The sequence below is a fragment of the Globicephala melas genome, chromosome 3 (genome assembly GCF_963455315.2).
Source record: "Globicephala melas chromosome 3, mGloMel1.2, whole genome shotgun sequence".
Lineage (NCBI taxonomy): Eukaryota > Metazoa > Chordata > Mammalia > Artiodactyla > Delphinidae > Globicephala > Globicephala melas.
The window spans coordinates 55,322,536-55,383,483 of NC_083316.1; the positions used below are offsets into that span (position 1 = coordinate 55,322,536).

General features: G+C 41.9%; 1 protein-coding gene and 1 non-coding gene across 7 annotated transcripts; one reads left to right on the plus strand and one right to left on the minus strand.

Annotated features, from left to right (window-relative positions):
* The first annotated feature begins 12,437 nt into the window (after positions 1-12,437).
* Positions 12,438-60,141, plus strand: OCLN (occludin). Of its 6 annotated transcripts, none has more exons than XM_030845018.3 (9): positions 12,438-12,562; positions 20,400-20,516; positions 24,978-25,656; positions 29,531-29,692; positions 46,294-46,439; positions 51,835-52,050; positions 54,175-54,346; positions 56,951-56,992; positions 58,610-60,141. In XM_030845018.3, exons 2-9 carry the CDS (start codon positions 20,467-20,469, stop codon positions 58,709-58,711), a joined length of 1,569 nt encoding a protein of 522 aa, XP_030700878.1. In that variant the 5' UTR covers positions 12,438-12,562; positions 20,400-20,466; the 3' UTR covers positions 58,712-60,141. The 6 variants fall into 6 exon arrangements, with proteins under 6 accessions (XP_030700878.1, XP_030700870.1, XP_030700886.1 ...); XM_030845010.3 differs by lacking the exon at positions 12,438-12,562 and adding an exon at positions 12,696-12,823; XM_030845026.3 differs by lacking the exon at positions 12,438-12,562 and adding an exon at positions 12,703-12,763.
* LOC132597155 (U6 spliceosomal RNA) lies at positions 42,729-42,840 on the minus strand. The gene has a single exon (XR_009563595.1). It is a non-coding gene; the product is annotated as a U6 spliceosomal RNA (small nuclear RNA).
* Positions 60,142-60,948: the final 807 nt, after the last annotated feature.

A 60,948-nucleotide genomic window follows, 5' to 3' on the forward strand; every position in this document is an offset into this window, starting at 1 on the left:
AACACACCACAATTTTTTGAGGTTTTTGTTATGTCAGCATAACCTAGCCCATCTCCGCTGAATCCTCAAGATTGGCTGGGACATTTTGGACATGGATGTTTTCGTTTATGTCACTGAAGGTTTGTGGCAATGTCTCTTTAATAAAATAGGCAGAAGAAATGAATCTTGCCAAGTAATGGTTTTATAACTTCTTGTGAATGAGTTCTTCCTTAAGCGAAAGTGAGGACCTTCATCCCTTCACTGGTGTAGAAGGCAATGGAGCCACGGTGTCAAAAGATCCTAGTTTGATTCCCAAATTCAGTATTGACCAGCTCTGTGACTTTAAGCAAATCACTTAACAAGCTGGGCTTAATTTCCTTATCCATAAAATGGGGGAGATGATCATTCCCACCTTGGAAGGGTTATTTATAAAGAGACTAGCCTTTTTCCTGGCCCTAAAGCACTATTATTCAATGGATATTTACTAAATGACTATACTTTCTATATCAGGATTATTTTAGCCCAATGAAGCAAAAAAACCCAAGTTTAAAGTAGCTTGCACAATATGGCAATGTATTATCTCACATAACTGTGAGTCCAGAGTGGGCGCCAGTCTCTGGTTTTCCTTAGTTCTCTTGGCTCTGCCTCCTCTGGGCTTGGACCTGATCCCTGGGCTCGTTCCCCTTGTGGTTGTAAGATGGCTGCCAACAGTGCTAGAGCAACGTGTCCAGCTACGCACAGCACTGATTAGGGTTAGGTGTGAGTTCCCGAGCCAATCCCTGGCAAGGGGTCTAGGTGTCTTTCTTGGTTTTTTTTAATGGTTTTCACTTTTCATTTTTTAAAATATTTTTTTCCAGTTTTATTGAGAAATAATTGACATCACTGAATAAGTCTGAGGCATGGGGCATAATGGTTTGAGTTATGTGTATTGTTAAATTGTTACCACAATGGGTTCAGCTGACATCCACCTTCTCATACAGAGAAAATAAAAAGAAAAGGGAGAAGAAAGGAAAAAATTGTTCTCCTTGTGATGAGAGCTCTTAGAATTGACTCTCTTAATACCTTTCCCATATATCATATAGCAGTGCTTGCTATAGTCACATGTTGTTCATTTCATCCCTAGTACTTATTTATCTTATACCTGGAAGTTTGTACCTTTTGTCTGTCTTCCTCCAGTGCCCCCCTCCTCTTCCTCTCCACCGCTGGTAACCACAAGTCTGATCTCTTTTTCTATGAGGTGTTCTGTTTTTGTTTCTTTTCTTTAGATTCTACAAATAAGTGAGATCCTACAGTATTTTTCTTTCTCTGTCTGACTTATTTCACTTAGCATAATGCCCTCAAGGTCCATCCATATATTCTATTGTATGTACACCACATTTTCTTTATCCATTCATCCATCGATGGACACTTACGTTGTTTCTATGTCTTGGCTATTGTAAATAATGCTGCTATAAGCATGGAGGTGCAGGTATCTATTTAAGTTAGTGTTTTGTTTCTTTTGGATATATTCCCAGAAGTGGAATTGCTAGATCATATGGTAGTTCTATTTTTAATTTTCTGAGGATCCTCCATACTGTCGTCTGTAGTGGTTTTACCAGTTTACAAGCCCACGAACAGTGGGGCTGTTTGTTACCTCCTGTCTTTTGTTGATGGCCATTCTAACAGGCATGAGGTCATACCTCACTGCGGTTTTAATTTGCATTTTCCTAATGACTAGTAATGTCGAGCACCTTCTCATGTACCTGTTGACCTTTCATATATCTTCTTTAGAGAAATGTCTATTCAAGTCATTTGCCCATTTTTAAAATCGGATTATTTTGTTTTTTTGCTGTTGAGTTGTATGAGCTCTTTAGACTAGAATTATCTTTAGCCAATATGCCCCTCCCCTGGAGCTAGGATAGGGTCAGCCTCTCAGCCCCTCACTGCATGGGGATGGTGAATATAAGAATAAAATTGAGATTCGGTATGATGGGAAGAAAGTGCTAATCTTTCAGATTCAGTTGTGTTCCGAATTCATGTACCAAGGATTGGGGTGGGGAATGTGGACATAGGACCTCACAGTTTGATGTAGGGGGCAGGTATCTGAATAAGCACAGTCCTATGATGATGGCATGGATTTGGGGTCAGAAATACATGTGTTTTAAAATCCCAGCTTTATGCTCTTCTAGCTGTGTATTTGAAGACAGCTTTTTTTTAATCATCTATGAAACCCAGTTTTCGTCTCTATAAAATGTTCATAATCTTTAACATGTGATATTTTAGTGACACAGAGAAGTTACTCAACAAATTGTACGTTCTATTTCTTTTTTTTTTTTAACAATGTACAAAGTGTATGGGAACACAGAAGGGAAGCAAGTTATCTGCCTGCTGCATCAGACCAGGTTCCTGGATCACAAGTTTGATAATGAATGCAGCTTTCAGATGATGATTATGGATATTTGAAATAATATCTACTTATTTCTGTTAAAAGGCTGTATTTTAACTACTTCCTTTAGATAAAAACAGCCAAATCGCTCTACTGGAAATTCTTAAAGCTCAAAGCAACTTTGATTCTTTCAAGTGCAACTATGATGACCTAATATCATGCATAACTCCTCTTGTATGGAAAGGAACAAATATTTGATATTCATCTTCATTGTTTGCGGTGGGTTGGTTTCCTGTTATTTTTTCCCCTCTGTCTAGAGGAAGGAGTAAAGGAAACTTCCTTGTTAACCTACTACTGTAAGGGACATGTTTGAAAAATATAAGCACAGAGGGCAAGAGTAGAGTTTCTCATCAAGATTATTACTGGCATAATTCAACCCCCGTATACTTAGGGATAGTTTATTGAGGCATTGACTATTGTTCATTTACTCAAAGTAACTGAAGTGCAAAGTACAAGAAGGAGGGGTCTCCAGGGCGCCCAGGCAAGGAGAGCTCACCCTCAGAGAGCCTACAGTCTAAGAGAAGGGCCCACATACTTACATAACCCAAGTTAGACAGTGATTTAACACTGGACAGTCAAAAGATTGAGGTAAATTGTTTTTGGAATACGTGGAGAAGCCATTTCTTTTTTCTTTCTTTTTTTTTTTTTGCCGTATGCGGGCATCTCACTGTTGTGGCCTCTCCCGTTGCGGAGCACAGGCTCCGGACTCGCAGGCTCAGCGGGCCCAGCCGCTCCGCGGCATGTGGGATCTTCCCGGACCGGGGCACGAACCCGTGTCCCCTGCATCGGCAGGCGGACTCTCAACCACTGCGCCACCAGGGAAGCCCTTGAAGCTATTTCTTAGAGAAGAAGAGAAGTTAAAGAAGGTTTTGTTATTGTTTAATAGAAGAGGTGGTAGCTCAGTCTTGAAGCACTTGGCAATATTTTAGTACATGAACCTGCAGACACCAGGGTGGACAGGGAACATTCCAGGTAGAAAAATTAGTGTGAGCAAAGGGCAAGTCACAGAGACAGGGGTGGGAGGAGCATATGGGCAGCCAGGTGAGCAGTTCCACTGAGAAAGTGTTGTTATCTCTACCACTCACCCTGCACTTAGCTGTCCTTTTATTATTTTTTGTTTGTATGAGTGTACACTTCATCTCCTAGACTACGTGAGGGAAGAGTGCTATACAACAGTATGCTTTGATTTCTTCCCCCATCACCTACCCTCCTTAGTAAATAAACAATACATATATTATGCAGGTGAGGAGGTTGGTTGACTCCTTAAAGGCAAATCAGAAAGAAATTGCATCACTAAAAATTTTTTTTTCATGTAAGGTCAATATTTTAATGAATTAAAATATTTTCCACCTTCTTTTAATCACACTTTTAAATTCTTGGGGTTTTTTTCCCTTCAGAGTACTAGATAGTGTGTGTTTGTTTGTTTGTTTGTTAGCCATACTGCCCGGCATGCGGGATCTTAGTTCCCAACCAAGGATCGATCCCATGCCCCAACAGTCGAAGCGTGGAGTTCTAACCACTGGACCGCCAGGGAATTCCCTAGTTAGTGTCGATACTAATATTTGATAGTATTAAAAAAAAACATTGTGCACCAACTGATGCAATACTTGAGTCAGGCAAGAATCAGCAATGGGCACTAAAAGCTTTCACTGGATAAAAGGTTGTTGGGGGGCTTCCCTGGTGGCGCAGTGGTTGAGAGTCTGCCTGCCAATACAAGGGACAGGGGTTCGAGCCCTGGTCTGGGAAGATCCCACGTGCCACGGAGCAACTGGGCCCGTGAGCCACAACTACTGAGCCTGCATGTCTGGAGCCTGTGCTCCGCAGCAGGAGAGGCCATGACAGTGAGAGGCCCGCGCACCGTAATGAAGAGTGGCCCCCGCTCACCGCAACTAGAGAAAGCCCTCACACAGAAACGAAGACCCAACACAGCCAAAAAAAAAAAAAAAAAAAAGGTTGTTGGGGAATAAGATAGTCACAAAGAATCAAAGTATTCCCCCCCCCCACCAGAATACATATTAATTATAAAGGGAAAAGGGAGTTCTGGAAGGTACCACCTGATTCAAACTGACCATCGCTCACCCTGGGACAACTTGATAGTGTCAGCCTCTGGACATGATGGAGTATGAAGTCCACAACATCATCGAGATGGTATTCTTACCAACAGTGTTTCCTCCAAATCTAATAGTTGTGGGGATGGGGACATACAAATCCAGACTGTGAGACATTCAACAGAACAACTAGACCATATTCTTTTAGAAAAGACAATGTCATGATAGATAAAAATGGCACTGGGACTGTTCAGGAATTAAGGAGATTAAAGAGACATGACAATGAAATGCAAGGAATGATCCTTAACTGGCTTCTGGATTAAAAATAAAACAACAAATAGTAAAAGACATTTTTGGTACAATTAGAGCAATGTGAATATGTCCTGCATATTAGATAAGATTATGTATTAATGTTCATTTGTGGGCATATGTTAATAGTATGATAGTTGTTATGGAGTGAATGTTTGTGTCTCCCCCATATTCATATGTTGAAATCCAAACCTCCAATGTGATTGTATTAGGACGTGGAGCCTTTGGGGAGGTGATAAGGTCACGAGGGTGGAGCCCTCATGAATGGGAAAAGCGCCCTTATAAAAGACATCCCAGAGAGCCCTCTTGCCCTCTCCACCACATAAGGAGGAAACGGCCATCTGCAAGCCCGAAGAGGGTTCTCACCAGAACCTGACCATGCTGGTACCCTGATCTCAGACTTCTATCCTCCAGAATTGTGAGAAATAAATTTCTGTTGTTTATTAACCACCTAGTCTATGGTATTCTGTTAAAGTATCACAAACTAAGACAGTGGTTGAATTGGAAAACGGCTTGTTCTTAGGAGATACGTGCTGAAGTATGCAGGGGTGAAGTGTCATCATATCTGCAAATTACTTTTAAATGGTTGAACCAAATAAAAGTATAAATGGCTTTGGGTATAAATTTTTGTTTGTTTGTTTGTTTGTTTTGCGGTACGTGGGCCTCTCACTGTTGTGGCCTCTCCTGTTGCGGAGCACAGGCTCCGGACGTGCAGACTCAGCGGCCATGGCTCACGGGCCCAGCCGCTCCATGGCATGTGGGATCTTCCCGGACCGGGACACGAACCCATGTCCCCTGCATCGGCAGGCGGACTCTCAACCACTGCGCCACCAGGGAAGCCCCTCGGTATAAATGTTTGAGCGAAAAAAATACACTGTGTATACATTTCGTGTATGTATGGGGTGTGTGTGTGAGAGAGAGAGAGAGAGAGGGCAAGCAAGCAGATGTGGACAATGTTAACAATCTGTGAATTTAAGTGAAGAACATAATTCATTGTGCTATTTTCTCAACTATTCTACAGGTTTAAATTTTCCAACATAGTAAATTAGGGGAAAATTAAATATCTTTTTCCTAATTTAAAAAAATAATACAGGCTTGTTCAAAGAGAAATTTTTTAAAAAAATATAGAAAAAGCAAGAAAAATAAATAATTACGTGATTATGGTAGAGCTTCTCTTACCCTCTCCTTTTCTAGTCCCTCTGCATCTGGTACCTCTTAGGCACAGAGGCCAACCTTTCTAATTAAGATTCATGTAGGAAGATGAATAGGAGTGGTTTACATTTCTCAAAGATAGTATCAATTGGGTTTCAGATCACCCTGGCTCCCTTTCTCAGGTTTAATCCTTTCTACTTAGAAGCTACAAACTTTAAAGATAAATACTCAAGAGTTACCAAAAATTATTTTAAAAAAAACAGGAAAATGCTGAGGTTGACACAAAATCGCACGAAATTCAAAACATAAATTCATCACTATAAAATGCCTAAAACCCTCCATAGCCTTCTGGTTGCAGTTAGAAGAAAACAAACACTCAAGTGGCACGGCATCCAGGATCTGACCTCTGCCTTCTTCAGACTTCACCTCCCACTCTCTCCCCTTCTTCTGGCCTCCTGTGCTTTGAATCTCCAAAGTGGCCCTAGATTTTAACCTAGGGTGTTCTTGGCCCAGATCTGGCTCCTTCTCATCATTAAAGTCTCAGCTCAAATGTCACCTCTTCAGAGCAGCAGCCTGTGACCACTCTGCCCAAGGCAGCTCCTCCCCGCTGCCTCTCCCAGCCCTCTCTGTCCCCTTAGCCTGTTTCCTCAAGTCACTCATCACTGTCTGCCATTATCTTGTTCATTTCCAGTTTAATCATCACTATTGCATGGCTTCTCCCAACTAGAGTGTAAACCTCCACAAGGGATCCTGTCTGTCTTGAGTCCACTGTATCTCCAGGGCTGAACAGGATCCAGTACATAGAAGATATTGAGAAAATATTTTTTGACTGAATAACTATTTCTTTAGGTATGCAGTTGACAAATGTGCTATTTAGACCACACTCTCTGTGTGTAGCATCAACATTTCAGGAGCTGTAGTGAGCTCCCCGTTACAGGCTCCTAAATTTTCTCCTAAAGAAATTCCAAGTAAAGGGAATTCCCTGGCGGTCCAGTGGTTAGGACTTGGTGCCTTCACTGCTGTGGCCTGGGTTCAATCCCTGGTCTGGGAACTAAGACCCTGCAAGCCGCTCGGCTCAGCCAAATAAATAAATTAAGTTAAATTAAATAATTAATTAAAAACATAAAATAAGAAATTCCAAAGAAAATCAGAAAAGCTTCCATGTGGAAACCCCTGTAATGGATAAGAGAATGTGTCTTAGAACCAGTAGAGTGTCTAGAATGTCTTGGGAAGTTCGTTGTCTGCTTAGAGTATATCCGTTTCATACTGACCCAGTTCAAGTGATTTTTCTAGGGTTGGGATTCCTTGTTATAAGTTACAAGCTTATTATCAGTACTTTTCAAACTTTGGGGACCCAGGAGGCAAAGAGCCCCAAGAAGTTAAAATTCGGTATGAGAACACAGCATTTGAAGTATTTGGTTAATGTTTACTTTTTCCTCTTTCCTTTTTTGAGCTGAATATTCAGGAAGGCCAGTTCCTCAAAAGGCCTCGTAAGGCCAATTTTCCACTGCAGTAGATGACTGATGCAGTTTAAAGCACAAAAAATCAGCCCCAAATCTCTTTCTCTGCATCATCCATATAATTACGGAAATATTCTGTCCAGATCCAGATCAAGACCCTCCCTCTCCCTCTTCAGATGATGATCTCTACTTACTCTGATCCTATAAAGTGATCTTCTGTTAGTAATTGAGGAATATTACTCACAAAACAAAACACCTAGATATGAGTATCCAACCACCTTTTAAGAATGTCCCTAAACTCTATTCATTTAAATAAAATTTTTAGTATAAAATATAAAATTCCTACCAGAAAGTGTATAAAGCATATGTGTACAGTTTAATAACTTGTTGTAAGGCTCACAGCCGTGTAACCTGCACACAGGTGAAGAAACAGATTATTGCCAGCACCTCAAGAGCATCCCCACTTCTGTATTCCCATCTTTACCCTCTCTTTTCTCCTACAGATAACCGCTCTCTTGACTTTTATAACAATTCCTTTGCTTTCCTTTGTTGCTTTGCCACTTACGTATGAATCCCCAAATGATGCAGTTTAGTTTTGCCTGTTTTTGAACTTTATATAAATGGAATCATACTGTATTGGCAGGGGGGACGCCTTTATTTTGTTCAGTTTTATGTTTGAAAGATTCACCCTGTTTGGGGGAGTAGCTCTAATTGGTTCATTCATATCCATAACACTGAGTTGTACTCAATAATTTTTTTTAGGATTATTTTTTTCTACAGCTGCACTATGAACTCTTTTTATGGGTAGTTTTTTTGGAAAGTTTGGGTGTTTTCAAAGACAAAAAGTGATGCTAAAGTATAGTAAAACTGTTAAGAACATTAGTTCTGGAGGTAGATGACATGTGTTTGAGTCCTGACTCCACAACTTAGCAGAAATCTTGAGTAAATGATCAAAACTTTCTGAGTTTTTAGTTTTACAAAAATGGGGGAAATAATAACACATCATAAAATTGTTATAAAGAAAAACAGAAGTTCATAAAGCACATAGTACAGTGCCTGGCACACGGACACAGATATCCTGAGTAAATGATGGTGGTTACTATTATTATTATTCCACTTGTTGAATTTCCAGTTCAAGAACTGTCTCTTCCAGAAGGATCTTGCTTAATACACAGGAATTGAGGAGGTAGAGCTTTAGTCACCAAGTGTCATTATCCTCTCAGAAATTGCCTTCCTGGTGACTACCCCATAAATTCCTCCATAAATCTGTCCAAGGAAACTGTGCTGTGTGGACTGACAGCCTCCCACCTTATGAATGGGTGAGGAACCTAGAGCCCTCAGTGACTCCGAACTGAGTTGCCCTTGAACAAACACCAGTTGTTGCATTCATCCACTAAGCAGGTGAGGCAGAGTAGAAATATTCTAATCCCCCATCTTTTCTCTTCTAAGACTGAGTACTAGGGAGTTCCCTGGTGGTCTAGTGGTTAGGATTCAGCACTTTCACAGTCATGGCCCAGGTTCAATCCCTTATCAGGGAACTGAGATCCCACAAGCCGAGTGGTGTGGCCAAATAAATAAATTTTGTTTAAAAAAAAAAATAAGACCGCATACTAGAGATGTAACCCTTGACATGCTATTAAGAATGTACTGCTTTCACAGTGGCAGCATGTTACCTGAGAGATGCACACAATTCCACAGGCATGTCGGATTCAGGAGTCAGGGTTATATTCATTCACTCATTCAACAAATATTTATAGAATAACTGTGTGACATGACAGGGACTGTTTCAGGTAGCTAGGATACAGCAGTGATTTATTAAAAGTATCAAGACTTGGGCTTCCCTGGTGGCGCAGTGGTTGAGAGTCCGCCTGCCGATGCAGGGGACGGGGGTTTGTGCCCCGGTCCAGGAAGATCCCACATGCCGCCGAGCGGCTGGGCCCGTGGGCCATGGCCACTGAGCCTGCGCGTCCGGAGCCTGTGCTCCGCAACGGGAGAGGCCACAGCAGTGAGAGGCCCGCGTACCGCAAAAAAAAAAAAATCTCAGGTAAAAGTATCAAGACTTGTTTTCTTACCCAGCATTTGGTTTATCTTGGTGAATGGTCCACATGCCTCCCAGCAATCTTATAAAGTGAATTACTTATTATCATCCCAAATTTACAGCGGAGAAAAATGAAGCTTATGCACTTAGCTTCCCTTCCAGCTAATAAGTGGCAACACTGAGTTGTTGGTTTTTTTTAAACTCTTAACACTGAGATTTTGAACCCAAATTTCTGACACGATAATCTGAGCTCTTAACTTTCTCCTTTACATATGAAAAGGAATAAAAGAATTGTTTTTTTAATCTTATTCATTTTACTGCAAGTACAGTCAACAAATTTCTAATCATGGGTCCTCTGAGAATAATATTTACTTTGTTTCTGAGTCATGAGGATTTTCACCAAATAATGTTCATTAGTGGATAATAGTGGTTAATACTACAATGAGTTGCCAAGAAGGAATATTTGACTAATTAAAATTTTGTTACAATTTATGATTATGTAACGTGATTACATTCAGCATTGCATCATTTACCACCTAACAAATTTCATTTTGCTACTGATGTGTTTAGGTTTTAAGGCTGAATTTTCTTTCTGAACATTTTCAACTACTACCTAATAGGCACACTGTTAGGTAATAGTTAAAAGAATACAGTTTTTAGATTTTTTAATGTTATGAGTATTGTTTGGAAAATTAATCTGAATGGAACAAAAATGGTATACAACATTCCAATAGAAATTCAGTTTAGTTTTAAGTTAAACATATTAAATTGCCATTTTGTAGTTTAAAATGATCAACTATTACCAATTTCATATAGTTCAAGTTCAAAAAATCCTACTATTCCATACGCCTGAATGCAGCAGTAACTAGAGTGTAATCTTTGCCAGGAAAGGGATTTTGGGGTTTTGTGCACTATATTGTGCTCATGGTAGGCACTTAGAAAATGGTTGTTGAATGAATGAATTAGGAAAGCAAATAAAACATAGTAACTAACCTTCCATCCTAACATCTCTTTGGGTTTAGGTTTAAAATGGGAATAAGAAAAATAACATGATATGAATGTCAGTCTCTTCAAATGATAAAAAGTTTAGTTTAAATACTTAATTTACCTGAGAGAATTGAAAACATAATTTCACACAAAAACTTGTACATGAAGGTTTATAGCAGCATTATTCATAATAACCAAAAAGTGGAAATAACCCAAATGTCCATCAACTGATGAAGGTTTAAATAAAATGTGGTATATCCATGCAATGGAATATTATTGAGTCATAAAAAGGAATGATTTACCGGTAGGAACTATAACATGAATGAAACTTGAAAACATTATGCTAAGTGAAAGAATCCAGACACAAAAGGTCACATATTATATTAACAGTTAGTATAAAATGTCCAGAATGGGCAAATCAAGAGAGACAGAAAGTAGATCAGTGGATGCCAGGGTTTAGAGGCAAGAGGAAATGAAGAGAGACTCCTAATAGACTTTTTCAGTGATGCAAATGTTCTGGAATTAGTGGTGATAATTGTACAGCCTTGTGAATATACTAAAACCCACTGAATTATATACACACTTTAAAATTAAGGGCAAATTTTACAGTATATGAAATGTATTTCAATTTCTGAAAAGTGGGGAAAAAAACTTAAGTTCTCCTCTTCAGAACAAGTCAAAAGTACACTATAAAATAATAGACATGTGTTTATAAATGTAAGAGTATTAGGAAATGTTCCCTTGTTTAATTATAAACCAAGTGGAATGTTTGGAGATTTCAGTAATCTGACAGGGAACTTAAGAGGATTAACCTGACTTCCCCAGTGTTAACAATACCAATTTAAACTGCATCATTCAAAACCTACATAGTCATATTAAAGTAATTGCAGCAATGACTTCCACAAAGAAAACCAATTAGATTAATTACTCATTAAGGCTGTCATCATTTTAAATATATTTATATAATGGTTTTACTTCCTTAAGTGTTGAATTGTGCCTTGAGATCTAATGTATGGCAAAGTCACATCTCTAACCACTTAATTAGAGGTTGAGAAGTGGGTGGGATTGGACTGAATGTAGCAATGCTGACATTCCAGATTGGAACACAAAGCGAAGCAGGATTTAAGAAACCTAAATTCTAGCCTTCAGTATGCAGACACTTAAATAGCAAGAACTAAAACTGTCCCATTCAGCCGTGCAATTTTTTTAATATTGAAATACAACATATAGATAAGTGTACACATCGTTAAGTGTAGACTATGAGTTTCCCTAAATTGAACACTCCTTTGGAAACAGCCTCCAGATCAAGAAGTAGAGCATAGCACACAGAACTAGGGCTTTTTTTTTTCTTTTTCCTTAAGCCTCAGAGAATATTCAAATAGTTTAAATCCCCTCAAGGGCAGACTCTCAGTCATGCCATAGTTAAATGTGGGGAGGAAGGGCAGAGGACCCTGAAATGGTAATAACGTATATCTTAGTATACACTGAATTTTGATGGCAAATTTACCGACACCAGTATCTGCAATACGTCACCTTCACTGAACCACCGAGTAATGGTCTTTTTCTGGATCCAGAGATTCAGAAACAGTTCCTAAATTTACGCATGAGTTTTGAAAATCTCCCACATCTAGATGCTTCTTTCCAACAAAACTTTAACCAAATTTTTGGAGCAGGAAAGTTTTGTGTCAGGTCGTGCTTTTCCTGCCAAAGTTTTGAGCACCCTTGAACACTCGTCAGGAGGCACGGTCCCCTCCAGACCTCACACGCCAAACACTCCGCAGTTCTACCCGAAGCCCGCGGATCTCCGAGCGCTCCCTAGAGTGGTCCAGGACCACCCTCCACCCTCGGGGAGCCCAAGCCTCTACCCCACGCCACCCCTCTGGTCTCCGTCCCTGCCCACACGGGCAGAAACGCCGCGCTGTTCCTTTAAGGCCGGGAGCAGCAAGGGTGTGCGGGGAAAGGCCGGTTCCTCCCGCCTCCTTCTACACCGCTCCCTTCCCTCTCCCATCCGAGTTTCAGGTGAATGGGTCACTGACGGAGGAGGCCGCCACACCACGCCTTCTCGCTAGCGTCCACCTCTCCGCTTCTCCGTCCTCTGGCGGAGGCGGCGGGACTCCGGGGAGAACTAGCCAGATCGCCGAGGAGCCCGAGCCGGGTGCAGCAGGTGGGGCTCGCCGGCGCGGCTCGCCGGCGCGTGGCCACGAACCTCCCGCCCCCGGGCCTGGGGTTGGTGCGCATGCCCGGGGGCAGGACGGCGGGGTGGGTGGGGGTGGGGAGGAGGGGGAGGGAGAGGAGGAGGGCTGGGTCCCCTGCGGAGTCCCGGCTGAGAGCTGGCGGTCTGCACGTCGTCAGGTGCGCCCTCCAGGTGAGCGCGCTCCTGGGCTCCCGCCGTCCTTGGTGGGTTGGGCCCGGCTGCAGTGAGGAGGTGAGAGCTGGGCACGGCGCCTGGGTCGCACGGGGGGACCAAGGCCCCCCGGTCTTGTAGGGAAGGCGCAGGGGGAGGACGCCCAGCGCTGGTTTCGGTGGCGGTTTCGCTCCTGGGCTGGGACTCGCAGGAACCGGAGAGGCACGGGGCGGCGGAGAGAGCCGCGCCGGGCGAACTTGGAGGCTGCCTCCCAGGGGCGAGGGGCCGCTTGGAGCCGCCCGTCAGCTCCTTCGGCGGAAACGCTTAAAGCCACCAGTGTCTAGGCGGCGTGGGCAACTTCTCGCTTTCCTGGGGGCCGGCGGGAGGTTGGTGAACAACTAGAATCCTGCGCCCAGCTCTCCGGGCTGCGGTTCTGGGAGGTCCTCGGGGAGAGGGCCCTGAGCTTGAAAGCTGGAGCAAGGGGGCAGCTCGCTGGCCGGGGCGGGGCGGCTCGGACTCCGAGGGGAGCCTGCTGTTCTCCGCCCCCATCCCACTCGCTTTGGGTGTCCCTGGAGGAGAGGGGGTGGCCGGGTTTAATCAATGCAGTATTCCTGGAGACCTGGGGTGGGCCGATCGGCTGTTTTCAACCCCCTTGGTGGGAGCTGTGTGAGCCCGCGTCGATTTATGCTGGGGGGCGGGGATTTAATTTCGAATGAAGCTGTACTTCGAGGGAAGCCGCTCACGCATGGGATTCTCACCCGTGACCTAAAGGCCGCCGCCAGACAGGCGGACCTGCCTCGGGGCAGTCCCTGCTCGGCCAGCGCGGGCGCGCACCGTCCGGGGTGCTCCTGGGCGCTGCGGGGGCGCACGGCCGCCGGGACCTGCTCTCGGCCAGGCCGCCGGGTCTTGAGACCCCGGGAAGGGCAGGCCCCGCGCGCAGCCGACATGTTGCCTGCGTTGGAGGAAGTGTGCGGGGCAGGTGGGATGAGGGGCCAAAATGGCCTCTGCACCTTACGGCTGGGAGAGCAAGCCCAAGCCCCTCGTGTCCCAGGTGAAGCAGCTGAGCCGGAGGAGAGGCACGGCATCCTCGGGCCGGCCCTGGGGCTGGCCGGGCAACCTACCCACCTGGGAAATGACTCAGGGCGGGGAGGAGGCAGCATTCCAGGTTAGTGTGTGGCCCTCACGCACAACAGGTGTATTATTGGGATCCCAGGAAAAGAGAATCCCTTCCCATTAAGGCACTTGTGTTTTTTGTGATTGAAAACTGGTTCTTTCCAGACAGAGGTGGATTTCTCAAACTGTGTATTGCCTAGTGTAGCAGTGTTTCCTTTTGCACTGTACGTATTGAATCTTTATTTTCTCTTCCTGGTGTTTTAAAATAGACATTTTAAAAGGTGGCGCCACAGTAATTGATAACTCCTCGGACAAAGCAGCAGCCTTTTTTTTTTTTGTAGTTCTGCATTTATTTGATTATTAGGCACCTTCTTTGTTAGAGTATGGCGGGGAGGAGAGCGAGATTTCCACAACTTCCAGGCAATTCAGGGAAACGATGAGCATTGCCTCCTATGTGTAAGGCACTGTGCTAAAAGCCTGTTGTGCTTTATATCATGTAATCACCCCAGCATTTCTAAAAGCTAGATCTTATTAAAACTCCATTTTAAAAGCGAGTAAACACCGGGTAGGGGAAACATGTTACAAATGGGCTGGCTTGAAAACTACTTCAGCTAATCAGGAAAGGTATATCATTAAAGCCACAGTCCAGCGTGAGAACCAGATTTGGGGAGTTTTTCTGGAATTCTCTACCTTTGACTAGTCCTTATGGCCTCATATAAGTGTTCCCCATCTTGCTTGATGTAAAGGTAAAACTCTTCCTGTTTTCTTCTAAAGATAATGCTGTAGTTATTGCCCTTTCAAAATGATAGAAGATTGCTTTCAACCACATAAAGTAACTGGTATGTCTTTCACCTTCCCAGGAACCTCCCAGAGGGAAGTTTTCTTTAGTTGCATTTCAAGGCTTACTTGATTAGAATTTTAGTGGGCTTTTTTCATCCACATTACTATTTATGGAACTATTGGAGTAAAAAGACCATTGTTACACCTTTCCACAAAATCTGCCTCCAGGGTTGCAGCTGTTCTGTACCTTCAGGCTTTCCAGTCTTGAATGTGGTATGAATCATCTGGGGATCTTATTAAAATACAGATTCTGATTCATAGGTCAAAGGTGGAGCCTGGAATTCTGCCTTTCTAATAAGTTCCCAGGTGATGCCTGTACAGTTGTGAGTCTGACCCTTTTTTCTCCCTTTCCCTCACACTGTAAGCACTTAACTACTTTTGTTGAACTTAACTTGAAGGATTGTATTTCCTGGGTGTTAGTTACGTGAAGAGCTTCAAGGTATTCACTGCTGGATTGAAATCCCAACTCTAATTTGGGCTGTTGATTTTATAAATCAAATATTGATTGAGCATCCCTTTGTATCAGGGACTGGATCTAGGGATCAGGAATAAGAGTGATGATCAAGACAGACATTTAAGTGCTTGGGAAGCTGGTATTCCTTTTGGGGTGGAGATGGTAGCAGTTTAAAAGAAAGAAAGAAAGAAAGAATTAGAAGGGAAATTTGCTCTGAAAATAAATTGGTTTGGTGGATGGAATGAGTAACCGGGAGGACATCTCTGAGGAGGTGACATTTGAGCTGCGACCTGATCGGGAGGTTCCTGCCATGTAAAGATCTGGGCGTTCTAAACAGGAAACCCTCAAGATCAAGGCCCTCCTTGGATTGATGCCTTTATTCTAGGCAATGATTCTCAAAATATATGGCGTGGTTAAAAATCATCTGGAGAGCTAATTTAAAATGTGGTTTCTGACTCAGAGCTAGTCCATTTCAAAATCTGCCTAATTTCAAAATCTAAATAGAATCATTTAATATCAACATAAACAACTTCTTAAAAGCAAATTAATGAAAGGCATGTGATCAAAAAGGAACAGACGGCCCTTAAATATAATAGTGTTTATTTTTACTTGTTGACAGTTTGCTTTATTTATTTATTTATGGCTGTGTTGGGTCTTTGTTTCTGTGTGAGGGCTTTCTCTAGCTGTGGCAAGGGGGGGGCCACTCTTCATCGCGGTGCGCGGGCCTCTCACTATCACCGCCTCTCTTATTGCGGAGCACAGGCTCCAGATGCACAGGCTCAGTAATTGTGGCTCACGTGCCCAGTTGCTCTGCGGCATGTGGGATCTTCCCAGACCAGGGCTCGAACCCGTGTCCCCTGCATTGGCAGGTAGATTCTCAGCCACTGCTTCACCAGGGAAGCCCGACAGTTTGCTTTAAAGAATACTTTTGAAGCATAGCATTTTCAGACTTTCCTTTTTAAAAAATATTTATTTATTTATTTTTATTTGGTTGCGTCGGGTCTTAGTTGCAGACAGCAGGCTTCTCAGCTGCGTCACACGGACTCCTTAGTTGCGGCATGCAAATTCTTAGTTGCTGCACACATGTGGGATCTAGTTCCCTGACCAGGGATCGAACCCGGGCCCCCTGCATTGGGAGTGTGAAGTCTCATACACTGTGCCACCACGAAGTCCCAGGCTTTCCTTTTTTATCTTAACTTAGTTTTCTAAGATTTTTTTGGCCAGTAAATATTTTCAAAGAGAGAACTTTTTATACTTTAACATCAACTTAACATATTCAGTAAGGGTCAACTGCTTCCCTTTTGGCCCTGACTCTGAGTCAGCTGTTTGACTTATGTCCCTATCATTCTTACGACACAGTTTCTGCGAAGGTTCTGTGAAGGTGACCAGTGAGCCCCTTCAGCCAGATCCTGTGGCCTTTCACTTCTAATTTTTTCCTTCATTCAGCATATACTTATTGACCAGATATTGTTAATGTTGCCGTGCTGGGCATTGGGCAGCGTTCTTGGTCCTCTCTTTCCTATTGCCTTACCTTAAAACCCAGTCACAGGCTGCCTTGAAAGATACCTTAGAAGTCCTTCAGTCCACTTCTCCCCACCCCCTGCAAATACCAAACAAGCTTGGCATAAATGGCATGAGGTCAGATTGTTATTTGTTATTTTAGGAGGGTGTGTGGAGAGACTTCCTAACACTGAGATGAGATCTGACCCTCTGCAGTGTTTTTATTTTTTTAAAGGAACCATTTCTAGGACTACAAAGACAGCTCTATAGCTATTTGAAGACTGCCATAGTGGTCCTTTTTTTTTTTTTTTTTCGGTACGCAGGCCTGTCACTGTTGTGGCCTCTCCCGTTGTGGAGCACAGGCTCCGGGCACGCAGGCTCAGCGGCCATGGCTCACGGGCCTAGCCACTCCGTGGCATGTGGGATCCTCCTGGACCGGGACACGAACCCGTGTCCCCTGCATCGGCAGGCGGACTCTCAACCACTGCGCCACCAGAGAAGCCCCATAGTGGTCCTTCTAATGTTGAGTTATCCAGGCCAAACATTTCCTGTTTTTCCAGTCATTTGTCCTAGAACATGGTTTTTCTAGATCTTTAACAATCTAAGTCTACCTCCTGGAGAGGCATCTAGTTGGAACATGATGTTCAGATTTCACGGTTCTGCAGGGGTTTGTTTCTTTTTTTTTTTTTATTTTATTATTTTTTATAGATTTGTTTCTTTTTAATAACTGTATCATTCCTAGATCTAAGCACTAACTCTGTAAATACTGGATAAGTTTGGGATAGCTTGTTAACTTTTGTTGAAATTCTGATCAAGGAAATACACTTATAAAAATGAACAGTTATTAAGCCAGATTTCCGTTATCTAGTACTTATACTATTAGTTTTTAAAAATTGAATTTTACATATTTAAAATCATTTATTCTGCCACCAGTATTTGAAAATGGATACAATATACCTAAGTGCCTAAACACTGAAATTTCTCACCTTCAGAATAATCACCTTGCTGTAAATGCTTTTTGCTCATCTTCTTTAATACATTATCTTACCTATTTATCCCAGTCCAGAGGTCAGGATTATCCCCCTCTTTGGCACAGGAGGGTAGCGATGCTCACAGAAGAGAAGAATTTGTCCCCTCAGATTGTGAGTTTTTAACTAGGTTTGTTTTAGCCCATCATTTTAGCCTTACAGAGACCTTGATCAGTGTCGATGTACTTGTAGCCAGTAGGTTACCTGTCCTTTCCAGTGTCTTGTCAGCTGCAAATCTGGATACACTTGTCCATTTTGTCTGTGGTCACGACTTGATACCTCCCTCCAGGTGGACATAAATGGTTCATTCATTCATCCTAATTAACTTCCATTATTCAGCCCCGTAGGAATCTGCCTACCCACACTCTGTTACACAAGGACGTGTCCAGAATTCTCAGGATTCTCTCTGTATTCCCCTCATCTACCAGTCTGGTAACCTTCTCAAAAAAGAAAATGAAGTTGATTTGGCATGACTTGTTCTTTTTTTTTTTTAAGATTTATTTTTATTTATTTATTTAGGCTGCTCCAGGTCTTAGTTGCTGCATATGGGATCTTTTTTTTTTTTTTTTTTTTTAGTTGTGGCATGCGTGTGGGATCTAGTTTCCCGACCAGAGGTTGAACCCAGGCCCCCTGCTTTGAGAGTGCGGAGTCTTACCCTCTGGACTACCAGGGAAGTCCTGGCTTGTTCTTAATTAATTTTCTGAAATTATTTGCTTCACAATTTAAAATCTCTGCTCTTAGGGGAGACATGACAAACTCCAGGAAATAGACGTTTGGAAAGGGATTTTGTTGGCTGGATTTTCGACAAAACAAAACCTCAGCCTGAGTCTGGATTAATTTAGGATTTTTAGGAACTACCGTTGAGCCTGGAATTTTTGGCATAGTTTTGAATGAGTGAGACCTAGTTATAGAAGAGGTAAGATTCCTCTGAGGTCAGTGTGTCAGTATTTGACATTCAGCTTCAGAAATAGGGTTCCATATTGAATAGTGTTTAGATTCAGTTTTCCTTAATGCTCTTTTTCTGAACATCAGTTAAGAAGACACTTAATCTGGACTTTACTGTTTCATAGCACTGTAATATTTTGGCCTAAATCGCTCGTCTGTATGTGTGTTTGGGTGCTAGTTACAGGGCTGTATACACTTAGATTTGTGCACTTTTCTGTATGTTATACTTCAATAAAGCAGTTTTTAGAAATAAAAGAATGAAGAGAAGTTGTCTTTCCTCACTGTGTTTGGAAAATTATTCTAGTTGTGTTGGCATTACTAACATTTAATATATTTCCATCTTTGAGGTTTCACCTAGATACAATATTTTATTCTGAGAAATTATACTATTCGTTTTTAAAAATTGAGTTTTACGTATTTAAAATGATTTATCCTGCCACCAGTATTTGAAAATGGATACAATATACCTAAGTGCCTAAACACTGAAATTTCTCACCTTCAGAGTAATCACCTTGCTGTAAATGCTTTTTGTTTATCTTCTTTAATACATTATCTTACCTATTTATCCCAGTCCAGAGGTCAGGATTATCCCCCTCTTTGGCACAAATTTTCTTTGAGAAATTTGTAATTGACTATTCTTAAGGATGTGGAGGGTAGTTGCTGTTGATTTGAAAGAACAAAGTTTAAAGGGTTTGAATTGATTTACTGTTGCAAACCTAGTAATGTATGATTACACAACCCTTATTTGAAAAGGAAAAAATATTAGACACTTTAATATACTCAGGTTATAGATCTTTCTCATGTCCTTCCCACCATCCACCCCCAAGCTTCTGGCTCTTTCTTGCTAAGTCTTCCCTGTTATCTCCAAACTGCACTTAATCGTGTAGTTCAGCCCTTAAATAATGCCTGTCGTAGATGTTGTTTTCTTTGTGCGTGACCTTCGGGAGAACTTGGTCTCATACTTAACTTCCACAGGCTCCTATGGTACAGCGTAGGCATTTAATAAATACTTGTTGATTGAGTGAAATTGCCTCTCAGATGTTCAGGGATTTTTGTTCTGAGGAATCTTAGAAGAAAATTATTCTGCTTTTCTCTTAGTGAAGAGGACTCTTTACTACAGTGTGTGTTTGATGTTTTTCCTTTTTTGAAAATTACATTCCATTTTGAAGACTTGGAAAAGGAGATAAGGGGAAAATGTCCATAATCGTACTATTTACAGATGCTTTTTGTAACCCTTTTTAATGATAAAAGCATACTTTTAAACCAGATTATGCTTTAGTTAACATTGAAGGGCTGGTATATGCTGGACACAGCTATGTGTGCCCTTCCATATGCATTCTCATTTTATATGAACTTTGAAAAGTAATATGAGACAGAAGAAATGTATTTAAGAAATTTTATCTTTTATACATCTATAATTGTGTTATTTGAAGTGACTATTTTAAAAAATACCACTTTTGCCTATGCTGTAAAAACCTTTGTGAAATTTTCATTATCGCAACTTTAAATTTCAAGTTTCAACAATATTCATATGGCAGTGATGTGCAGAGCATGATGCTAGGTGCCCTGAGGACTACCAGGCCAAATGAGTCCTACGCTCAATGATTTCTTGTGCTCAAAGAATTAATGGTCCAATGTGTAAAAATGACAGTGGAAAGGACAAGAGAAATAACCAAGGAGTGAGAGGTTACTTGAGATCGATATCATTAGTTTTCTTAGTGATGCAAGGAGACTGTGAGCTCAGCAGTAATGTCATTGCCCTACTTATGTTGCTTAGATTGGCTTATCTTGGGAGCTGCGGGGCATTGCTCATCCTGAAGATCAGGTGACCACTGACATCAGCCATGTCATCCAGACCTTTTGAAAGTCCACCTCCTTACAGACCTGATGAATTGTAAGTAAATACGTAAGTCTTTTTCTTTGACCGAGACTCGCAGCTTGTAGGATTTGAGTTCCCTGACCAGGGATTGAACCCAGGCCTTCTGCAGTGAGAGCATGGAGTCCTAACCACTGGACCACCAGGGAATTCCCCTTTTCTTTTTTTTTAAAGTCTATTACATGTTTAAAAAAAAAAGGTGTAGTTGAAACTTTCATCTGTTATGTGTTTGCTATAAAATAAAACAGTAGAATAGAATAGAATAGAATAAAATAAAACTGTTATGTGTTTGGTTGATTTGTAAAATCAAATTGAACCAAAGGGTATGTGGTGAAGAGTGAGTTTCCCTCTTACCTATAACTTCCAGGATGACAGTTTTTTTCTGCAGTGGGAGCTATTATCACTTGGGGGTGTGTGTGTGTGTGTGTGTGTGTGTGTGTGTGTGTGTGTGTGTGTGTGTGTGTGTGTGTGTGTGTGTGTGTGTGTGTGTGTGTGTGTGTGTGTGTGTGTGTGTGTGTGTGTGTGTGTGTGTGTGTGTGTGTGTGTGTGTGTGTGTGTGTGTGTGTGTGTGTGTGTGTGTGTGTTAGTTACGCGGGCCTCTCACTGCTGTGGCCTCTCCCGTTGCGGAGCACAGGCTCCAGACGCAAAGGCTCAGCGGCCATGGCTCACGGGCCCGGCCACTCTGCGGCATGTGGGATCTTCCCAGAGTGGGGCACGAACCCGTGTCCCCTGCATCGGCAGGTGGACTCTCAACCACTGCGCCACCAGAGAAGCCCCCTTTTTGTTTTTCACCAGTGGTATGAAGCTTCCATATTAATACCTTATTTAGGTGACTGTTGGCAATAGATTGTCAGTTTTTCAAATAACACCTTTATTGAGATATAATTCACATACCTTACAATTCACCCATTTAGAATGGGCAGTTCATTGATTTGGGTGTATTCACAGAGTTGTGCAACCATTACCACGATCAGTTTTAGAATATTTTCATCATCCCCTTCCCAAAAAAACACCTCTATCCATTAGTGGTCATTCCCCATTTCCCCCCAGTACTAGGCAACCACCAGTCCACTTTGTTTCTAGATTTGTCCATTCTGGATATTTCATAGAAATGGAATCATACAATGTTTGGTCTTTTGTGACTGACTTCTTTCACTTAACAATAATGTTTTCCACATGGTTAATTTTAAGTGATTCCTTAATTATATTAAAACAAGAAACAAAGTTGAGGGTTCTTGGTGTCTTTAGCCATTTGGCGATTTAACAATGAATTCTTAAGTTTTAAATTTTCTGTCAAACATTGATAGGGGTTTCCTCCTTTAAGTAGTTTGTAGCATTAACTCTGATAACTGTAGTAAGAGGATATGCTTCTATTACATAGCCTCCTGACCGATACCTGAATGTGGTAGGGACGCAGCTGTTTATGGCAATGAGATATGCTGGAGAATATAGTAACTGAGTAGTGCTCCATTAACCTCATACTTATTTTTGTAAACAGTGGTGAAATATACATATAGAAAAGGGCACAGAACATGCATATAAAATGATGAATAAATACTAAGCAAAATAATCATCTCAGTCAAGAAATAGAGCACCCCAATCTTTGCCTGTGTCCTCTCCTTCCTGTAGAAACCACTGTTCTGACATGTGGACATCACTTGCCACTGTTCTGACGTGTGGACATCACTTGCTTTTCTCTATTATTTTCCCACTTTGTACATCCTGAACAATATGGTTTAGTTTTACTTGTTCTTAAACTTTGTATGAACATAATATGCTGTATGTATTCTTTTCTGCTTTGTTTCTTTCAACTTGTAAGATTTATCTACATGAATTTGTAGTTCATTTTTTTTGCTTCAGAGCAGTGCTAAAGAAATATAGTGCGAGCCATATATGTAGTTTCATGTTTTCTTGTAACCATATTAAAAATAAAAGAAATTAATTTTAATAATATATTTCACTTAGCTCAATATATCCAAAATGTTATCATTTCAACATGTGATTGACATAAACGTTGGTTTACAAGATAGTTTATATTCTTTTTTTAGCAGTCTTTATTTTTTAGAGCAGTTCTAGGTTCACAGCACAATTGAGAGGCACATACAGAGATTTCCTGTAGGTCCCCTGCCCACACATGCATAGCTTCCCCATTATCAACATCCCCACCAGAGTGGTGCATTTGTTACAATTGAGGAACCTACATTGACACATCATTATCACTCAAAGTCGTAGTCAATACTAGGGTTCTCTCCTGCTGATGTTACATTCTTCCCTCATACTATGAGCACTTTGTGTTTTACGCTTCACAGCACATCTCAGTTGGGACTGGCCGCATTTCAAGTGCTCTGTCCATCTGTGTGGCTAGCGGCTGTCATAATAGCACAGCTCCGTAGCATTCCATTGTGAGGCTCTATCACAGTTACCCATGGCACTGTAGGCACTGCAGCTTGGGGTTATCATAAGCAATGTTTCTGCGAACATTGCACTGTTCATGGGAGTATAAGTGAATCCGTCACTTTGGAAAACAGTTTGACATTGTCTAGTAGAGCTGAAAATTTTAAAAAAAATTTGACCCAGAAATTCTACTCCTGGATATATACCCTAAAAAAAACTGCCTGTGTGTACCAGGATGTATGTTGGAGACTGTGTCAGAGCTACGCTGTTCATGACAGCCCCAAATGGAAACAGCCCAAGTATCTAAGTAGAATGTTTTACCGAGTTTTCTTTCTTGACATTTTCATTGTTCTCTCCAGTTTCTCCATTTCCTTTTCATTCTCATTTACGGTACTCAGGTAATTCTAATTCCTATGGTTAGTGGCACCCAGTAGTAAGACGTCTCCTTTGGAGTGAGGAAGGCGGTCTATAGAAATAATGACAAAAACAAAAGGGCTTTAGTTGGTTTAGGAATTGAATTTTGCCTCGCCAGGGCCCACAGGTTTTAGATTCAGTGTGTCCACGCATCAGTGTGTCTGTTACAAGCTGTGTGTTTATCATTAAATTACTGGAGTTTGCAAGGTATTTTTATAAAGGAGATTCAGATCTGATTAGCCACCATTCTGATGAGCACTCATTGGTAATTGATCTACTTTGTAGCTCTTGCTGTAACTGGCTGTAGTTCATGTAGTGCTTCGTTTAATGTCTTACTGCCCTGACAGACTGTACTCTGTGATGGGCCTGGACTGAGGCTGTCCTGTTCACTGTTGTATCCCCAGTGCCTAGCACAGAGCCCAGCAGGCGTCAGCCTGGCAACTCCAGTAAATAGCCACCAAATGATAAGTGAATGAATGTGCATTCTTAGGTAAGAGAGCGAGGCTGCCAGGATTTACACGTGACCCAGTGGAGGCCACTGTAAGTGTCAAGTCTGAAGGAATCGGTCTTCAGTCACAAAGGCAAAAGGGCTGATACCACTGTTCTAAACTCCCTGGGTCCCGTCCCCAGGGATTATGATTTAACTGGTCTGGAGTGCTCCGTCTGGGGATGTTATACATCCCCAGGTGATTCTAATGTGCTGCAAAATTTGAGAACCTCTGTTCCGTAGAAACGAAGTAGTCATTCTCAATGTATGGTTTCCAGACTGCGGCAGCATCAGCAGCATCTAGAAACTTGTTCTACCCCAGACCTGCAGACTCAGCAACTCTGGGGATGAGGGCCAACAAACCCTCCAGGTGATTTTGACGCATCGTGCACAGATATGTTTACTGTTCAATGGGTGTCTGAGTCAGTTGGGGCTACTGTAATAGAGTACCATAGACTGGGTAGCTTATAAACAACAGAAACTTTTTTCTCACAATCTGGAGGCTGGAAGCCCAAGATACGGTGCCAACACGGCCCGGTTCTAGTGGAGGCCATCTTCCAGATTGCAGACTTCTTGTATCCTCACATTGTAGAAGGGGTGAGAGAGCTCTCTGGGGCCTCTTTCATAAGGGCACTGATCCCATTCATGAGGGCTCCACCCTCATGACCTAATTATTTCCCAGAGACCCCACCTCCTAATACCATCGCATTGGGGGTTAGGATTTTTTAAAAAAATAAATCTATTTATTTATTTATTTTTGGCTGCGTTGGGTCTTCGTTGCTGCTTGTGGGCTTTCTCTAGTCGCGGCAAGCGGGGGCTACTCTTCGTTGTGGTGTGTGGGCTCTGGGCACGCGGGCTCTGGAGCGCAGGCTCAGTAGTTGTGGCGCACGGGCTTAGTTGCTCCGCGGCATGTGGGATCTTCCTGAACCAGGGCTCGAACCTGTGTCCCCTGCATTGGCAGGTGGATTCTTAACCACTGTGCCACCGGGTAAGTCTGGGGGTCAGGATTTTGATATTTGAATTTGGTAGGGGTGTGGGGGGATACAGATTGCCCCATTACAGTGAAACAGTACAAATCATAGTTTTATTTGCCAGTGGTTTGTTCAAATTATTCCAGGTACTTTATTTGTTCTTTCTGCTCACCACTAAAAATGGCTAACTTAAAATTTTCATGTGCTTTTCAGCAAACCCAATCATTATGCACCAAGCAATGACGTATATGGTGGAGAGATGCACATTCGACCAATGCTCTCTCAGCCAGCGTATTCTTTCTACCCGGAAGATGAAATTCTCCACTTCTACAAATGGACCTCTCCTCCAGGAGTGATTCGGATTCTGTCTATGCTTATTATCGTGATGTGCATTGCCATTTTTGCCTGTGTTGCCTCCACTCTTGCCTGGGACAGAGGCTATGGAACCTTAGTGGGAGGTGGCATTGGCTACCCTTATGGAGGAAGTGGCTTTGGTAGCTACGGAAGTGGATATGGCTATGGTTATGGCTACGGTTATGGCTATGGAGGAGGCTATACAGATCCAAGAGCGGCAAAGGGATTCCTGCTGGCCATGGCTGCCTTTTGTTTCATGGCTGCATTGGTGATATTTGTTACCAGCGTTATAAGAGCTGAAGTATCTAGAACAAGAAGATATTATTTGACTGTGATAATAGTGAGTGCTGTCCTGGCCGTTATGGTGTTTATTGCCACAATTGTCTATATATTGGGAGTCAACCCAACTGCCCAGGCATCTGGGTCTCTCTACAGTTCACAAATATATGCCCTCTGCAACCAGTTTTATACACCTGCAGCTGCTGGAGTCTATGTGGATCAATATTTGTATCACTACTGTGTGGTGGATCCCCAGGAGGTAGGGATAGTTTTGTTCTTTTTTCTCCCCTCTTGCCTTGGGTCAGAGGCTCTCCTCTTGGGATGCTTAATAGATTCACTTTGGGAATGTTTAAAAAAATATTGATGCTACGCCCCACTTCTATTTAAACCAGAAACTGGGAGAAGGGCTGGGTGTCATTATTAAGATACGATTAACATACCATCCAATTCATCCATTTAAAATACAATTCAGTATTTTTAGTATATTCACAGAGTTGTGCAACCATCACCACAGTTGATCTTAGAACATTTTCACTACCCCAGGAAAACCCCCGTCCTCATTAGCGGTCACTCCTCATTTCACTAACCGTCCCCAGATCGAGAAACCACTAATCCTGTTCTGTGGTTTTGCCTATTCTGGATATCTCATATAAGCAGACTCATACAATATGTGTTTTTGTATGATTGGCTTCTTTCACTTAGCATTAATGTTTTAAGGTTCATCCGTGTTAGAACATGTACCAGTACTTCATTCCTTTTTATTGCTGAATACCGTTCCATTGTGGGGCTATACCACATTTTATTTATTGGCCAGTTAACAGACATTTGGGCTATTTCCACCTTGGCCGTTACGAATTTTTCTGTGAAACTTATGTTTTAATGTCTCTTGAGTTCAGTATATACCTAGGGGTAGAATTGATGGGTCTTAGGGAGATTCTGCGTTTAACCTTTTGAGGAACTGTCACATTGTTCTACAAAGAGGTTGCATTATTGTACGTTTACCAGAAATGTATGAGGATTCCAGTTTCTCCACATCCCCCAGCATTGTTTTTGTCTGTTTGAGTCTAACCATGCTAATGGGTGTGAAGTGGTACCTCATTTTGGTTTTGATTTGCATTTCCTTGATAGCTAATGATATTTTCTTCTGCTTATTGGCTATTAGTATATCTTCTTTGGAGAAATGGTTATTCAGGATCTTTGCCCATTATTTAGTTGGGCTATTTGGATTTTTATTAAGTTGTAAGAAATTTTATATATTTGGATACAAGTCCCTTATAATATGATTTGCAAGTATTTTCTCTCCATTTTGTCATTCTCTTTTCACTTTCTGGATGATGTTCTTTGCACAAAAGTTTTTTAATTTTGGTGAGGTCTCATTTAATTTTGCTTCATTGCTTTTGCACCCTAAAAGGGTGTTGTATCTAAAAACACTTTGCCTAATTCGAGGTCACAAAGATTTACTCCTATATGTTTTCTTCTAAGAGTTTTATAATTTTAGCTTTTAACAGTTAGGTCCATGATCCATTTTGAGTTAATTTGGGGCATGTTATAAGGAAGGGGTCCAACATTTCTTGCATGTGGATATCCAGTTGTCTTAGTATTATTTGTTGAAAGGACTATTTCTCCATTGAGTTATTTTCATGACCTGGTCAAAAATGAATTGACCATAAATGTGACGATTTATTTCTAGACTCTCAATTTGTTTCCATTACTTGTGTTTCTGTCCTTAGGTCAGTACCACACTTCTTTTTTTTTTTTAAACATCTTTATTGGGGTATAATTGCTTTACAATGGTGTGTTAGTTTCTGCTTTATAACAAAGTGAATCAGTTATACACATGTTCCCATATCTCTTCCCTCTTGCGTCTCCCTCCCTCCCACCCTCCCTATCCCACCCCTCTAGGTGGTCACAAAGCACCGAGCTGATCTCCCTGTGCTATGCGGCTGCTTCCCACTAGCTATCTACCTTACGTTTGGTAGTGTATATATGTCCATGCCTCTCTCTTGCTTTGTCACAGCTTACCTTTCCCACTCCCCATATCCTCAAGTCCGTTCTCTAGTAGGTATGTGTCTTTATTCCTGTCTTACCCCTAGGTTCTTCATGACATTTTTTTCTTCTTAAATTCCATATATATATGTTAGCATATGGTATTTGTTTTTCTCTTTCTGACTTCACTCTGTATGACAGACTCTAGGTCTATCCACCTCATTACAAATAGCTCAATTTCTTTTCTTTTTATGGCTGAGTAATATTCCATTGTATATATGTGCCACATCTTCTTTATCCATTCATCCGATGATGGGCACTTAGGTTGTTTCCATCTCCGGGCTATTGTAAATAGAGCTGCAATGAACATTTTGGTGCATGACTCTTTTTGAATTGTGGTTTTCTCAGGGTATATGCCCAGTAGTGGGATTGCTGGGTCATATGGTAGTTCTATTTAGTACCACACTTCTTGATTGCTGTAGCTTTGTCATCAATTTTGAAATTGGGAAGTGGGGGGGTCCTCCAACTTTGCTCTTCTTTTTCAAGATTCTTTTGGCTAAATTCTAGGTCTCTTGCATTTTCATATGAATGTTAGGATCAGCTTGTCAATTTCTGCAAAAAAGCCAGCTAGAATTTTGAAGGGTTGCGTTGAATTTGTAGATCAATGCAATCCTTCAAAATCCTAGCTGGGAGAAGAATTGTCATCTTTACAATAAGTCTTCTGATGCATGAACATAGGGTGTCTTTTCATTTACTTAGGTCTTCTTTAATTTCTTATAAAAATGTTTTCAAATTTTCACTGTGTAAGTCAGTATTTCAAAAAGCTGTCAGGTGATTCAAATGTGCAGGTGGGGTGGAGAACCTTGCTTTCAGTAACCAGGAGTCATCCTAATTAAGAAAATGTTTCTAACCTACTATTCTTTTTTCCTTTTTTTTTTCTCCTTACACTGACCCAGGAATTTTCATTCTTTTACCAGAATGAGTCACCTTTTGGGGGTTAGACCTTCTCCAATAACTACGTTTATTTTGAAGACTGAAATGTAGGTTTCAGAGTTTTGTTGTCGACATTCAGAGTGTCTGTGGTAAATAGGGCTGAGGGCTGGTATTCCTTTCTTATCACACTGACATCCCTCTTAGTCCTCTGACTACCCGAAACCTGTATTCTTTGAAAAAGGATACCACTGTTACATAGACAGCTGCAAAGAGAGCTTCCTCTTACCCGTTAGCAGACATCCAGGCCAGAGCCCTGGTACCTGTCTGAACTCCCAAGTGCCTCCATGCCAGTGTACCACTTAACATACCTGTCAGACACTAGGAGAACTGTCAGGGGTAGGGTTTCCTTGTCACAGGCTCTTCTAGTAAGCACACAAAAGACACCTAAAACAGGAACCTAACAGACTAAAAGGATCATTAGCCCATTCTCTCTAATTTATAGCTTGGTTAGAGTGTATCTGCATAATTTATGGTAAGACTGAAATTTACATTCAGTGTAAAAAGTTGTGCCAGACATGTGTTACGAACAAGGCTATAAGCATGATTGGGTATTTAAAACTACTTTTGACAGCTCGGTGCTTTGTGACCACCTAGAGGGGTGGGATAGGGAGGGTGGGAGGGAGGGAGATGCAAGAGGGAATAGATATGGGGATATATGTATATGTGTAACTGATTCACTTTGTTATAAAGCAGAAGCTAACACACCATTGTAGAGCAATTATACTCGAATAAAGATGTTAAAAAAAATAATAAAACTACTTCTGAGAATAACATTTTCCAGCCCTTTAGAAGTATACCAGTGATGAGTTAATTTATTGGGTATTCTCATCTGTTTATGGAAATATGGCCCCTTGGTGCTCAGGCTTTGGAACTAGTTTTCTATAATTCTAAAACAGGGATTCATGTTCATTCCAAGGATTGAATCAAAGTTGCGTGTGTGTGTATGTGAATCAAGGTTGGTGTGTGTGTGTTGCTAGCCTTAGCTGAACTAGCTTGGGCTAGGTTTTATATTTCTAAAATGTAACCGTTTGTATCAGTTTTGTAGCAGTTAAACAACAGATGTTTAGTAGGGCCTTAGGTATTTGTAGAGTGTGGGTTGGGATAAAGTAAGCAATTAAAAGCTAAATATGTCAATATCTTTAAACTCTTTTTAGGCCATTGCCATTGTGCTGGCGTTTATGGTTGTTGTGGCTTTTGCTTTAATAATTTTCTTTGCTGTGAAAACTCGAAGAAAGATGGACCGGTATGACAAGTCAAATATTTTGTGGGACAAGGAACGAATTTATGATGAGCAGCCCCCCAATGTCGAAGAGTGGGTAAGTGTTTTAAGAAAGTCAGTAAATGTCCAGTTTTTTATTAGACCCCCAGATTTGTCTCTAAATTTAACCTATTCTGCTTCGTGAAACTTAATTTGTAGAATTATTGTCTTTGTATATTGCAAAAGTTGTGGCCTCACATTTTACTTCGAATGTTAAGAAAGTGGGATGAGTGGACATGGTTTTACTACGAGTAAAAGCCAGATTTCTATTTCTAAGAAGTGGATCTAGGCACTGAGAAGAAATGGCTTTTAAAGAAACCACGAAGGAAATAACGTGGCTTTGGAAAACAAAAACATCTCCTCTCCCCTTCCTTTTTATTATCCTGCTGATTGTTTTCGAAGTAAATACCAGTGCTCAGGATGTTTACGGTCTTTGGTCAAGATTGGCAAGGGGGGCTTCCCTGGTGGTGCAGTGGTTGAGAGTCCGCCTGCCGATGCAGGGGACACGGGTTCGTGCCCCGGTCCGGGAAGACCCCACATGCCGTGGAGCGGCTGGACCCGTGAGCCATGGCCGCTGAGCCTGCGCGTCCGGAGCCTGTGCTCCGCAACAGGAGAGGCCACAGCAGTGAGAGGCCCGCATACCGCAAAAAAAAAAAAAAAAAAGATTGGCAACGGTGTTTTTGGGGTGGTAGCAGGTGGCAGGTCTTTAAACTTTTTACATGTGGAACAGCCTGGAGAATCACAGGGACTAATTCTGTACTGATATTGACATATTGAAATACTTAAGTGAAGGCAGAGAGAGATTAGGGCAATTTTTTTTTTTTCCATATACTGTTAATCCTACCAGTAGGTGGCTTCCTAAATGATGCGACTTGCTGAAGTGCAGAAAGTCCCTCTTACCAAAAATACCTCCCAAATGCATGTTCCTGATAGCTAACCTGTTTTTAGGGGTGTTCCAAACTTTGTTAGAAATACTCTGTTAGGATGTTGTTGAGAGCAGCCTCAGAATCTGCCTTCATAGGTTTCTTTGAGCAGATTGGTTTCTTGCCATGAAGGTTAGTTGAGAATCCTGGACCCTGGTTCCGGGGCAGGTTGGTTTTGGCCCGTGGGAGCAGAGCGGAGTGGGCTGAGGGTGGGTCCTGCTGGTCAGGTTGGGGGTGAAGATACTGATCATCTTGAAGGCTCCTAGCTCTAGCATCCTCCATCTGGTGTTTGAAGAAATTTGAATGTAGATGAAATTTTTCTAGTTAAGGTACTAAGACGAAGCAGTCAGGAGAAACAGAAGGTGTGGTGTGTGTGTGCCCGTGTTCCCGACCTCTCCTTGAAGCCTGCTTGTTGTTTTTTTCTTCCTCATCCCCCTCCCCCAACCCAGTAAAATGTGAAGGTGTTGGGGATTGTTTTCTTTTGACCTTTAGCTCCAGGCAAGGCCACCTGTAGAGGGAATAGGACAGTCTATTGTGAACTGTGAAGTCAAGGTTTCACTGAGAGTTTCTGGGTGTGTCAGTTTTCACTGGCTGTTGGATTTGTTTACTTAAGGTTTTGAGAGCCTAAGAAACTGACTCAAGAGAGACCAGTGCCAGTAATATTAGAGTCCCAGTGAACTTCGGCTTCTCATCTGATTTTACTGCCACGAAGGTTTAATAAGTTCTGGGTACTTTGGATAATTTGACAAAAGATAGCCATAATAACTTATGGAGGTGATGATGACAGCAAAGCCAGAAAGGCTTAACTTTTAAAGAGGCATTATTTTTATAATGCTTCCTCACTGAATCCCTGGAAATTTGATAGCCAGCCTGTAGGTTGTTTCACACATCATAGTTTCTCTGTAGTAATAAATGTTTTGTCGTATGAAACTAAATAATCATCTGTTGAATAGCAGACATAGGATTTTGAGCACACTGATGTTTTATGCGGTACTTAATTACTTGAAAATTCCTCATTTCCTTTTCCTTTGTTCCCCCAACTCAAATGCCTAAGGAAGGCTATTGGAAATAAGCTATTGGGAGGCAGTTTTAGTCACAGGTATTGTGCTTTGCCTTCCATTCCCGCCTTCACCTGCCCAGGTTTGCTTTGCTGAACTCAATCCCACATTTTCATTCTTGCCTCAACTTACTTCCACAACCAGATGCAGACTGTTCCTCAGGTTTCTCTGCTCTTACGCAGTATTTTGCTCGAATGGATTTCACTCCGATAACACAGCTGCGCAAGTGGAAATGTTTGATGCTGCATCCGAAGTGCCTGGCATTACAGGGTATTGAGTAGAGTATGGGAAAAGAATCTAAAAAAGAGTGGCTATATGTATATGTATAACTGAATCACTTTGCTGTATAGCAGAAAGTAACACAACATTGTAAATCAACTATACTCCAATAAGATAAATAAATAAAGTGGGGGAATTCCCTGGCAGTCCAGTGGTTAGAACTTGGCACTTTCGCTGCCGGGGCCTGGGTTCAATCCCTGGTCGGGGAACTAAGATCCTGCAAGCTGCGTGGCACGGCAAAAAAAGTAATAATAAACTTAAAAATTAGAAAATAAAGCAAGATAAAATAAAGTGCCTGGCAGTGGAGTGGATTAGTGTTTTTTCTTCCTTTTGGTCATTAGAAAGTAATATCGTAAAAATTACCTCCACTTGAAATAATGGAAGAGAATCTAGAATTAATTACTTGTGCTAAATGAGAATTAAAATTTGAATTCTAATTGTGGAGAACTAAGACAAGATACTCTCCATACAGCTAATAGTGGATTGTTTGGGGGTGCGGGGGGTGGTATCTTACTAAACTTACTAAAGGAGCAATTACCTACTAAATTTACTTCTTCCCTACACATTGGGGTAGGTACATCCTGACATTCATAATTAAATTGTACTGCCTTTCTTGAATTTTAAAATCTTTAAGATAAGAACCCCCAGGGCAAAGGCACCTCAACAGTTGAGCCTTAAGAGTTTTAAGCAGATTTCAGTCCTTTTGTATTATCTGTGAGAAAATGTGTAATTTTCTAATTTCCTGTCTCTGAATCTCCGGCACAATGGTTTCTCTGCCTTCTTAGGGATTTTTAGGGTTGTTTTTTTTCCCTCCCCTTTCTGGATATCTTGTACTTTGTAAAATAAACAGGCCATGTTTGCACACTGTTTGTATGTTAACCTGGTCCTTTGTAGTCAGTCACTCACTTAAGTTTGTACCAACGTTGTTGTATTTTAAATGTTTAAAGGCTCTTTTAATTAAAGTTGTAGATCTTTATTTTTTCTATTATGTCCTCAAACCCCAGGTTAATTGGTACTTTTTCTGAATTCAAAGAATATGATTATTTTAATTAAATAATTTTGAAAATACTGTGAAGTATAAAGAAAATTCTGCCATTCTGAGTTACCTTTTTCGTGTATTTTCTTTAATCCTTTCCTCCTCTTCCTACTTCTTATTCTAATTCAGAAGTATGATTGTAGTCCTTATCAGTGTAAAATTCTACCTTTTTTGATTTAACATGATATAGGCTTTTTATCACATTAAATATTTCTCAAAAACAGTTTTGATATTGTTAAAAATTTTTACTGAAGTGTAATGTATATCTATACACACACAGTAAAGTACATTAAATGCACTAATTTAATTGTATGGCTTGGTGAAATTTTACACGTATAAGCCCATTTGTAACCAGCCTCTAAATCAAGATATCATACATTCCAGTGTCTAAGGTTTCCTTATGCCTCTTAGTCAGTATCCCCTAGGGGTTGGTAACTCCTCTTATTCCTATCACATCAATTAGTTTTGTCTACTCTTAAACTTCACATAAATGGAATTACGTCCTGTATGCTTTTATGTCCACTCAACATAAAGCTATAAGATTCATTTATATTGTTGCATTGGTTGGTGTGGTACTGTTTTAATTTTTGTATTTTCTGGCAAGATAAAAGCTTTCTAATTACCCCTTTTTAAAAAGCCTGTGGCCAGGGCTTCCCTGATGGCGCAGTGGTTAAGAATCCGCCTGCCAATGCAGGAGACATGGGTTCAAGCCCTGGCCCGGGAAGATCCCACATGTTGTGGAGCAGCTAAGCCCGTGTACCACAATTACTGAGCCTATGCTCTAGAGCCCGTGAGCGACAACTACTGAGCCCATGTGCCACACCTACTGAAACTCGTGCACCTAGAGCCTGTGCTCTCCAACAAGAGGAGCCACTGCAGTGAGAAGTCTGTGCACTGCAACGAAGAGTAACCCCCGCTCACCGCAACTAGAGAAAGCCCACGTGCAGCAACAAAGACCCAACTCAGCCAAAAATAAATAAAGAAAATTTAACAAAAAATAAATAAATAAATAAGTAAAAAACCTATGGCCAGAATTACAATTTTTAAAAAAAACAGGTTTTCAGGCAGTCTCCCTGCCATCCTTGTGTTTCCATTTGCCCATTTCTGGGTATCTTTCCTCACCCTCTCTCCACACTTGTACGTACTCTTCTTAGTTTCTTATGATTCCTTTCAGTGTTTTATTTTGTGAAAATAAAACCAAAGAAAAATACACTTCCTGCTTTTTTATGCAGAAGTTAGTGTACTGATCATACCATTCTGTCTGCACATCCCCTTTTTACTTTGCAGTGTCTTTCCTTACCACTTCATAGCCTCTTTGTGGTATGGATGTGGTACCGTGGTTTATGTAATCAGTCTTTCATTGTTGGATATATTTATTATGTAATATTATAAACAATGATAGGATTTTAAAAAAGAAGACTTTGTATAACTTGTATATATGTCTGTCTATATATATACTCCTATAGGCTAAATTTCGTGAGTATTACTGAGTCAAGGGGTATGTATATGTATACGTCTGTAACTTTGGTAGATAGTAAGAAATTGCCCTTCAAAGGAGATGTACCAATTTATACAGCCATCAGTGGTGTGTGAAATTCTGGTTCCACACACCTTTTCTAATAACATTCCATTGTAGAGATCTATTTGACCAATCCCTGTTGTTTCATATTAGTTTTTTTCCAATTTTTGACCAGAATAATTATGTAAAAAGTAATTTTCTTACAGTAAGTATGTGGTACTTTTTTTGAAAATGGAGAAAATTGATGTTGAAGGTAACTTAGCTGTTATGTAAATGGAAATCATTATTAATTTACATGCCTGGGCTCACGTAATGTGACAAAGCCAGGAGTAGAGCCCTAGTCTAGCATTTCCATGCCAGTGTGCTCTTAGGGAAAGCCTTAGTGATTACATTTTCTCTGTCTCTTTGTTTTTTTTTTCAGATTGGTTTCAGGTACACAGAAATAAATTATTCCCAATTCTTAGTTCATGACCTTGTTGTCTTTGGTCCATTCATAGCCTTTTTTGTATTTATTGATTTTTTTCATAATGAACACCCATCATCCTACCCAAGAATTACAATACGAGGTCTAAGTTACATTACCCCATGTGTTTTTTACTCTCCCATCCACCTGCTTCTGCCTGCTCCCAGAGGTGACCTGTCTCCAGAGTGACTTCCCTACTTTAATTAGAAGAGACCATGATGTGTTCCTTCCCTTTTCTGTTGCCTTGATTGCATGACTGAAGTGCTTCTCAGTTCTGGGAATGGAACTAATGGTTCCATTGTAATCAGAGAAGGTACCCTCAGCTGTTCTCACTCTTAGTGGACTTCCTCTCCGTTGCCCTAAGTAGTGTTACTATGTACTGGCCAGAAAACTAGGCTCTGCAGGGTTTTTGCGTTGCTTTAGAGGAGACCCTTCGTTTAGTCTCAGATGAACAGCCCTGTGGGACTGGTAGTCTTCCCCTTTCTTCTACTTTTGCTGTGTAATGCTGTCTTTTCTACTTCTGTCTAATAGAAGCAGTATATCAGGGAGGTGGAATACCAGGGTTTGAATTCTAGCTTCATTGCTTTTGCTGTGACTCTAGGTAGATCAGTTCAGTTATTTTTAGCCCACATGTATGTCAAGGAAGTCTAGTTTGGGGAGAATTCCTGGTGGAGGGACAACAGCACTGGACCCTAAAGCTCTGGGTTTGAGTCCTGACTCCAGCATTCTTTGGTAAACAGATTACCCCTTCTGATCCTCAGTTTTCTTATCTATAAAATTGGCTATATTATTTGGTCTGCCTCTCAAGACTAATGTGAGATGCATGTGAGAAAATGAAGAAGACCAGTAATATATGGCTGTCTGCCTTACAGGGATGTTGAAAGGAAGACAGCTGGCTGTGCAGAAAAGAATTTTGGTGTTGCACGAGTCCTAGTTACAGTTGACAAAAACAGAACTTAAGTTAGCATAGGTAAGAAGAGGAATATATCTGCAAGATTTTGGGGGGTGATTTATGAAATCCTAGAAAGAGTCAAAACAACTTAGCCACAGAGGTAGGGATGTGGCTGTGTTTCATGAACAGCTAAAGTCAGGACTTCAAGTCCATTGGGATCTGCTTTCTCATCTTGACTCCCTCCTGCCTGGTAGGCTTCATTTTCGCATGGAGAAGGGGAGCAGAAAGCAGCTACTTAGAGCTCTTGTTGTTCATATTAGTGCTTCGTCTGAGACTTGCCTGGGGAAGGGGCCCTGATGCATAAGTAGCCTTGGGTCAGGCGGCCATCCTCACACTAACCCACTGTGCCCAAGGGCAGGGCCCTTCTCACATAATCCAGCATGTGGCAGTTCCCACAGTTACTGTGTGGGATGGGGAGATGGTTTCTAGAGAAACTACTCTGTGGATAATACTTACTACCTTAATATGAGCTACATGGGTTAATTGTAATTGCCCTTTTATTTTTTATGTGTGTGTCATCTGACCAGGTTTAAATGCAGAGTGCGATTTGAATAGCTTAGGACGTGTTTCTGAGTAGCTTTCTGAGCCCACTTCACCCCAGTGCTCCTCAGTAGTCTGCTGGCTCTTCCCGGGAGGGTGTCACGCCACTCAGATCCCTTTCTGCCCCTTTGAGCTTGGCCTCACAGAACAGCAGGGGACTGTGGTTTAAGGAGCTGCGTCCTGCCAACACACTGAGAATGCTGGTAGGGGGACTCTTCAGCCAGGAGTGCTGCAGCTGAGTTGGGAGGGGCTGATACCCTTATGCCCATGAAGATGAGTATTTCATGTTAATCTCTGTGTTCAAATCTCTCTTCCCCCACCTGCATTTCCAGAAGGTCATAAGTATAAATATCAAGACATACATCTTCGTTTTCTCTAGAGTGAGTACTTAGAACTGGGGTCTGGCTTTGGAAAAGCACACACCTACGGTAAATATTAAAGAGTTGATTGTAAAATGTGTGTAGTTAAGATTAGTCTTTGTTGATACCTGCAGTATTCTGGTGAAATAGTAACTGAAGGTTATGCACTTCAGTTTCAGGTGCTCCTGTGAATAAGTTTTGGTTTGGCTTTGGTAAAGTGAAAGAAAACAGAATCTGAGAGCAGTCTGGGACCTTAGGGTAAGGTCATCCAGTCTGTCTCCGTGAACTTACACAAAGGAAGCTGAAGACCTGCGAGGTAGACACAGTAGTAAGAAGGAGGCTTGTTGGTGGTGATTTGATGTGTCAGGGCTAGAAGTTTGGACTCTGGTTTCTCAGTGCTCTTTTCAGTATAGTACATCAGGCTGACTTGGGATTGAGCTTCACGTCTTAATTTTGGCAATAAAGTTTTTTAAAAAGTCACAGTAAAAGAAAGGTAGGAACCACCATTTCCTAAGTAGGCGTAGCCACTCTATACATCTTTACAGTGTGAATATTCTTATACAAGGGGACACTGAGGTTTGCAGAGGGCTTCAGTAATTTGTCTCAAGCCAGATGTACTAACCAGCAGGACAAGTGTTACATTTGCCTTTATAACTTGTAATTTTTTGGTGTGGTTTTTTTTTTTCCTCTGAGATCTCTGAGCCTCAGTTTTCTTTGCCAGTAGAATTGGGGAAATAGTTCATAGTTAATAAAACTATCATTAAAATGAGATAATGTATGTGTGAAGTGCTTATCTCTACCACAAATCAGCATGCCAGTTCTCAGGGAGTATTTTCTGTCTGTCTCTTAAGTTGCACCTTTTCTTGTTATGCCACATAATTAATGTCAGAAGCAAGAATAAACTAAGTTTGGAGAGAACATGCCATAAACTATTTCTTCATTATTACCAAGTAGTAAATAAAGGTTGTTAAACAAGATCCTGTTTTTAAGTACGAAATGTTTAGATCTAAAAGCTGAGTGTAGGGACTTCCCTGGTGGTGCGGTGGTTAAGAATCCGCCTGCCAGTGCAGGGGACGAGCCCACATGCCACAGAGCAACTAAGCCCATGTTGTCACAACTACTGCGCCAGTGCTCTAAAGCCTGAGAGCCACAACTCCTGAGCCTGCGTGCCACAACTACTGAAGCCCTCATGCCTAGAGCCCGTGCTCTGCAGTGAGAAGCCTGCACACCACCACGAAGAGTAGCCCCTGCTTGCTGCAACTGGAGAAAGCCCACGTGCAGCAATGAAGACCCAATGCAGCCATAAATAAATACATACATACATACATACATACAAAGTGTATTATTTAGGTAGCCTATTTCTAGAAGTTTCTAAGCTTTGACATTGTGATGCAGCATTGTTATAGCATTGTTCCCAACATTTACCTGTCAAGGTAGGAGCTAGTAAGGATGATCAGGCCTGGGTGTAGAGAGGGGTCAGGGTCCTGGACCCCTGTCCTTTGTGGTCAGCCTTGGGTAGCTTTTGGTATCCTTGGACTCTGATGAAGGTAATCACTTTGTCTGTTCATTTAATAGGTTTCTCATGTGTCAATGGGGAAAATAAAAGTTTCACCTACAGCATGTTTATGCTGATCCTGTAACAATTAAAGGGCTTAGCTCAGGGCCAGCACATAATTTATTAATGCCCAATAAATTTTAGCCAGAGGAATAATTGTTAGTATTTGCAATGATGGCATCAAATAAGGGAGCTTGGGTAAGAGTACCCAAAATATAAATACATTTAATGTTGGTTGCAGTTGTTAAACTATTAATTTTCCTCTTACTTGTAAGCTTGCTGCGAGATAAGAACAAATGTTTTTTTGAAGGGTGTAGGCAGACTCTGCGTATCATCTCCTTGCACACAGGAACAGGGAACAGGTCCAGGTGGGGCAGGTGACTGGGACCGGGCGGTGGTGGTAATCAGTGTTAGCCAGCTGAAGAAACGCGAATAGCTTTCTTATTTTCAACCAGTAAGTCCAAGTGTTCTTTAACGTAAGAGCAGTTCCTGGGGGCTGCCGACAATTGGTATACCGGGCTCTCACCCTGGGAAAGATTTCACTATTATCTGTGGTCTCAGGTGGCATGAAATGGAACAAGAATGGAAGTGTCCTATCCGTGGACTGACCTTCAGAACCCAGCAGCGTGGAGGACGGAAGGCCCTATCTGTCGAGGGCATCCTGGGGGGCTGGTGTAGAGAGTTGTAATGGAAGGTGAGGTAGGATGTGTGTTAGAGCTGGTGAGTGTCTTTGTGGCTTTCTGAATGCAGGGATTCCTAGATTTCCAGCGCTAAATAGAGTTAATTCTAACTATGGGTATAATGGTCTAAACAGGGCAGTTGTCTGTGACATCGAGGAAAACTGTCCTCCATCCGTGGTTCTCAAACCTTAGCAAGCGTCAGAATCACAGGGAGAGCTGGTTAAAACAGCTTGCTGGGCCCACCCGCAGTGTTTCTCGTGCAGTGGATCTGGAATGGGACCTGAGAACTGGCATTTCTGAGTTCCCAGAGTTCCCAGGTGATGTTGATGCTACTGGTCTGGGGAACACACTTTGAGAACCACTGTTCCATAGAGCCAGGCTGCAGCTATAATACTGCAAGCCCAGTGGGATTTGAGTTAAGGTATGCATAAGGTCTCTTCCAGGCATGGCATGCTTAGAAAATGCTGAGGTTGTGTGGAGTACTACAGTAAACTGAAGGGGATTTGGAACCCTAGGTGGTGGCTGGCATGGGCTCTGAGGACTAAGGTGTGCTGTGCCTGCGGCACACCTGCTGGGGAGGCTGGCATGAGATGTTGAAAGTCCGCCTGCCGATGCAGGGGACACGGGTTCGTGCCCCGGTCCGGGAAGATCTCACATGCCGCGGAGCGGCTGGGCCCATGAGCTATGGCTGCTGAGCCTGCACGTCTCACCTTTTTTTTTTTTTTTTTTGCAGTACGAGGGCCTCTCACTGTTGTGGCCTCTCCCGTTGCGGAGCACAGGCTCCGGACGCGCAGGCTCAGCGGCCATGGCTCACGGGCCCAGCCGCTCTGCAGCATATGGGATCTTCCCGGACCGGGGCACGAACCCGCGTCCCCTGCATCGGCAGGCGGACTCTCAACGACTGCACCACCAGGGAAGCCCCAGAATTCAGCTTTGCCTGGTGTATGTTAGTACTTCCATGTGGGCAGCCTGCGTTTGGACAGGGAACATGGTGTTTGCTAAATCCCCAGAGCCATCTGATCAACGTAAATTGATCAGACTTGCCCAAGCCTGGTCCATGATCTCTTCCTTTGTGGGATTAGTCTGTTTGGGAGCATTTGCCTTCAAGCCACCAAGGGTGGAGAAAAGTCTGAGGGAACTTTCCAGAGGCAGTTTTCAGGCTCTTGTTGGGGGAGCATCTGTGAGTGTAAAATATCAAAACGGGAAAAACGAGTTGGACCACTTAGTGTTTTGAAAACTTGTAGTGCAAGGGCACATGGCCGGGAAGGTGGACCTCCGGTTGTAAAACTGGACATGGTACTTTGAGATGAAGGTCCTCCTCCTTCTGATGTCTGGTATATTTCTCCACTTTAATTACCAAGCAGGAAAACCCCTTCTGTTTGCCTTTTGAGGGTGGTGTTCCTACACTCTGACATAAACAAAAGGAACCCGCTGACTAAGCACATATCAGTAATTTTGTGTCAAAAGCTGCTTTTAGAATGATAGTCCAGTAGGCAAATAAAACTCTTCAAAATGGATTCACATCGTATCTTACTCGGATGTGGTGAGGAGTGAAGGCAATGAGAATAGTTCCTTTTCTTACTGGGAATAGTCAGTGCCCAGATGAGATGGGTACCTCAAGCCATATTTAAATTACTGAGGTATCAGTTTGTTATTGCCAGAAACAGCTGAGCTTGGGAGTCAGGTGGACGGGGTTTACGTCCCCCCTGTACCCTGTCACCTTCTGTGTGACCTTGAGCAAATTAATTGGACCTTAGAGGCTCAGTTTCCTCATCTGAGTATGGAGATAGCCCTATCTCACCGGGCAATGGTGAGGACCAAATGGGGTCAGGTTTTGCCTGACACATGAACTTCCCTCTCATGATGCAGGTCTAGTCTGACCCCCCGTGTTGTGTGAGCTAGGAACGAAGAGCAAAATGGGGCGTGGCTGTCCTCCCTCCTTTTTGCTTGTACTCATTCCAGATGAAGTATGCAGTTGATTTGTGTGGAGAGAAAGGTTTTTCCCAAACTTTGTTTTACAGGGGTGAATTGACCTAAAACATTCTTGACCTTTTTTTATTCCATCCCTGACTTCAAGGAGTCGGGGCGGAGAGGCTGCTTGTGAGTCAGTAGTGTTGATAAGCGTAATCGTGCAGCTCCATCCTGGTCCCAGGGTCGGACGGCTCCGTGCTGACAGGTGTTGAGATGAGAGCTGCCCTGAGTCGCCCTCTTTGTTTTCCCCTTGGCACCCCACAGGGATATACGGTTTTCATTAATTCTCCAAAGACGGTTAGTTAACAAAGATTTTTTTCACAAGTGACATAGAACACTTCTAATGAGTGTAATTAAATTCTGAATAAAAATTTGTCCTCATTATAACTACCTCTTGGGAAGATCTTTTGAAATTATTTCACTTGAATTTATTTCATTTTGACATTTCAGAGACACTTTAGTTCTTTCTTGATTGGAATGTGAATCTTGGTAAAACGTTTCCTGTCCCCTTAAATTAATCATTCCTGGGCTTCCCTGGTGGCGCAGTGGTTGAGAGTCCGCCTGCCGATGCAGGGGACACGGGTTCGTGCCCCAGTCTGGGAAGATCCCACATGCTGCGCAGCGGCTGGGCCCGTGAGCCGTGGCCGCTGAGCCTGCGCGTCCGGAGCCTGTGCTCCGCAACGGGAGAGGCCACAACAGTGAGAGGCCCTCGTACCGCAAAAAAAAAAAAAAAAAAAAAAAATCCTACTCCTTAAACATGGTCTGTGAGAGTGCTTGTCCTTTTTGAATTTAGTCTCTAGAGTCTGCCTGTGTCCTTCTTTGATTGGTTCAGGGTCTTTTCTCTCCTCGGCCTCAGCCCGTCTGTCTTCTACTGTCTCGTCTTTCCCTTTTATAAAGTCTGTCTGTGCGGCAAGGGTGCCACTAGGGCCAGGAACTCTTCAGGCAGATCCCAGGGAAGAGCGGCCAGCTGGGCGCTGCCGTGTGGATTTCTGTGCGTGTAGTGCCCTTCCGCCCCACGGCTGCCCCCGAACCCCAGCTCCCCCGCCGGAGGGCCTGCGGGTGGGAGCCCCGGATCAGCCCCCCAGGCCCCGAGGCTTCTCTTGGCTTCGCAGCAGCAGTTCCAGCGTTCGCTTGACTCTCAAACTTTCCTTTCCCCTCAGTGCTTAGTAGAAGGCGGCAAATCTTCCTGCATTTGTGTTTTTTCACTCTGCTTTCTTCTGCCCCTAATTTCTTAGAGCTAGTTTCAAGTTACTTGAGGAAACCTGTTCACCATTTGCTGTTCAGAATGAAGCAGAGTATTTCTCAGGTTCTAAGTCTTTAAAATTTTGCTATAGTTATTAAAATGGTAGGGTTGTTTCGTTGTTGTTGTTTTAAAGAACTTTGGCTACATCATCAGGTATTATGGACTGGCTTGGGATCCTCTCAGTAATAACAGTGAGTCTCAAATCCCTTTTCTCATCATAGGAAGCAGAGGCTGAGGACTCATAAATTTCTAATACTGGTCCCTCCTCACTGGGGCTTCCCAGCTTCCTCCCACTGTCCTTTGAAAGCGGCAGGTTTGTACTCACTTTGCATTGGTACTGTGAGAAAAAGCAATATTTTCTTTTGGGAAACGCGAAGCGTAAAAGGAAAAAAATGAACTTACTCCTTGTTTTACAAATATATTTTGTTTCTGCCTCTAGACACTTAAGCTCCTTTTGAGGACAAAGGCTGCTTCTTACTCACCTTTGAGTCTGGCTGGGTGTTTTTTTTTTTTTTCAAAACTATGTATCATGTCACAGATTTGCATGTCATCCTTGCGCAGGGGCCATGCTAATAATTAATCTTCTCCGTATTGTTCTAATTTTAGTGTATGTTCTACCCAAGCGAGCATGGCCTTGGAATTTTTTGTGCACGTGTATGAAGAAGGTTGAAGTCATGAAAGACCTGTGCTGGAGGGTGAAGTCAGTGTTCGGGCTAGTCTAGTTCTGCTGACTCTAAGAGATAAGCATCAGCTCAGAGCAGCTCATCTGATAAGGCGGTTGGATATATACAGTGTAGAAGTAGAACAGTAATAAATGAAGTAACCTTTATGCGGCAGACTCTGGGCTCCTGCTTTGTGCCAGGTACTGGGCTGGACTTTGAAGACCCATAGAGGAAGGAAGGTAGGAGGCTGCCCAGGGAGGGGCAGTGTATTGGAGCTGAGGCTTTGAAGTATTATAAACCGCACCTTACCACTTATTAGGTGTGGGTCCTTGGGAAAGTTGTCTAGCACCCTGAGCCCTTGCTTCCCCTTTTCTGAAAAGGGTTTTTTTCTGAAAAAACCCCTGAAAACTGGGTTCACCTTTTGGTGGCTGTTGAGCTGATAGACACAACCAAGCCAAAGATCGGGAGAAGAAAGAACTTATTATTACTTGCAGCAAGTGAGGAGAACACCGGGGATCTTCTCCAAAGCAGTGTCTGTCTGAACAGTGAAATTAGGGAAGTTTTAAGCTAAGGGTACTTGCGTATTCGTGAAGGGGCTTGAGCGGAGGAGAATTCAGCATAGAATTGGGGCAAAGGTCCACAGAGTCCAAGCTTTAGTTGATTGAAGTCAAGAGTGGCACCATCATCATTCCATCCTCCACCTGGGTGGGGGTCCTTAGTACCTGCAGAACTCAAAGATATATTATGATGTGTATCCCTTGAGGAGGAACTAGGACTCTGCCTTATCACTGCACTGTCGTTTGAGTGCCTTTTCCCCGTTCCTGCATTCCTTTGTTCCCTCAAGATCATAAATTACTGAGACCTGTTCAAGGGTGAGCCCTGTGGCCAGGCTTAGATCACAAAATGGCTTCTCTTATGTCAAGAAAGCCATTCCTGGGGCTTCCCTGGTGGCGCAATGGTTGAGAGTCCGCCTGCCGATGCAGGGGACGCGGTTCGTGCCCCGGTCCGGGAAGATCCCACATGCAGCGGAGCGGCTGGGCCCGTGAGCCATGGCCGCTGAGCCTGCGCGTCCGGAGCCTGTGCTCCGCAACAGGAGAGGCCACAACAGTGAGAGGCCCGCGTACCGCAAAACAAAAACAAAAACAAAACAACAACAACAAAAAAGAAAGCCATTCCTGGTTCTGTTTCTCCAGGGACCCCCTAACTCATCTGCTTATAGTATTTCCCTGTAAGGTTGTACCTACTAAACGATCCCTCAGTTCAGTATGTGGCATGCTGTAGCAGGCAGACAGCGGTGGCTTTAAGAGCAGCCCACCGCCCGTTGAAGTTAGAGGTGTGGGAGCAGCGTCACCCTGTGCGTAAACAGTCTGTACACACGCGCTCTGCTGGGAGGTTTGTATGCCCAGGTGCTGGCGAGACAGGAGGACAGGGAGGCGCCTCATCCAGCAGGGACATTTGTGGAAGGCCCCCGGGAGGTAGTGGCACCATCCCTACTTGGTAGTGAGCCAGGACTTGAAGTCCACTTAAGGATTAGCTGGCAAAGAAAGGGGGAAGAACATTCCATTCTGGGCAGTAGGAAGTCTCTGCAAAGACACCCAGACACCTCTTTTGTAAGGTTTTGGTTTCCGGTTTGCCAGGGTCAGTAGGAAATCCATGAGCTCCGCACCCTCTGCTAAATTTGCAAAGAGAAGAGTTAAATGGGTTTTTAAGAAAGGGAGGTCTTTTAAATCTGAAGTCTCCAGAATGAGAATACGCCTCTGGCTTGGCCGGTATTTGTGAAGCTTAATGATGGTGTCAAGTCCTCAGGAATTCAGTAGGTGCCAAGAATGGTTCCCACCCGGCCCCCCCGTGGTGGGATCTGAGCACACTCCCTGGCAACCCACCCCCTGGTTTCCCAGTTGCTGCCAAACTCCACTTTCAGAAGGAAGTGATTCCATTCCTTTCTGGCTCATGGGAATATTAAACAATCAAGATTAAATACCTTTGTGTACTTCAAGGGGTGGGTAAGTAAATATCTTTTGACATGTGGTAGTGCAGTGACAGGAAAGGAGCAGGTCACGTTTTAATGCTATGCTAGACGGACAACAGAATGTAAAGTGTGTGTGTGTGGCAGGGACATACGCTATGTTGAATCTTATTGTGAAGATTTATAACAGCAAAATAATCCAATTAAAAGTCTGCCATCCCCTTCAAATACTTGTAAAAATTCTTTGTTTAGATCCAGTGGCTTTAATTCCAGAAACCAGCATCTTCTGAGTCTTTACTGTGTTCATAAAGGCCCTGTGCTAAATGTGATACCTCGTCATCTCATTTAATTGCCAAAACAACTTTATGAAGCAGGTAGATATTGAGGTTTTCTAGAACTTGTAGTTGGGTAGTTGGCAGATCTGGAGTGAGCCCAGGTAATTGGATGCCATTGTGCTCACCACCAAGCTAAAGCAATCCCATCATCCCTAAGTTTGAAAAGTTGCTCTTTTTCACAGGCATAATTTTTAGTGCTTTTTTTCTTTTCCCCCCACACCTTAGTTTTATTCCTTGACTTCAAACCAACTCAATGACTTGTCTGGGCTTAGCAGTTATTGTTTTTCTGGCAGAGTAATATGCAAATGTGAAGATTTTTAGGTGAAATTTAAAGAGTGTTGGACCTACTACGTCTAACAGGTAATGTAGAGACTCTAATTGGCTATGCTTATTAGATACAAAACCTTCTCCCAAAGGTTCTCTGGGAAACCTTTCAGGTTAACAAGGCATCATCTCCAATGTGTATTACTTCTTAGAACACGTTCACTCACACATCAGAATGGAATAAGAAAGGTAGAGAGGGAAGGCAGTGATGCTGTGACTGTAGGCTATTGGTGATAGAGCCATTGAGAAAGTAAAGGGAGAACAAACCAATCTGTTATTAAAGAACCATAGCAGAAATCAGTTTGAGCTTCTTAATGTAGTTTTAACATTCCATGTATAGGGTGAATGGATTGAGAAGAATCAATGTTCTTTGTGCTAGGTTAGTGGTTTTCCAAGAGTGGTGCCCAGACAGCAGCATAAGCATTACCTTAGAACTTGTTAGAAATGAAAATTCTCGTTCTAACTCGGACCTAGGCCGGATAAAATGAGATTAGTCTTCCTAAGATGGGGTGGATAATTATTAAACCTAATCACATCAGGATGAGGATCAGGGAATTTGGATTTTTTTCTTGTTTGTAATTGATTCTGGATTTGTTAAACTAACAATAGTACCATTTCTGTGCTGATTTGACTATTAACACTGGATAATAACAAGGTAGTCAGATAGGTTAATAATATTTAATGAGCCCGATAAATATTAGATAATTTTATATATGATATTTTTCTTTCATTTCTTCCCCCTTTTATGGTTACAGGCTAAATACTAACTGAGTCTCTTGGGACTGTTTCCTTAGGTTAAAAACGTTTCTGCAGGCACACAAGACATGCCTCCTCCCCTTTCTGACTACGGGGAGAGAGTGGACAGCCCCGTGGCCTACTCCTCCAATGGTAAAGTGAACGAGAAGCGACTGTATCCAGAGTCTTCCTATAAAACAACACCGTAAGTAGCGTCTTCCTTCTTTTGCTAGAATGAGTCCGAAAAAGTGAGTATTTGCATGTGTTTATAAATCAGTTGCTGTTTTGTGCCATTTGCCAAAAAAAAAAAAAAAAAACCCAACAGTTTTCACAAAGGCTGGAGACTGATCTCTGCCTTATAGGTGGAGGCGGAATGTGGTTCTTTCCTATTTCTGGTTTTGCAGTTTAGATGAGGGTGGAAGGGTATTACCGATTGATAGCAGAGCTAAGTGTGGTTCTCAGTCTCTCCTCCTTCCTATAATTATTAGATCTCTTTTGCTAGGGGATGTGAAACTGATAAAACCTCTAGATTTTGTTTTACCTGTGGTGTGAAAAACCTCCCAGTGAGTTTCTGGCCTAGAGTAGGTACCATTCAGGTTATGGAAATAGTATCCCCGTTGCGGTTTTAGGTTACCCTGAAGCCTAAGTCTAATTCACCTTAATGACAAGAGAGAGATGTTGGGGATATTGTTAAGGACTTGGATGTAGTTTGCCTGAGGATGATAAATTAATGTTCCTGTATATAATTCTAGAACTCCAAGTTCCTTCGTAGACCAAAAAAATAAACCTTCCCTTTAGCTAATTTGATCGTTCTAAGTTAAAGGTTTATCTGCTGGGAAATTTTTGTTCAAAGTTTTATCTCCAACCTCCACTGCCACTTAGGGGGCCGAGTTTGTAGAGATCCACTCTGAGTGCATAGTAGTTTGGGTGCCTGGAGCCCCTAAGATGACACCAGCAGGTGAGTTAAGTATGGAATCAGTTTGAAGAGAATAGATCTTATTATTACCCTGGAATGGAATTTGGAAGTCGACTGGCATTCTGCCTTACCCTCTGTATGTTTTATTTTGGTCTTCAGTATCAAGCTTACTTTTTTTTTTTTTTTTTCAAGCTTACTTTTGATTTCAGTTGTAAATGATTTGGAGGAAGAGCATTTTCTCTCTTCTCCTTCTCTTTGGCTTTTGACAAAAACCAAATCATGTGAGGCTATGAGAGGCAGAGGTACACAGCAGAGATGCAATCCTTGTAAAAGGGTCAAGCTATGATTTGCATGACTTCCATGCATACAAAATAAATACCTACAATGCATCTTGTGACCAGCTGTGCCTCCAAATTAATTGTAAGGCCTGCAGGGCTTCACAGCGTTCCCACATACTGTCCCTTGTTATGAGAACTAAGATATTTTCACAGATTCATTTGGAACAGTTTAAATATCTTACTTATTCTTCAATAAGCCAGTACATTCATGATGTAAAATTTAAAAGGAGCAAAAGGGAATCCCTTTTGTCCCCAGCTGTCTAGTTTCTCTCCCCAGGGGCAGCTAGTGTTACCAATTTCTTTTACGTCCTTCCAGGGGTTATTTTTATGATGTTGATGCCAAATATGATGTTGGTTATTTTTTCCTTTTAAAAGACAATAGCATATTAAATGCATTGTTAGCAATATATCTTCGTGATTGTCCATGTCAGTATACAGCGTTTACTGATCTGTTTTATAGCTACATAATATTCCATTAAATGGGTATACTAAAATTTGTTTTATTAATCCCACATTGATGCACACTTTTCCCCAATGTCTTGTTATTACAAACCTCTGCAGAGAATGAACTTGCACATTGCACATTTATCACTTTGCAAATATGTCAGTGTATCTGGAGGAAACATATTAAAAGCACAATTGCCAGGTTAAAGGAAATTGCATATTTTATTTTGATAGATGTCGTCAAATTGTACTCCATAAGGGTTGTACCAGTTTGTACTCCAGGAGTACACCCTAGAAGTTTTTTGAAGGCCTGGAAAATGCAAATATGATACTTAGTTTTAGAACCCAGCAGAAGGGGAGGATGGGGATGGTGCCAAGGTAAGGGATAACGAATGCAACAGTGTGTAGTAATGCAACAGTGTGTAGTAATGACGGGAGGAGCTTGCAGCCTCTGGCGGGTAGTAGACATTGTTGATTGTTGTCTGCGGCAGAGCATTGAGCGCTCCGGAGGATTCAGTGTACGTCCTTCTGGATGACGAAGGGATGCACGTTAAGTCGTAGCCTGTCTGTCTTCAGGTGTTTCTTGAAGGTGTTTAGTAACTCACCAGTGCCTCTCCTCCTTATTATTGTAGTGGATGGAGAAGGAATTAGAATCGGAACGTAGTCTGAGGTCCAGGTTAGGAATGAGGTGCCTCAGTACTAAGATGTTTCCCCCCGAGGCATAACATACATTCAGTAGAGAGCACTAATCTTGATATACAGCTTGCTGAGAGTTCACGCATGTGGTCACTGAAGTAACTACCCTCAGACCGAGAGAGAGGCATTTCAAGCGCCCCAAAACGTTGTCTTCTCCACGGGTACCCCCCTTTCCCCACCACCACTGTTTTGACGCCTGTCACCATATCAGAGCTCTTATAAAATGGAATCATATGGAAATTATTCTGGTGTCTGGCTCCTTTTGCTCTCACCATAATGTCCTAACCTTAGATTTTTTTTGTGTGTGTGTGTGTGATACACGGGCCTCTCACTGTGTGGCCTTTCCCGTTGCAGAGCACAGGCTCTGGACGCACAGGCTCAGTGGCCATGGCTCACGGGCCCAGCCGCTCCGCGGCATGTGGGATCTTCCCGGACCGGGGCATGAACCCACGTCCCCTGCATCGGCAGGCGGACTCTCAACCACTGCGCCCCCAGGGAAGCCCCCTAACCTTAGAATTTTAAGGCAGTTAGAATTAATCCCGGATTAGGAGACAGCAGAATGTAGCTGAAGATAGTTTCTTCTCCACCCTCTCCCAAGTGAATTTGGGAGATAGTAGGTACACTCCCTACTCTCTTTTCCACACCCAGGGTGAATTAACCTTTGTAAATCAAAGAAGTGGAGAGCTGATGCGATGCAGAGCTTTCAGGGCAGGCTGACACCTTAGAGTGCCCAGTGAGACCATTGTCTGGTAGTAGTATTTAGGCTGGTAGGATAATCTGTTAGGGCTTTTACACGGGTTGTAGGAATTCACTGGTTCGCCTAAGGCCCAGAGATGGTGCTAGCTTCGGGCACAGCATGATCCAGGGACTCAGAAGATGTCAGGGTTCTTGTTGCTCTGCTGGTTTTAGTCTCAGTACAGCTTCTTTTGTAGCAGGCTAGCCATGCACATTGCTCAGGCTGTCCTGATCTTCTAGCGCCAGATTCAGAGAATGGAATTTACTTTCCTAAAACTTACATATCCAATCTATTGGAAAGATTCTGATTGGTCCTTTTTGGGTCCAGGAAGATGAGTTCTCTGATTGGCAAGGCTTGGATATTCCCCTCAGTGATGATGGCAGTTTTAAAATACCATGTATATCATGGATGTCGTTCCAACAGTCATGACACTGATGTGATCATGCATTTTGTTTCTCCCTCCTCCCTGATACTGGGTGTCCTCAATGAAGAGAATTCTTGTGAATGTCTTTTCAGTTCAGTAATTACCTTGAACCCCTGCCATGTACCGGGCCAGGTGCCCCTGGGAATACGGAGTTCGTGTTCCCATGGAGGTTGCAATACAACAGGGGCGGAAGGAAGTGCACAATAACTACACTGTTGGGGTGAGAGAGAGCAGCAAAGGCATGTGAGGGGGTGTGTGTGTGTGTGTGTGTGTGTGTGTGTGTGTGTGAGAGAGAGAGAGAGAGAGAGAAAATAAAGCAAGTTTAAAAAAGAAGGAAGTCAAAAACTACACAAGGGCAGGTTTCCGCACCTAGGGGACTGAGTCAGATACTGAGGAAAGTATACAGGTGGTTACCTCTGGCTTGTGCAGATTTTCGAACTAATCAGACTTGTCTCTAAAAGTAGGTTTGAAGGTGACTAAGAGTTCACATATCCCCTGTTAAATTTATATATACTTTTCTTGCCAAGCATTTCGTTTTTAGCTTTCATGCTGTATCAAGTTATTGTTTAGTGTTTGAAAGGGTGTAGGAAGAGGGGAGATGGAAAACTTCTATGGTGAAGATTTATAATATCAATACCTAATATAAAATTACGGGAGGAGGCCCGCCTTAATATTTTGGGGTTTTTTTCTAATTTCTTTTGCCCTTTAGCATCCTCCCCCTCTGGCCCCCAGCACTTCAGACAAACCCACTGCATTCTAAAGGTTTTGTTTGCCACCTCGAAGCTAAGAAGCATAGTACCTGGCAGGGTGTCTAGGAACTCGTTAATCATTGACTCACAGAGAAAGTCACATTTTCCTTCCTTTAGAAGTAGCATTAGCAGAGCACTCAAAGCCATGTTAACCTGGATAAATTTAGAAAGAAGAAATAAATACCACCACCACCCCAGCTACCACCCCCCCCAAAGCTTTAGGAGTCTATAAGAAATTAATAAGTGTGATTAGAAATCTAAGACTTTGGCAACAGTTAGAACCAAGCAGTTTTGGATCACCTAGAAAACAGTCCACCTCGTGGATAAAGCTCAAGATGACAGTTCTGTAAGTTGAAAGCAATAAAAAACGAAATCCTTCAGACTTTTAAATAGTTGACTTGAATAGCAAGGCTGGTGTTGGAAAGTCTCAGGTGCCTGGTTTCTCCTCTTGCCCTACTCCAGCTCTGCTACAGGGGGAAAGTGCAGCTTTGCATTTCTGTTACTCAGAAGTAGTCTACAGTTGCCACAGCTCTTGGTCTTTTATTCCATGTTAGGCTTCGTTTTTCTGCTTGTGGCAGAAACATCATATGCAATTTAAAAATCTGATGCAATATTAAATAATTGGCGTTACAAAAATAAGTGTAATGTTAACTCTTCCATTTCATTCATTCTACAGGGCTTCAGGATTAACAGTGCAACTTAAAAAAGTCTTAACAAGCTCTTTCATCCATTACAATATAAAGTTTTTTAGGGTTTTTGTGTTTTTAGTTTAAATTTTCAGTATTTTTCATTTTTCAACATTGTATCTTGAAAAGAGAATTGATACAGAGGAGTCTAAAATTAATATTACCAAGAGGTTATCTCTGAGAGTCAGCCTCTACAGGTAGATACGTATGTGCATTCCTCTCCCCACTCAGCATTCCATGGAACTAGAAGAACCTGTAGAAGAGAGTCGTGATTGTTATTTTCCTAACAGCCTTTTGTGGAGGAAGTCCCTGGCACGGGTCAGGTCAATAATTCTCTTCCGGATCAGCGTGTTTCCTAAAGTGAAATCTTACATCCATTTTTCGTACAAGGCTTACTAATGAGCTCCCCTTACATCAGAGCCTTAAAGCTGTTCGTGTGCATTAGGGGAGCTGGGCTGGTGCTGTGTTGAGTGCAGGAAGCTGGGGATCTGCCCAGTGCTGGGCAGGTGGCTGGTTGAGTGAATGCGGCCCACGTGTTGCTGCCCTCTGAGGTCTCGGTGCTCTGACAAAGTCTGGTAATGCTCGCGGACAGATGATTCCTGTTTTGTTAGGGTGCCTGAAGTGGCTCAGGAGCTGCCAGTGACTTCACCTGTGGAGGACTTCCGGCAGCCTCATTACAGCAACAGTGGTAACTTGGAGACGCTTTCAAAAAGGGCTCCCTCGAAGGGCAAGGCAGGAAAGTCGAGGAGATCAGAGCAAGACCACTATGAAACAGACTACACGACGGGCGGCGAGTCCTGTGATGAGCTGGAGGAGGACTGGATCAGGTACTGGGGCGCCTCTTGCTGGAACCCCTTGCGCATCTGATGGTTGTACAACCAGGTTTTGGTGGTGTTGCCTCCTCAACTGGGGTGGGTGGTACAACTTCCTTCTTTGCCAACCAGGGCTGGAGACAGTTTCTTGATATTTTTTTTTCCCTTAGTACTCTTTTTTTTTTTTCCTGGTACGCGGGCCTCTCACTGTTGTGGCCTCTGCCGTTGCAGAGCACAGGCCTCGGACGCGCAGCCTCAGCGGCCATGGCTCACGGGCCCAGCCGCTCCGCGGCATCTTCCCGGACCGGGGTGCGAACCCGTATCCCCTGCATCGGCAGGCGGACTCTCAACCACTGCGCCGCCAGGGAAGCCCCCTTAGTACTCTTCTGTAATAAAGATTGACCTGGAGGGAATGTGTTTGGCTTAAAAGCACTTTGGTTTAAAAACATGTCAACACTTTCAGCGCACCTCCGCAAAATGACTGATAAACTTCGCCAGTGCTGTATGCTTTTACCAATAGTCACCCAAGCAAGGTTTTCAAGTAAATGAAATACAAGTATAGAGGAACTTTGTTTTACTAATTATAAAATTCCGGACCAGTGCTATGGCTTTTCTTTGGCGTTTACTTTTAAGTTAAGCTTTCACGATGAGACCAGAGAGTCTTTTAAAAGTTTAATCCAGAGGACTTTGGCAAACAGTTTTGTAAACAGTGGAGTTAACAATTTAGTGTCGTGGTTAAGTTACTTTGTGTGTCAGTGGTTTTGTTATAGTCCATCATTGCCAGCTGTACTCGTGTATGACCTATAGCCTTTTTTTGCCCAAGTATTCTGAGGAATGAGACACAAATCAGAAACATTTGCTGTGTGATTTGTGGTTAATCAAACCATTGCTTCTCAAGGTATTAGGAGGGATGGATGGGGCAAGTATAGCTAGAAGTCCCATACTCACTGGTGGCTCTCATATTTCATCTCCCCCTTACCCCTCAAGAGTTTTGGCCTAGTTCAGTCATCTGTCTATAAAATATTTGCCTGTCTTGTATCATGCAAGATTTAAGTGAAAACTTTTAGAAATGCTGAATTCTTGTTTCCCTTTTGAGCAAATCATTTAATTTCTCCTGTCTGTAAAATGAAGATATTTAGACTGTCTTAGATATGACATTTAAAATTCCATATTGCTGTGAAGTTCCTTAGTCCCGTGAAACAATTCATAGTATTTCCTCAGTGGATTATGGGTGGTTAATAGCATCACTGTCATATGTAAAGAATAGCTGGCATATTGAGAGATTACAAGTGGTACAGAATTTCAGGGTTTTTTTCATAGTTTACCACATTGCCAGATTATTTTTACAATGAGCATGCATTTTCATACATGTACCTTTTAATGTCTACTTTTACAATCAAAGTGATTTCCATTAAGGAAAAACAAGACACCCACCCCCCGCCTCAACAAAAACAATGCTCGAAACAGTCTGAAAACTGTAGGTGGTAGCAGAAAACAGCCAGCTGCCAGTTAGCTGCTCTGCCACTGAAGTGATGAAAATATCCTTTGTGTTCCACAATTCCAGTTTTAACACTTTTAATGTTAAGTATCCATTCTCATGTGGTGTTGTGTATTCAGAATAAATGAGTTCCTAAGACCACCCTGAAATTTCATAAATGATTTTCAACTTATTTCTAAAAATCAGTAGGCATAGTTTTTTTTAAAAAAAAAAAAAAACATGAGCAGCAACGTAAAAAGCATAATCATTCTTAAAAGAACTCATTTGCATCCCACCTTTCTCTACCCATAAGCAACAATAACAAAAACAAAACCAAGGGCTTCCCTGGTGGCACAGTGGCTGAGAGTCCGCCTGCCGATGCAGGGGACAAGGGTTTATGCCCCGGTCCGGGAAGATCCCACATGCCATGGAGCGGCTGGGTCCGTGAGCCATGGCCGCTGAGCCTGCGCGTCTGGAGCCTCGGGAGAGGCCACAACAGTGAGAGGCCCGCGTACCACAAAAAACAAAAAAAACAAAAAAAACCCAAAACCAAGAGAATGTCATTCTCCACCTCCCACCAGCTTATCATCTTTGAGAAAGAAGCACTGGATCTTAGGTCTGCTAAGGATACATAAGTAATCATTTTCTCACTGAATTTTTAGGGAATATCCACCTATCACTTCAGATCAACAAAGACAACTCTACAAGAGGAATTTTGACACTGGCCTGCAGGAATACAAGAGCTTACAAGCAGAACTTGATGAGATCAATAAAGAACTCTCTCGTCTGGATAAAGAACTGGATGACTATAGAGAAGAAAGTGAAGAGTATATGGTAAATTGAAATCTGCTAATTATATATTACATAGAATTTCTAATCTATGGAGCTACATTATCCTTTATACTAATATGATACAGATTTTGCTAGTAGTTATCAAACTAATTTCATTGAAGAGTCATTGAAATCAAGTCTTAGATTAAAGTCTTTCCAAATTGAAAAGTGTACTAACGTAGTTAAGAATTACAAAGCAATGGTCTGTGTACATATTGGTTTGGCCAAAAAGTTCGTTCAGGTTCGTCCATAATACATCCCTTCCTGCTTAAAAGAAAATACCTACATTAGTTTTTCTATTTATAAACAAAGTTCGCTCCTTCGGTAAAAATTTCAAATAATACAGAATTACATACAGAAAAATAAATTGCCTTAAATTTTGTCACCAAAATATTAGTTGTTAAAATGTCCCCTCTGCAGAAGTGCACCTAGACACAATCTTTGATAAAAAATCATAAGTTTTACTTATATCCTTCCTGCTTTTTTACTCAATAATAGTTTATGGCTCTTTTTTTTTTTCTTGATCACCTGGCTGGAGTAGTGTTTGTCCATGTAAAGTTACTCATTACTTTTTTTTGTTTGTTTTGTTTTGTTTTTGTGGGTTTTTTTGCGAAGACTACTCATTACTTTTTAACCCCCATCTCCATATTGTGCTCTTTAGAAGGAAGTCACTATGCATAGGTCACACTTAAGGACTGGGGAATTATGCTCCAGCAGTATACCTACACAAATTATTTGGAATTTGTCTGCAAGGGAAATTTGTCACTTCCTCCCATTTATTTGATCATTTATGTCAGTATAGACTCATGGATATTTGTTTTATACTTTGGGTTATAATCCAACACTACTTAGTTTTGTTGCTTGAATTGTTTTAGTTAGGACCATTGGGAGCTCTTGGTTGCCTCCTGTGTTTCTTTGAGATATCCCCATCATTGTGAAGGTTTTTCTTTTTAAATACTTACTGGCACTGCTTATATCTTGCTTTTTTATTCAATGATAATTTATGGTTATCATTTCATGTCAATAATAAAGATCTACTTACTGAGAAAATATTTTTATGTATTAAAAAAATAACTCCACAATTTTCAGTTTTGTGGTTGTACCATAATTTACTTGAGTGACCCTCTATGAATAGACATTTAGGTATGTCTCCCCACTGCCACACATACACTCTGCCCCTATTAGTAATACACTGGTGAACCTCTCCATCCTTACACACTTACCCACTTATCTGCTAGAACGAATTCCAGAATGTGAAATTGCTGAGTCAGAGGTTAGTACATTTAAACTTTTGTTGCAAAAGTGCCCTCCAGAAAGATTATATCAACTGTATTCCTGCTAATAATGCTCTAGAGGCTCCTCTGACCCACATCTCACTAACATTTTATGTCTGAAAAATTACTGACTTGTGTCTTAGATACCAGTATTTAAACTTTTTTATCACATCACGTATTTATTGGAACTTCATAGTCCTTTTATGAAATACTTTTGCCATTTTTTTTTTTTTTTTTTGCGGTACATGGGCCTCTCACTGCTGTGGCCTCTCCCGTTGCGGAGCACAGGCTCCGGACGCACAGGCTCAGCGGCCACAGCTCACGGGCCCAGCCGCTCCGCGGCATGTGGGATCCTCCCGGACCGGGGCACGAACCCGTGTCCCCTGCATTGGCAGGTGGACTCTCAACCACTGCGCCACCAGGGAAGCCCCCCCTTTGCCATTTTTAATTGGGGTGATCTGCTTTCCGGTTTCGAAGTATTTGCTGCGTATATAGTTTGATTTATTTATTGTTTTCTTTTATGGCTTCTCTATGGTATCGTAAACCTTTCTTAATGCAGTCAATGCTTATTCATTTTTACTGTGTCCTTGATGTGGAAGTGCTGAGGTTACAAAGACAAATCATGTTTCCACCCCCAAAGAGCTCATATTCAAAGAGAGAAACTGATACCTAAACAACTTTGACAATGGGACTAATGCCATATTTACCTTATGTATAGAAAGTACTGTAACTAACTTCTCTGAGAAGGAATAAAGTCTGCTGAAGGCCTGGAGAGTTTAGGAGAGGCTTCACTGAGAGGTAACCAGTACACATTCTCCAGACAGTAGGGGAGGTACATGAGTACAGCTATAAGAGGAACATGACGTAAATCTGGAAGCATTAATGTGCTTAATTTTTTAAAGAATTGCAAATGGTGGACACTGAGACTGGAAAGGTAGGAGACTAGATTAGTAGAGAATTTAATGGAGTGCTCAGACCAGTTTTATAATGGGATGTAACCTGCTCAGAGCCGTGCTTTATGAAAAAGTTCTCTGGGGTCTACGTGCCACGTGGACTGGTGTGGGGAGAGATGAGAGGCAGCAGGACAGATAGTTACCTGTCTGTGTGAATGGAATGTGAGAAGTATTTTAATGTCATAAATTTCCTGTCACTGGACTCCTCAGGCCCTTCTACTGACCATAATAGTTTTGAGAACTTTAAGACTTCGTTATTTTAATTCCCTATATTTTTGTCATAAGATGACATTTTTAGCTTCAAAATATAACATCAGGAGTGTTATTTTTGAAAGAGAAAATGCCCCACTTAAACATATTCCTTTGTTTCTCATTAATAGGCTGCTGCTGATGAATACAATAGACTGAAACAAGTTAAGGGAGTAAGTATCCCAGATTGTAAGATTCTTTTAGGAAGAACTTATCTATTATGTGCTTTTCATTTAACCTTTAGAATGACTCTGAATACCTTGTCACACATGCACTGATTATAGACAAAAGGCCCTATAATTGCAAGATGAAAACTGTAAGAAGTTGGAACCTTAATTTCAGTTGTTTGCAACTACAACCAGCACTGATGCAAAAAAAAAAAAAAATTGTTTTTTTAGTTTGAAGTATACATACAGAAAAATACACAGATCATAAGTATACAACTTGGTAAATTTTCACAGAGCAACCACACACCTTTGTACCTGGCATCCCGATAAAGAAATACATTTCGTAGTACCCCTTGTATGCTCATCCAATTTTTACACTCACCCCAGAGGTAACCACCATCCTAAGTTCTAACATCATGTATTAGTATTGCGTATTTTGAACTTTATATAAATGGAATCATACAGTATGTAATTTGTGTGTGATTTCTTTTGCTCAGTATTGTTTGTGAGAATCATTCAGATGGTGGCATGAAGCAGTGGTTCATTTTTAAGTGTGTATACACACAGGCACACATTTGCTAGGTATATACATAGTCATGAAATTGCAAGGTCATTGAGCAAGTGGGGATCCTGCCTTGGGTAGGGACTGTCAACAGCATCCCTGGTTTGTGCCACTTTACATTCCTAACAAGCAGTGTAGATTCCTGTTGCTTCATATCCTTGCCAACACTTGGCATCATCAGTCTTCTTTTTTTTTCTCCTTTGGCCACACAGCGTGGCTTGTGGGATCTTAGTTCCCCAGCAAGGGATCGAACCTGGGCCCTCAGCAATAAAAGCACAGAGTCCCAACCACCCACTGGACTGCCAGGGAATTTTCCCAGCATCATCAGTCTTTATTGCCTTAAAACATGTTTGGTTTTTAAAAGACTTTATATTAATTTTTAAAATTCCAGAATCATTAATTTTTTTTTTTTGGCTGTGCTGCGCAGCTTGTGGGATCTTAGTTCCCAGACCAGGGATCAAACCCGGGCCCATGGCAGTGAAAGTGCCGAGTCTTTTTTTTTTTTTTTAACATCTTTATTGGGGTATAATTGCTTTACAATGGTGTGTTAGTTTCTGCTTTATAACAAAGGAAAGTGCTGAGTCCTAACCACTGGATCACCAGGGAATTCCCAGAACGTCATGAATTTAAATTCAAGAGTTTAAAAACGTACATAGTACAATTTCCTGTCTCACTCCCTATTTACCCCGTTTCTTTATCCTAAGTAACCCCATATCACCAGTTTCTTGTTTTACTGATTTTTATTTTTTTTTAAATCATGTTTTAACAAAAAAAGGCCGATAAATTTTCTTGGTCACTTTACAAATCATTAGAAATGAGTGTATCCTTTGTAAAACTCAGGTTAGAAGATATGATTGAGAAAAGAAAATCAGCTGCTCATGTGGTTAGAGATAACTGCCAGGTGCCTTATGCATGTTACTTCATTTAACACTCCCTGCAATTCTATATGACTAATGCTCCCTTTTTGTTGTTGTTCACCTCTGCCTTCCCAGCAGCTAAAACATAACTCGTTTTTAGTTTGTTAAATTTACGCAATTCTTTTTTCTTTCCTCCTTTTTTAGTCTGCAGATTACAAAAGTAAGAGGAATTATTGCAAGCAGTTGAAGAGCAAATTGTCACACATTAAGAAGATGGTTGGAGATTATGATCGACGGAAAACATAGACAGCAGATGCCACATTGTTAGGTTAAGAAGTATCTGACTGACATCTCTGCAATGTTATCAGGAGTCAAAATGACTTTGGACTCTAACCTGGGAGGCCAAATCTTTGTGATCATTACAGAGTTTTGGTAGTTTTAATATCATCAGTATTGAATGATATCATCAGTATATCATCATCATTTTATAAATAGCTTTTGATAATCGACTGGGCTAAACACTCCAAGTAAGGACTTTATGCTTTAAACATTGGTTCTTGTATTAAGAACTTTTGTTTGAGGTTTTTAAAGCTTTAAGGAAGGTCCTGGAGTACACTGTGCTGTGAACTTTCACACCCTAGGCAATCAGGTGTTAATACCTAAGTATGCTCATTGGGTCTTATAGGGGATAGTTTAATTCTCCCAGAATTCTCCCTTCAGATAACTGTTACTTATAATCATTTATTTTCAGATAAGGAAACTGGGGCCCTGCAATAAAGTCTCTGAAGTGAAACTGCTTGTTGCCTAGCTTGCAGTTTTGGTTAAGTCTGTTTTATGACTCCATTGATAAAGTCCCTGGCCTTTTCCTATTTTAACTACTACGGATACTGAGTCCTACCAGCCTCCCTATTGATTTTTTTCTGTGTATAAATGCTTAAGAGCTTTTTATTTCATGTTATCCTGGTAATAAAGATCATGTAAAAGTAACAAATGTGTGAAATTTGAAGATTGTAAATATATGTTTACCTTTTAAAAATCAAAGTTTAAGCCTACTGGTTAGAATTTTGTTGCGTATTTTTAAATGCTTTTTATCTTTTATGGTTTACGTGCTTTTTTTAAACCAACTAGCCTTTTCCATTATATCAAAGTATCCAATTACAATTATAATTCAATTGTGACTTGAATTGTATCTTATGGGAATATTCAAGTTTTGTACATATTTTATAATTATTAAAACTGGTGTTTTCTTTCCATAATGTACCTTTTTGATGTCATTAGTGCTGTTAATACTAAGCTATGGAAAACTACACTCAGAAGTTGTATCTGTACTGTTTTAAACTGTTTTGGGTGCTGTGCTGGTTGGTAGCTTCCTAAATCCTTTGGCTAACAGAAGGCTGATTTGTCTGGAAATGGAATCCAATATCATAAAACACCGAATTATTTCAAATGGTGCCCTTAAATCTCAGCTTTTTTTTGAATTCAGTTTTTTTCTGGTAAAGTAAAATTAGCTGATAATACTGGATATGTAGCTAACCAAGTTGATTGTGATTATCCCCTCAGTTTGGAACTCTCATTTAAGTATATTGTTTTTAATACATAAGTCTGAATCATTTTCCAAAGATAAAAATAAGGTTTCTATTATAACGCTGATACAGTTCTTCAAGTTGAAAAAATTCTTAATTTTCTATGTGCTGTTCATACTACAAAAGGTAATAAATAGTTTATGTTTTTCATGTCTTTTGGATTCATACCAAGTGGTAAGGACTCTCTTGAGCAACTTAATTGATTTTTATATGTCTTAAAATTTAAACTGAAGTCAGCACACTTAGTTTATGAAGGCAAGTTTGCCCGTGTTGTGACTGAACAAAACCATTCAGCTAAATGCAGAAAGTCAAATAGCATGAGTTTGTGCTGTAAAATTGTGCCATAAAATTGAACTTTGAAAGTTAAAAAAATCATTTTTCAAATGTACTTACACACATTTGATCTCTGAGCCAGGATCAGGGTGGTTCTTTTGGTGGTGGGGGGGGGGGCTTTTTTTTTTTTTTGTCTGTGCCATGCGGCTTATGGGGTCTTAGTTTCCTGACCAGGGACCGAACCCGTGCCCCCTGCAGTGGAAGCGTGGAGTCCTAGCCACTGGACTGCCAGGGAATTCCCCTGGGGGGTTGGCATTAACCATCGGGACATAACTTTGAAAAACCACTCAGGCAGTTTTCTAGTCTGGAAAATAGAGATTTAGATTAGATTTAAGAGGTCTCTTCCATCTCTGACCTCCTGTGGTTGTGTTTGCATTCTGCTTTCTGCTATTAACCATTGTTCCAAAGATTTTGTTGAAAAAGCATGTGGTTCGGGATTTCCGTGGTGGTGCAGTGGTTAAGAATCCACCTGCTAATGCAGGGGACACGGATTTGATCCCTGGTCCAGGAAGATCTCACATGCCGCGGAGCAACTAAGCCCGTGCGCCACTACTGAGCCTGCGCTCTAGAGTCCATGAGCCACAACTACTGAGTCCAAGTGCCACAACTACTGAAGCCCATGCACCT

What these genes read in the sequence shown, in the direction of transcription:
- OCLN (XM_030845018.3), top strand. Translation starts at nt 20,467, where the DNA reads ATGTCATCCAGACCTTTTGAAAGTCCACCTCCTTACAGACCTGATGAA. An exon ending in CCTTACAGACCTGATGAATT is followed by an intron (nt 20,517 to 24,977) that starts GTAAGTAAATAC and finishes TGTGCTTTTCAG; the next exon opens with CAAACCCAATCATTATGCAC. An exon ending in AAGAAAGTGAAGAGTATATG is followed by an intron (nt 54,347 to 56,950) that starts GTAAATTGAAAT and finishes TCTCATTAATAG; the next exon opens with GCTGCTGCTGATGAATACAA.